At 48.2% G+C, this 60,661-nt stretch overlaps 1 protein-coding gene across 1 annotated transcript; it reads left to right on the forward strand.

Moving 5' to 3' along the window:
• Window positions 1–13,398: 13,398 nt before the first annotated feature.
• Window positions 13,399–46,872, forward strand: LOC311125548 (N(6)-adenosine-methyltransferase non-catalytic subunit METTL14-like; the record flags this gene model as incomplete). The annotated part of the gene is made up of 7 exons (XM_084199583.1): window positions 13,399–13,575; window positions 18,554–18,642; window positions 21,005–21,092; window positions 39,654–39,731; window positions 40,767–40,854; window positions 42,104–42,194; window positions 46,731–46,872. Coding segments are annotated over exons 1-7 (642 nt in total), but the record flags the coding sequence as incomplete, so codon positions are not given.
• Window positions 46,873–60,661: the final 13,789 nt, after the last annotated feature.

Here is a 60,661-nt window from a genome sequence, read left to right on the forward strand (position 1 = left end):
CACTACTTTAGACCAGAGCCCTATGACACCCTATTCCCTATATAGTACACTACTTTAGACCAGAGCCCTATGACACCCTATTCCCTATATAGTGCACTACTTTAGACCAGAGCCCTATGGCACCCTATTCCCTATATAGTGCACTACTTTAGACAGAGAATGACACCCTATTCCCTATATAGTGCACTACTTTAGACCAGAGAATGACACCCTATTCCCTATATAGTGCACTACTTTAGACCAGAGCCCTATGACACCCTATTCCCTATATAGTGCACTACTTTAGACCAGAGCCCTATGACACCCTATTCCCTATATAGTGCACTACTTTAGACCAGAGAATGACACCCTATTCCCTATATAGTGCACTACTTTAGACCAGAGCCCTATGACACCCTATTCCCTATATAGTGCACTACTTTAGACCAGAGCCCTATGACACCCTATTCCCTATATAGTACACTACTTTAGACCAGAGCCCTATGACACCCTATTCCCTATATAGTACACTACTTTAGACCAGAGCCCTATGACACCCTATTCCCTATATAGTGCACTACTTTAGACCAGAGCCCTTTGACACCCTATTCCCTATATAGTACACTACTTTAGACCAGAGCCCTATGACACCCTATTCCCTATATAGTACACTACTTTAGACCAGAGCCCTATGACACCCTATTCCCTATATAGTGCACTACTTTAGACCAGAGAATGACACCCTATTCCCTATATAGTGCACTACTTTAGACCAGAGAATGACACCCTATTCCCTATATAGTGCACTACTTTAGACCAGAGCCCTATGACACCCTATTCCCTATATAGAGCACTACTTTAGACCAGAGAATGGCACCCTATTCCCTATATAGTGCACTACTTTAGACCAGAGAATGACACCCTATTCCCTATATAGTACACTACTTTAGACCAGAGAATGACACCCTATTCCCTATATAGTGCACTACTTTAGACCAGAGCCCTATGACACCCTATTCCCTATATAGAGCACTACTTTAGACCAGAGAATGGCACCCTATTCCCTATATAGTGCACTACTTTAGACCAGAGAATGGCACCCTATTCCCTATATAGTGCACTACTTTAGACCAGAGAATGGCACCCTATTCCCTATATAGTGCACTACTTTAGACCAGAGCCCTATGACACCCTATTCCCTATATAGTGCACTACTTTAGACCAGAGCCCTATGACACCCTATTCCCTATATAGTGCACTACTTTAGACCAGAGCCCTATGGCACCCTATTCCCTATATAGTACACTACTTTAGACCAGAGCCCTATGGCACCCCTATTCCCTATATAGTGCACTACTTTAGACCAGAGAATGACACCCTATTCCCTATATAGTGCACTACTTTAGACCAGTAGTGTGATGCATAGGGAATATAGTGCCATTGTCTCCATGTACTTTATCCTTGTTGTGTACTTGTATACTTTCATACTTGTAATATCGTGTTTCTTAGTAGTAATATTTCTCTGTCAGATGATTGGTTAATAGGAACAGCACACCAGTATGTAATGTTAGGTCTTGCGTTGTTTCTTGTTGTGTTATTTAAACTCATCCAGTAGTTTTGTGACTGTTAGTGTTGCTATGGTGATGGACCGATCAGGTTTTCAAACCCCGGGTCGTCCACGTTTTGCCCCCCACAGAGAGAGAACATCCCAAGGCTTTAGTTCAGAGGCGCTAGCACTAGTCTTCAGGTGTTCTCAGGCAAGGCTATTCATCGAGGTCTCTAGTGGGAGACCAGGGTTCAGATCCTATCCTGCTCAGTGCACTACATAAGGAATAGGGTGCTATTTGGGACGCAAACCCCCGTCTGTGTTGACTCAATGTACTGTTGCCTCATAAAACTAGGATTTTGTAAGAACTTTGTGTGTGTTTTTGACTGTCTAACGGTTATCTGATCTCTCATCTCGTATCATTTAGGATCCTAACACATCCAAACACTTCCTGTTATATATATAATTTAGGATCCTAACACATCCAAACACTTCCTGTTATATCATTAAGGATCCTAACACATCCAAACACTTCCTGTTATATCATTTAGGATCCTAACACATCCAAATACTTCCTGTTATATCATTTAGGATCCTAACACATCCAAACACTTCCTGTTATATCATTTAGGATCCTAACACATCCAAACACTTCCTGTTATATCATTTAGGATCCTAACACATCCAAACACTTCCTGTTATATCATTTAGGATCCTAACACATCCAAATACTTCCTGTTATATCATTAAGGATCCTAACACATCCAAACACTTCCTGTTATATATATAATTTAGGATCCTAACACATCCAAACACTTCCTGTTATATCATTAAGGATCCTAACACATCCAAACACTTCCTGTTATATCATTTAGGATCCTAACACATCCAAACACTTCCTGTTATATCATTTAGGATCCTAACACATCCAAACACTTCCTGTTATATCATTTAGGATCCTAACACATCCAAACACTTCCTGTTATATCATTAAGGATCCTAACACATCCAAACACTTCCTGTTATATCATTTAGGATCCTAACACATCCAAACACTCCTGTCAGAATACAAGCTACTCCTCTCTTCCTGTTGTTAAATGTCTCTCTCTCTCTCTCTTGCCCCCCCTCCATCTCTCTCTCTCTCTTGCCCCCCCTCTGTCTCTATAACTTGCGCCCCCCCTCCATCTCTCTCTCTTGCTCCCCTCCATCTCTCTCTCTCTTGCCCCCCTCCATCTCTCTCTCTCTCTTGCCCCCCCTGTCTCTATAACTTGCCCCCCCTCCATCTCTCTCTCGCCCCCCCTCTCTCTCTCTCTCTTGCCCCTTTGTCTCTATAACTTGCCCCCCTCCATCTCTCTCTCTCTCTTGCCCCCCCTCTGTCTCTATAACTTGCGCCCCCCCGTCTCTATAACTTGCCCCCCTCCATCTCGCTCTCTCTCTTGCCCCCCATCTGTCTTTATAACTTGCGCCCCCCCTCCATCTCTCTCTCTTGCCCCCCCTCCATCTCTGTCTCTCTCTCCTGCCCCCCCCCCCCCCCCCCCCCCCTCTGTCTCTATAACTTTTAGTATCTACTGTTAGTCTGAACAACAAACCTATCTTAGTTCTCTCTCTAACAGGTAGCACAGCCCTGTCAAATAATACCTTGTGGAATGACAGTCATTATGTGTGTGTGTGTTTCCTGAATAAGCAGACATGTTGACATGACACACAGTTCAGAGCTTTGGCTGGGTCAAACAGGCCTTTATGTTACACACACACCTCACTAGGGTGTGATAGACAGGCCAATGTTCACAGCAGTGTTACGGACAGAACACCTTCAAAACATCCTTCCATCTCTCCCTCCATCTCTCCATCTAACCCTCTCTCCCTCCATCTCTCCCTCCATCTCTCCATCTAACCCTCTCTCCCTCCATCTCTCCCTCCATCTCTCCATCTAACCCTCTCTCCCTCCATCTCTCCATCTAACTCTCTCTCCCTCCATCTCTCCCTCCATCTCTCCATCTAACCCTCTCTCCCTCCATCTCTCCATCTAACCCTCTCTCCCTCCATCTCTCCATCTAACCCTCTCTCCCTCCATCTCTCCATCTAACCCTCTATCCCTCCATCTCTCCATCTAACCCTCTCTCCCTCCATCTCTCCATCTAACCCTCTCTCCCTCCATCTCTCCCTCCATCTCTCCATCTAACCCTCTCTCCTCCATCTCTCCCTCCATCTCTCCATCTAACCCTCTCTCCCTCCATCTCTCCATCTAACCCTCTCTCCCTCCATCTCTCCCTCCATCTCTCCATCTAACCCTCTCTCCCTCCATCTCTCCATCTAACCCTCTCTCCCTCCATCTCTCCATCTAACCCTCTCTCCCTCCATCTCTCCATCTAACTCTCTATCCCTCCATCTCTCCATCTAACCCTCTCTCCCTCCATCTCTCCATCTAACCCTCTCTCCCTCCATCTCTCTATCTAACCATCTCTCCCTCCATCTCTCCCTCCATCTCTCCATCTAACCATCTCTCCCTCCATCTCTCCATCTAACCCTCTCTCCCTCCATCTCTCCATCTAACCCTCTCTCCCTCCATCTCTCCCTCCATCTCTCCATCTAACCCTCTCTCCCTCCATCTCTCCATCTAACCCTCTCTCCCTCCATCTCTCCATCTAACCCTCTCTCCCTCCATCTCTCCCTCCATCTCTCCATCTAACCCTCTCTCCCTCCATCTCTCCATCTAACCCTCTCTCCCTCCATCTCTCCCTTCATCTCTCCATCTAACTCTCTATCCCTCCATCTCTCCATCTAACCCTCTCTCCCTCCATCTCTCCATCTAACCCTCTATCCCTCCATCTCTCCATCTAACCCTCTCTCCCTCCATCTCTCCATCTAACCCTCTCTCCCTCCATCTCTCCCTCCATCTCTCCATCTAACCCTCTCTCCCTCCATCTCTCCATCTAACCCTCTCTCCCTCCATCTAACCCTCTCTCCCTCCATCTCTCCCTCCATCTCTCCATCTAACCCTCTCTCCCTCCATCTCTCCATCTAACCCTCTCTCCCTCCATCTCTCCCTTCATCTCTCCATCTAACTCTCTATCCCTCCATCTCTCCATCTAACCCTCTCTCCCTCCATCTCTCCCTCCATCTCTCCATCTAACCCTCTCTCCTCCATCTAACCCTCTCTCCCTCCATCTAACCCTCTCTCCCTCCATCTCTCCCTCCATCTCTCCATCTAACCCTCTCTCCCTCCATCTCTCCATCTAACCCTCTCTCCCTCCATCTCTCCATCTAACCCTCTCTCCCTCCATCTCTCCCTCCATCTCTCCATCTAACCCTCTCTCCCTCCATCTCTCCATCTAACCCTCTCTCCCTCCATCTCTCCATCTAACCTCTCTCCCTCCATCTCTCCATCTAACCCTCTCTCCCTCCATCTCTCCCTCCATCTCTCCATCTAACGCTCTATCCCTCCATCTCTCCATCTAACCCTCTCTCCCTCATCTCTCCATCTAACCCTCTCTCCCTCCATCTCTCCCTCCATCTCTCCATCTAACCTCTCTCCCTCCATCTCTCCATCTAACCCTCTCTCCCTCCATCTCTCCCTCCATCTCTCCATCTAACCCTCTCTCCCTCCATCTCTCCCTCCATCTCTCCATCTAACTCTCTCTCCCTCCATCTCTCCATCTAACTCTCTCTCCCTCCATCTCTCCATCTAACTCTCTATCCCTCCATCTCTCCATCTAACTCTCTCTCCCTCCATCTCTCCATCTAACCCTCTCTCCCTCCATCTCTCCATCTAACTCTCTCTCCCTCCATCTCTCCATCTAACCCTCTCTCCCTCCATCTCTCCCTCCATCTCTCCATCTAACCCTCTCTCCCTCCATCTCTCCCTCCATCTCTCCATCTAACTCTCTCTCCCTCCATCTCTCCATCTAACTCTCTCTCCCTCCATCTCTCCCTCCACCTCTCCCTCCATCTCTCCATCTAACCCTCTCTCCCTTCATCTCTCCATCTAACCCTCTCTCCCTCCATCTCTCCCTCCATCTCTCCATCTAACCCTCTATCCCTCCATCTCTCCATCTAACTCTCTCTCCCTCCATCTCTCCATCTAACCCTCTCTCCCTCCATCTATCCCTCCATCTCTCCCTCCATCTCTCCATCTAACTCTCTCTCCCTCCATCTCTCCATCTAACTCTCTATCCCTCCATCTCTCCATCTAACTCTCTCTCCCTCCATCTCTCCATCTAACCCTCTCTCCCTCCATCTCTCCCTCCATCTCTCCATCTAACCCTCTCTCCCTTCATCTCTCCATCTCTCCCTCCATCTCTCCATCTAACCTCTCTCCCTCCATCTCTCCCTCCATCTCTCCATCTAACCCTCTCTCCCTCCATCTCTCCATCTAACCTCTCTCCCTCCATCTCTCCATCTAACCCTCTCTCCCTCCATCTCTCCCTCCATCTCTCCATCTAACCCTCTCTCCCTCCATCTCTCCCTCCATCTCTCCATCTAACCCTCTCTCCCTCATCTCTCCATCTAACCCTCTCTCCCTCCATCTCTCCCTCCATCTCTCCATCTAACCCTCTCTCCCTTCATCTCTCCATCTAACCCTCTATCCCTCCATCTCTCCATCTAACCCTCTCTCCCTCCATCTCTCCATCTAACCCTCTCTCCCTCCATCTCTCCCTCCATCTCTCCATCTAACCCTCTCTCCTCCATCTCTCCATCTAACCCTCTCTCCCTCCATCTCTCCATCTAACCCTCTCTCCCTCCATCTCTCCCTCCATCTCTCCATCTAACCCTCTCTCCCTCCATCTCTCCATCTAACCCTCTATCCCTCCATCTCTCCATCTAACCCTCTATCCCTCCATCTCTCCATCTAACTCTCTCTCCCTCCATCTCTCCATCTAACTCTCTCTCCCTCCATCTCTCCATCTAACCATCTCTCCCTCCATCTCTCCATCTAACCTCTCTCTCCCTCCATCTCTCCATCTAACTCTCTATCCCTCCATCTCTCCATCTAACTATCTCTCCCTCCATCTCTCCATCTAACCCTCTCTCCCTCCATCTCTCCTCCATCTCTCCATCTAACCCTCTCTCCCTCCATCTCTCCATCTAACCCTCTCTCCCTCCATCTCTCCATCTAACCCTCTCTCCCTCCATCTCTCCTCCATCTCTCCCTCCATCTCTCCATCTAACCCTCTCTCCCTCCATCTCTCCATCTAACCCTCTCTCCCTCCATCTCTCCCTCATCTCTCCATCTAACTCTCTATCCCTCCATCTCTCCATCTAACCTCTCTCCCTCCATCTCTCCCTCCATCTCTCCATCTAACCTCTCTCCCTCCATCTAACCCTCTCTCCCTCCATCTAACCCTCTCTCCCTCCATCTCTCCCTCCATCTCTCCATCTAACCCTCTCTCCCTCCATCTCTCCATCTAACCCTCTCTCCCTCCATCTCTCCATCTAACCCTCTCTCCCTCCATCTCTCCCTCCATCTCTCCATCTAACCCTCTCTCCCTCCATCTCTCCATCTAACCCTCTCTCCCTCCATCTCTCCATCTAACCCTCTCTCCCTCCATCTCTCCATCTAACCCTCTCTCCCTCCATCTCTCCCTCCATCTCTCCATCTAACGCTCTATCCCTCCATCTCTCCATCTAACAACCCTCTCTCCCTTCATCTCTCCATCTAACCCTCTCTCCCTCCATCTCTCCCTCCATCTCTCCATCTAACTCTCTCTCCCTCCATCTCTCCATCTAACCCTCTCTCCCTCCATCTCTCCCTCCATCTCTCCATCTAACCCTCTCTCCCTCCATCTCTCCCTCCATCTCTCCATCTAACTCTCTCTCCCTCCATCTCTCCATCTAACTCTCTCTCCCTCCATCTCTCCATCTAACTCTCTATCCCTCCATCTCTCCATCTAACTCTCTCTCCCTCCATCTCTCCATCTAACCCTCTCTCCCTCCATCTCTCCATCTAACTCTCTCTCCCTCCATCTCTCCATCTAACCCTCTCTCCCTCCATCTCTCCCTCCATCTCTCCATCTAACCCTCTCTCCCTCCATCTCTCCCTCCATCTCTCCATCTAACTCTCTCTCCCTCCATCTCTCCATCTAACTCTCTCTCCCTCCATCTCTCCCTCCACCTCTCCCTCCATCTCTCCATCTAACCCTCTCTCCCTTCATCTCTCCATCTAACCCTCTCTCCCTCCATCTCTCCCTCCATCTCTCCATCTAACCCTCTATCCCTCCATCTCTCCATCTAACTCTCTCTCCCTCCATCTCTCCATCTAACCCTCTCTCCCTCCATCTATCCCTCCATCTCTCCCTCCATCTCTCCATCTAACTCTGTCTCCCTCCATCTCTCCATCTAACTCTCTATCCCTCCATCTCTCCATCTAACTCTCTCTCCCTCCATCTCTCCATCTAACCCTCTCTCCCTCCATCTCTCCCTCCATCTCTCCATCTAACCCTCTCTCCCTTCATCTCCATCTCTCCCTCCATCTCTCCATCTAACCCACTCTCCCTCCATCTCTCCATCTAACCCTCTATCCCTCCATCTCTCCATCTAACCCTCTCTCCCTCCATCTCTCCATCTAACCCTCTCTCCCTCCATCTCTCCATCTAACCCTCTCTCCCTCCATCTCTCCCTTCATCTCTCCATCTAACCCTCTCTCCCTCCATCTCTCCATCTAACCCTCTCTCCCTCCATCTAACCCTCTCTCCCTCCATCTCTCCATCTAACCCTCTCTCCCTCCATCTCTCCATCTAACCCTCTCTCCCTCCATCTCTCCATCTAACCATCTCTCCCTCCATCTCTCCCTTCATCTCTCCATCTAACTCTCTATCCCTCCATCTCTCCATCTAACCCTCTCTCCCTCCATCTCTCCATCTAACCCTCTATCCCTCCATCTCTCCATCTAACCCTCTCTCCCTCCATCTCTCCATCTAACCCTCTCTCCCTCCATCTCTCCCTCCATCTCTCCATCTAACCCTCTCTCCCTCCATCTCTCCATCTAACCCTCTCTCCCTCCATCTAACCCTCTCTCCCTCCATCTCTCCCTCCATCTCTCCATCTAACCCTCTCTCCCTCCATCTCTCCATCTAACCCTCTCTCCCTCCATCTCTCCCTTCATCTCTCCATCTAACTCTCTATCCCTCCATCTCTCCATCTAACCCTCTCCCCTCCATCTCTCCCTCCATCTCTCCATCTAACCCTCTCTCCCTCCATCTAACCCTCTCTCCCTCCATCTAACCCTCTCTCCCTCCATCTCTCCCTCCATCTCTCCATCTAACCCTCTCTCCCTCCATCTCTCATCTAACCCTCTCTCCTCCATCTCTCCATCTAACCCTCTCTCCCTCCATCTCTCCCTCCATCTCTCCATCTAACCCTCTCTTCCTCCATCTCTCCATCTAACCCTCTCTCCCTCCATCTCTCCCTCCATCTCTCCATCTAACCCTCTCTCCCTCCATCTCTCCATCTAACCCTCTCTCCCTCCATCTCCCTCCATCTCTCCATCTAACTCTCTATCCCTCCATCTCTCCATCTAACCCTCTCTCCCTTCATCTCACCATCTACACCCTCTCTCCCTCCATCTCTCCCTCCATCTCTCCATCTAACTCTCTCTCCCTCCATCTCTCCATCTAACTCTCTATCCCTCCATCTCTCCATCTAACCTCTCTCCCTCCATCTCTCCATCTAACCCTCTCTCCCTCCATCTCTCCCTCCATCTCTCCATCTAACTCTCTCTCCCTCCAACTCTCCATCTAACCCTCTCTCCCTCCATCTCTCCCTCCATCTCTCCATCTAACCCTCTCTCCCTCCATCTCTCCCTCCATCTCTCCATCTAACTCTCTCTCCCACCATCTCTCCATCTAACTCTCTCTCCCTCCATCTCTCCATCTAACTCTCTATCCCTCCATCTCTCCATCTAACTCTCTCTCCCTCCATCTCTCCCTCCATCTCTCCCTCCATCTCTCCATCTAAACCTCTCTCCCTTCATCTCTCCATCTAACCCTCTCTCCCTCCATCTCTCCCTCCATCTCTCCATCTAACCCTCTATCCCTCCATCTCTCCATCTAACTCTCTCTCCCTCCATCTCTCCATCTAACCCTCTCTCCCTCCATCTATCCCTCCATCTCTCCCTCCATCTCTCCATCTAACTCTCTCTCCCTCCATCTCTCCATCTAACTCTCTATCCCACCATCTCTCCATCTAACTCTCTCTCCCTCCATCTCTCCATCTAACCCTCTCTCCCTCCATCTCTCCCTCCATCTCTCCATCTAACCCTCTCTCCCTTCATCTCTCCATCTCTCCCTCCATCTCTCCATCTAACCCTCTCTCCCTCCATCTCTCCCTCCATCTCTCCATCTAACCCTCTCTCCCTCCATCTCTCCATCTAACCCTCTCTCCCTCCATCTCTCCATCTAACCCTCTCTCCCTCCATCTCTCCCTCCATCTCTCCATCTAACCCTCTCTCCCTCCCATCTCTCCCTCCATCTCTCCATCTAACCCTCTCTCCCTTCATCTCTCCATCTAACCCTCTCTCCCTCCATCTCTCCCTCCATCTCTCCATCTAACCCTCTCTCCCTTCATCTCTCCATCTAACCCTCTATCCCTCCATCTCTCCATCTAACCCTCTCTCCCTCCATCTCTCCATCTAACCCTCTCTCCTCCATCTCTCCCTCCATCTCTCCATCTAACCCTCTATCCCTCCATCTCTCCATCTAACCCTCTCTCCCTCCATCTCTCCATCTAACCCTCTCTCCCTCCATCTCTCCCTCCATCTCTCCATCTAACCCTCTCTCCCTCCATCTCTCCATCTAACCCTCTATCCCTCCATCTCTCCATCTAACCCTCTATCCCTCCATCTCTCCATCTAACTCTCTCTCCCTCCATCTCTCCATCTAACTCTCTCTCCCTCCATCTCTCCATCTAACCATCTCTCCCTCCATCTCTCATCTAACTCTCTCTCCCTCCATCTCTCCATCTAACTCTCTATCCCTCCATCTCTCCATCTAACTCTCTCTCCCTCCATCTCTCCATCTAACCCTCTCTCCCTCCATCTCTCCCTCCATCTCTCCATCTAACCCTCTCTCCCTCCATCTCTCCATCTAACCCTCTCTCCCTCCATCTCTCCATCTAACCCTCTCTCCCTCCATCTCTCCATCTAACCCTCTCTCCCTCCATCTCTCCCTCCATCTCTCCCTCCATCTCTCCATCTAACCCTCTCTATCCCTCCATCTCTCCATCTAACCCTCTCTCTCTCCATCTAACCCTCTCTCCCTCCATCTCTCCATCTAACCCTCTCTCCCTCCATCTCTCCATCTAACCATCTCTCCCTCCATCTCTCCATCTAACTCTCTCTCCCTCCATCTCTCCATCTAACCCTCTCTCCCTCCATCTCTCCATCTAACCCTCTCTCCCTCCATCTCTCCCTCCATCTCTCCATCTAACCCTCTCTCCCTCCATCTCTCCATCTAACCCTCTCTCCCTCCATCTCTCCATCTAACCCTCTCTCCCTCCATCTCTCCATCTAACCCTCTCTCCCTCCATCTCTCCATCTAACTCTCTCTCCCTCCATCTCTCCATCTAACCCTCTCTCCCTCCATCTCTCCATCTAACTCTCTATCCCTCCATCTCTCCATCTAACCCTCTCTCCCTCCATCTCTCCATCTAACTCTCTATCCCTCCATCTCTCCATCTAACCCTCTCTCCCTCCATCTCTCCATCTAACCCTCTCTCCCTCCATCTCTCCATCTAACCCTCTCTCCCTCCATCTCTCCATCTAACCCTCTCTCCCTCCATCTCTCCCTCCATCTCTCCCTCCATCTCTCCCTCCATCTCTCCATCTAACCCTCTCTCCCTCCATCTCTCCATCTAACCCTCTCTCCCTCCATCTCTCCCTCCATCTCTCCCTCCATCTCTCCATCTAACCCTCTCTCCCTCCATCTCTCCATCTAACCCTCTCTCCCTCCATCTCTCCATCTAACCCTCTCTCCCTCCATCTCTCCATCTAACCCTCTCTCCCTCCATCTCTCCCTCCATCTCTCCATCTAACCCTCTCTCCCTCCATCTCTCCATCTAACCCTCTCTCCCTCCATCTCTCCCTCCATCTCTCCATCTAACCCTCTCTCCCTCCATCTCTCCCTCCATCTCTCCATCTAACCCTCTCTCCCTTCATCTAACCCTCTCTCCCTCCATCTCTCCCTCCATCTCTCTCTCCCTCCATCTCTCCATCTAACCCTCTATCCCTCCATCTCTCTCTTTCAAATCGCTACAATAATATTTTTTGTATTTTACATTTTCGTCATTTAGCAGACGCTCTTATCCAGAGCGACTTACAAATTGGTAACCTTTTAATGACCTTAGATCAGTGTAATGGATGCACGCACGACTGTAAGTCGCTTTGGATAAAAGCTTCGGCTAAATGCCATATCATATTATTATTATATAGTATATTATCAGTGTATAGGGCCAAACTTCATCCTTCTATGTAAAGCAATAGCTGGGTCGTTCCATGAAATTACTGCCTTTTGTGTCCCTTTGATTTTTTAAGTAGAAATTGTGCACTAAAATTGAATTTAAAAGCCTGTTATATTTAACACAATGCCCTTTTAATATAGACCACGTGGAGAATTCAATATATCAGATTTTTTATATCAACAAAGACTTGCTAAAGTGCCAAAATTCCGCATTTTGACATGTCCATCTGTGCACTGTGTGACTTCCAGGAAGATTTTAACCCACTTAACCCCAAAGTGTCTCAAAGTTTGTATTTATTTCATGTGAGTAGTGATTCATTTTAAGACACTTATGGGAATGGGCTCGTAAGTAAGCATTTCACTGTAAAGTCTACACCTGTTGTATTATCAGCGCATGTGACCAATACAAATTTATTTGAATTGTTTTATTAAAATTCATTCAAATGTCCTTTATTTTAAGGTCAACCCTGTTATGTGAACTGAACTCTCATTTTAATATTAATAATTTTAATATTGAACACTTAATCATAGAGTAAACGCAGGTGAGCTGGTCTTTTTGGCCATTTTCTGGTGTTTTGTGGTGGAAAACTGAGTGCGGTCGAGCATAACACGCCAACCCTGTTACCCATCGATTGACAGGCTAGAAATGTTTTAAACATCTAACGTTAGCTATGTGTTTGCCTCAACTTAAGGTAGCTATTAGCATAACGAACATATTACCTAGCAAACTATCACACCTTGTATTTTCTTGTTTACAAAACGACTGGATTCTTCTAAAGTGAGCTAATGTAACTTGCTGCTAGCTAGCTGACTAGCTACCAGTCGTAGTTTACTGTAAATGTTGTTGTATTTGCTATGTGACAGTGGAGCTAGGACAATTGATCTTGATTGAGTTGAGTGGAAAAAGCTAACATTAACTAGTTACCCATAGATAGACAGGCTAGAAATGTTTTAACAATTTATTTTTTTGTGAAGCTTGCATTCAATTGCCCTTCCCTGTTGAACAACCCTGCTACTAGATCACAAGCAGATTACAACAGAGGTTTCTGTGATCTTGGCTGCATCCCAATAATCTCTCTCTACACCTTCACTACTGCCCACAACATCTGAAAAGCATTTGGATCGGTAGAGGCATGGGGCTAGAGGAAGTTTACGCCACTTTGGGCGGAAGGAGAGAGAATTGAGACAAAGCCCCTTTTTTTGACGATCATTATTCAAGTGCGTTCACACAGTGGAATAACGTGATACGACACCACCATCTTGTGGTCGCCCGTCTACTCATTGAAACCAGCAGGAAGACGGACGCGACGCGACGTCTGTCGTTGGAGGAGGACACAACAGTGACGCAATGACGCAAATCACAAGCGCAGCAGTCGCGCCGGTCGACGTCATCAGAAGGCGATTAAACGTTCATGTTTTCGAGGGAAGTTAGCTTTTTCCCCCGACCCCTCCCGCCAGAAAACAGTTTTTCAAGCATTTTGTAAACTAACGAAATACTTTATAAAACTATCACCGAACCACCGATAAAAAGAAATGAATAGTCGCCTACAGGAAATACGGGAAAAGCAGAAGCTGCGACGCCAGCTTCTAGCTCAACAGGTAGCTATAGCTAGTATACAAGCTAGCAAGCTAACATGCGTTGTCTTGTTTACAAGCGAGCTTTTAGCCTGGGGAAGATGTTATGTATCTAGATACTTAACTACTGTAACGTAACTTGTTAGATGTTTACATTTGCTACGAATGTTGGTTAACTAACGTTAGTTATGTGTTTGGCTTAATTTAAGGTAGCTATTAGCATAACGAACATATTACCTAGCAAGCTAACATGCGTTGTCTTGTTTACAAGCGAACCCTCTAAAATTGAGCTTTTAGCCTGGGGAAGAGTTATGTATAATAATAATAATATGCCAATTAGCAGACGCTTTTTATCCAAAGCGACTTAGTTATGTGCGTATACATTTTTACGTATGGGTGGGTCCCGGGGATCGAACCCACTACCCTGGCGTTACAAGCGCCATGCTCTACCAGCTGAGCTACAGAGGACCACAGTAGTTATTTATCTAGATACTTAACTACTGTAAACGTAACTTGTTAGTTGACTAACATTCGTAACTAATGTAGACCTCTAACATTAGCTATGTGTTCGGCTTAACTTAAGGTAGCTATTGGCGTAACGAACATATTACCTAGCAAACTAACACGCCTTGTGTTCTTGTTTTCAAACGACTGGATTCTTCTAAAGTGAGCCAATGTAACGTGCTGCTAGCTAGCTGACTAGCTAACAATCGTAGTTTACTGTAAATGTTGTTGTATTTGCTATGTGACAGTGGAGCTAGGACAATTGACCTTGATTGAGTTGAGTGGAAAAAGCTACGTTAGCTAGTTATTGTTCGCCCTAGACATTAGTTATACTGTTATGATGTAATAGAGCATTTGTGCATACTTTGTAGCTAGCAAGCTAACAGAGTGATCCCTTCAAGCTGAACCAGTATCTCGGTGCATTAGAGGCCTCTAACGCCCAAAAAGCTCAGATTCAAACTCCCATTAACCAGCTCTGCAAGCGTTAATGTCAAAATGTGTTGATCACCAAATATGGAGTTTCGCTGAGCAACTTTCTTCATTTTCTCCCGTTACGTCGGTATATATACTGAACAAAAATATAAATGCAACATGTAAAGTTTCATGAGCTGAAATGAAACATCCTAGAAATGTTCCATAAGCACCAAAAGCTTATTCATCTGAAATTGTGCACAAATTTGCTTACATCCCTGTTAGTGAGCATTTCTCCTTTGCCAAGATAATCCATCCACCTGACATGTGTGGCATATCAAGAAGCCGATTAAACAGCATGGTCATTACACAGGTGCACCTTGTGCTGGGGACAATAAAAGGCCACTCTAAAATGTGCAGTTTTCTAACACAACACAATGCCACAGATGTCTCAAGTTGAGGGAGCATGCGATTGGCATACACTGCACGAATGTCCACCAGAGCTGTTGCCAGAGAATTTTATGTTCACTTCTCTACCATAAGCCGCCTCCAACGTTGTTTTAGAGAATTTGGCAGTACGTTCAACTGGCCTCACAACCGCAGACCACGTGTAACCACACCAGCCCTCCAGGACCTCCACATCCGGCTTCTTCACCTGCGGGATCATCTGAGACCAGCCACCCGGACAGCTGATGAATCTGAGGAGTATTTCTGTCTGATAAAGCCCTTTTGTGGGGAAAAACGTATTCTGATTGGCTGGGCCTGGCTCCCCAGTGGGTGGGCCTATGCCCTCCCAGGCCAACCCATGGCTGCATCTCTGCCCAGTCATGTGAAATCCATAGATTAGGGCCTAATTTATTTATTTCAATTGACTGATTTCCTTATATGAACTGTAACTCCGTAAAATCGTTGAAATTGTTGCATGTTGCATTTATATTTTTGTTAAGTATACTTCCAAAAAAGGTCTAAATAAAGATTAACAAGCAGGTTTACACCTCATGTAAACCTCATTACTGCCAGGCAAGCTGGAAGTCAACTACAGCTCAATACATTCTAGGTGCCGAATAGGCATATTTTCGGTTGCTTGTACATTTTTATTTAGACCTGTTTTGGAAGTACATACCGGCCATAATGGGAGTCAATTAAGGTAGTTGCTCAGTGAATCTCCATATTTGGTGATCAACTAATGTATTTTGACATCACGCTTGCAGAGCTGGTGAACGGGAGTTTTAGTTTACCTTAACGCTTGCAGAGCTGGTGAACGGGAGTTTTAGTTTACCTTAACGCTTGCAGAGCTGGTGAACGGGAGTTTTAGTTTACCTTAACGCTTGCAGAGCTGGTGAACGGGAGTTTTAGTTTACCTTAACGCTTGCAGAGCTGGTGAACGGGAGTTTTAGTTTACCTTAACGCTTGCAGAGCTGGTGAACGGGAGTTTTAGTTTACCTTAACGCTTGCAGAGCTGGTGAACGGGAGTTTTAGTTTACCTTAACGCTTGCAGAGCTGGTGAACGGGAGTTTTAGTTTACCTTAACGCTTGCAGAGCTGGTGAACGGGAGTTTTAGTTTACCTTAACGCTTGCAGAGCTGGTGAACGGGAGTTTTAGTTTACCTTAACGCTTGCAGAGCTGGTGAACGGGAGTTTTAGTTTACCTTAACGCTTGCAGAGCTGGTGAACGGGAGTTTTAGTTTACCTTAACGCTTGCAGAGCTGGTGAACGGGAGTTTTAGTTTACCTTAACGCTTGCAGAGCTGGTGAACGGGAGTTTTAGTTTACCTTAATGCTTGCAGAGCTGGTGAACGGGAGTTTTAGTTTACCTTAACGCTTGCATACCGCACAGATACTGGTTCAGCTTCTAGCTAACATTGGCATCTAACTAACTAGTCCGTTCCTCTCCTAGTTGGGAGCAGAGAGTGATAGCTTCTAGCTAACATTCCCATCTAACTAACTAGTCCGTTCCTCTCCTAGTTGGGAGCAGAGAGTGATAGCTTCTAGCTAACATTCCCATCTAACTAACTTGTCCGTTCCTCTCCTAGTTGGGAGCAGAGAGTGATAGCTTCTAGCTAACATTCCCATCTAACTAACTTGTCCGTTCCTCTCCTAGTTGGGAGCAGAGAGCGATAGCTTCTAGCCAACATTCCCATCTAACTAACTAGTCCGTTCCTCTCCTAGTTGGGAGCAGAGAGTGATAGCTTCTAGCTAACATTCCCATCTAACTAACTTGTCTGTTCCTCTCCTAGTTGGGAGCAGAGAGTGATAGCTTCTAGCTAACATTCCCATCTAACTAACTAGTCCGTTCCTCTCCTAGTTGGGAGCAGAGAGCGATAGCTTCTAGCTAACATTCCCATCTAACTAACTTGTCTGTTCCTCTCCTAGTTGGGAGCAGAGAGTGATAGCTTCTAGCTAACATTCCCATCTAACTAACTAGTCCGTTCCTCTCCTAGTTGGGAGCAGAGAGTGATAGCTTCTAGCTAGATTCAAACTCCCATTAACCAGCTCTGCAAGCGTTAATGTCAAAATGTGTTGATCACCAAATATGGAGTTTCGCTGAGCAACTTTCTTCATTTTCTCCCGTTACGTCGGTATACATACTGAACAAAAATATAAATGCAACATGTAAAGTTTCATGAGCTGAAATGAAACATCCTAGAAATGTTCCATAAGCACCAAAAGCTTATTCATCTGAAATTGTGCACAAATTTGCTTACATCCCTGTTAGTGAGCATTTCTCCTTTGCCAAGATAATCCATCCACCTGACAGGTGTGGCATATCAAGAAGCTGATTATACAGCATGGTCATTACACAGGTGCACCTTGTGCTGGGGCACTCTAAAATGTGCTGTTTTCTAACACAACACAATGCCACAGATGTCTCAAGTTGAGGGAGCATGCGATTGGCATACACTGCACGAATGTCCACCAGAGCTGTTGCCAGAGAATTTTATGTTGACTTCTCTACCATAAGCCGCCTCCAACGTTGTTTTAGAGAATTTGGCAGTACGTTCAACTGGCCTCACAACCACAGACCACGTGTAACCACACCAGCCCTCCAGGTCCTCCACATCCGGCTTCTTCACCTGCGGGATCAGCTGAGACCAGCCACCCGGACAGCTGATGAAACTGAGTAGTATTTCTGTCTGATAAAGCCCTTTGTGGGGAAAAACGTATTCTGATTGGCTGGGCCTGGCTCCCCAGTGGGTGGGGCATACCGGCCATAATGGGAGTAAATTAAGGTAGTTGCTCAGCGAATCTCCATATTTGGTGATCAACTAATGTCTTTTGACATAACGCTTGCATACCGCACAGATACTGGTTCAGCTTCTAGCTAACATTCGCATCCAACTAACTTGTCCGTTCCTCTCCTAGTTGGGAGCAGAGAGTGATAGCTTTTAGCTAACATTAGTAGTTAACTTACTTGTCCGCTCCTGTCCTAGCTAACATCTTTAGCTAGGACAGAAATTGACACATTTAAAAGAGATCTTAAAACACACCCTTTGCTTTTCCTCAGGAAGCTTTTTAGTCATTCAGTTTTTATTGTTATTCTTTTTTTTTTTTTTATCCTCTTATGTTTGTTGTCGTAAATGTCTGTTGCATTGCATTCCATGTCTGAAATGTGCTGTATAAATAAAGCTTGATTTTATTTGAACAGAGTGATAGCTTTTAGCTAACGTTAGTAGCTAGCTAACATTAGTAGCTAGCTAAGTTGTCCATTCCTGTCCTAGCTAACAGACAGCGATAGCTATTAATGTTAGCTAAAAGCTAACTTGTCCGTTCCTGTCCTAGCTAACATTATTAGCTTCATAACTTGTCTGTTCCTGTCCTAACTAACATTAGTAGCTAACTAACGTGTCCGTTCCTGTCCTAGCTAACATTAGTAGCTAACTAACTTGTCCGTTCCTGTCCTAGCTAACATTAGTAGCTAATTAACTTGTCCATTCCTGTCCTAGCTAACAGAGTGATAGCTTTTAGCTAACATCCATAGCTAACTAACTTGTCCATTCCTGTCCTAGCTAACATCCATAGCTAACTAACTTGTCCGTTCCTGTCCTAGCTAACGTTAATAGCTCGCTAACTTGTCCGTTTCTCCCGTAGTTGGGAGCAGAGAGTGCGGACAGTATCGGCGCCGTTCTGAACAGCAAAGACGAACTGAAGGCGATCGAGGAGACCAGAGAGACATGCAGGTATGACGCATACACACACCAATCCACCAGACGTAAGACAGGTGTACCACACACCAATCCACCAGACGTAAGACAGGTGTACCACACACCAATCCACCAGACGTAAGACAGGTGTACCACACACCAATCCACCAGACGTAAGACAGGTCTACCACACACACCAATCCACCAGACGTAAGACAGGTGTACCACACACCAATCCACCAGACGTAAGACAGGTGTACCACACACCAATCCACCAGACGTAAGACAGGTCCACCACACACCAATCCACCAGACGTAAGACAGGTGTACCACACACACCAATCCACCAGACGTAAGACAGGTGTACCACACACCAATCCACCAGACGTAAGACAGGTGTACCACACACCAATCCACCAGACGTAAGACAGGTCTACCACACACACCACCAGACGTAAGACAGGTGTACCACACACCAATCCACCAGACGTAAGACAGGTGTACCACACACCAATCCACCAGACGTAAGACAGGTCTACCACACACACCAATCCACCAGACGTAAGACAGGTCTACCACACACCAATCCACCAGACGTAAGACAGGTCTACCACACACACCAATCCACCAGACGTAAGACAGGTGTACCACACACCAATCCACCAAGACGTAAGACAGGTCCACCACACACCAATCCACCAGACGTAAGACAGGTGTACCACACACCAATCCACCAGACGTAAGACAGGTGTACCACACACACCAATCCACCAGACGTAAGACAGGTGTACCACACACACACCAATCCACCAGACGTAAGACAGGTGTACCACACACCAATCCACCAGACGTAAGACAGGTGTACCACACACACACCAATCCACCAGACGTAAGACAGGTGTACCACACACCAATCCACCACACGTAAGACAGGTGTACCACACACCAATCCACCAGACGTAAGACAGGTGTACCACACACACACCAATCCACCAGACGTAAGACAGGTGTACCACACACACACCAATCCACCAGACGTAAGACAGGTGTACCACACACCAATCCACCAGACGTAAGACAGGTGTACCACACACCAATCCACCAGACGTAAGACAGGTCTACCACACACCAATCCACCAGACGTAAGACAGGTGTACCACACACCAATCCACCAGACGTAAGACAGGTGTACCACACACCAATCCACCAGACGTAAGACAGGTGTACCACACACCAATCCACCAGACGTAAGACAGGTGTACCACACACCAATCCACCAGACGTAAGACAGGTGTACCACACACCAATCCACCAGACGTAAGACAGGTGTACCCCACACACCAATCCACCAGACGTAAGACAGGTGTACCACACACCAATCCACCAGACGTAAGACAGGTGTACCACACACCAATCCACCAGACGTAAGACAGGTGTACCACACACACCAATCCACCAGACGTAAGACAGGACTACCACACACCAATCCACCAGACGTAAGACAGGTGTACCACACACCAATCCACCAGACGTAAGACAGGTGTACCACACACACCAATCCACCAGACGTAAGACAGGTGTACCACACACCAATCCACCAGACGTAAGACAGGTCCACCACACACCAATCCACCAGACGTAAGACAGGTGTACCACACACCAATCCACCAGACGTAAGACAGGTGTACCACACACCAATCCACCAGACGTAAGACAGGTGTACCAGACACACACCAATCCACCAGACGTAAGACAGGTCCACCACACACCAATCCACCAGACGTAAGACAGGTGTACCACACACCAATCCACCAGACGTAAGACAGGTGTACCACACACACCAATCCACCAGACGTAAGACAGGTCTACCACACACACCAATCCACCAGACGTAAGACAGGTGTACCACACACCAATCCACCAGACGTAAGACAGGTGTACCACACACCAATCCACCAGACGTAAGACAGGTCTACCACACACACCAATCCACCAGACGTAAGACAGGTGTACCACACACCAATCCACCAGACGTAAGACAGGTGTACCACACACCAATCCACCAGACGTAAGACAGGTGTACCACACACACCAATCCACCAGACGTAAGACAGGTGTACCACACACACCAATCCACCAGACGTAAGACAGGTGTACCACACCCCAATCCACCAGACGTAAGACAGGTGTACCACACACACCAATCCACCAGACGTAAGACAGGTGTACCACACACACCAATCCACCAGACGTAAGACAGGTGTACCACACACACACACTTCCAGCAACCATTGAGTATTTCTCGATTCCTTGGGGACCCCCCAGAGTGTGTGCACATTTTTGTTCCAGCCCAGCCCTATCACTTGGTTTAACTATTCAACAAATTGTGTATGTGTAGGGCATCGTTCGATACTGCCGGGCCGAGCTCCAAGCGGAAGTCTCAGGTGGAGGGAGAGGACATAGAGGAGGACGTGGAGGAGCAGAAGGTAGGAAAAACGCACACCGATCCCTGAGAGGAACGTCTCTGGATTAGACTTTAGATCCCTGAGAGGAACGTCTCTGTATTAGACTTTAGATCCCTGAGAGGAACGTCTCTGTGTTAGACACACTGATCCCTGAGAGGAACGTCTCTGGATTAGACTTTAGATCCCTGAGAGGAACGTCTCTGGATTAGACTTTAGATCCCTGAGAGGAACGTCTCTGTGTTAGACACACTGATCCCTGAGAGGAACGTCTCTGGATTAGACTTTAGATCCCTGAGAGGAACGTCTCTGTGTTAGACACACTGATCCCTGAGAGGAACGTCTCTGGATTAGACTTTAGATCCCTGAGAGGAACGTCTCTGGATTAGACTTTAGATCCCTGAGAGGAACGTCTCTGGATTAGACTTTAGATAAACGTGACTCATCTTCCAGTGTGGCATTATTGAAAATGAAATGCCTCCAGGAATGGGAGGCCACACCCCCCTACTGGGGAAAGACAGTCCAGATAGTCCACATAGAGAAACCCTGTCACCCCCTACTGGGGAAAGACAGTCCAGATAGTCCCCATAGAGAAACCCTGTCACCCCCTACTGGGGAAAGACAGTCCAGATAGTCCCCATAGAGAAACCCTGTCACCCCCTACTGGGGAAAGACAGTCCAGATAGTCCACATAGAGAAACACAACATGGTTGTATCACCACTGATACATCTCATCCCTGTAGGAACCAGTTGGTCCAGATTGTATCACTCCAGCCTGGTGCCAGTCTGTCTCTGCATTGTCAAGCAAAACAGCCTGGCATTTCAGTTCCATAAGGAGTTGGAGAGAGAGAGTAGAAACATCCTGGCATTTCAGTTCCATAAGGAGTTGGAGAGAGAGCAGAAACAGCCTGGCATTTCAGTTCCATAAGGAGTTGGAGAGAGAGAGAGCAGAAACAGCCTGGCATTTCAGTTCCATAAGGAGTTGGAGAGAGAGCAGAAACAGACTGGCATTTCAGTTCCATAAGGAGTTGGAGAGAGAGAGAGCAGAAACAGCCTGGCATTTCAGTTCCATAAGGAGTTGGAGAGAGAGAGAGAGCAGAAACAGCCTGGCATTTCAGTTCCATAAGGAGTTGGAGAGAGAGAGCAGAAACAGCCTGGCATTTCAGTTCCATAAGGAGTTGGAGAGAGAGCAGAAACAGCCTGGCATTTCAGTTCCATAAGGAGTTGGAGAGAGAGCAGAAACAGCCTGGCATTTCAGTTCCATAAGGAGTTGGAGAGAGAGAGCAGAAACAGCCTGGAATTTCAGTTCCATAAGGAGTTGGAGAGAGAGCAGAAACAGCCTGGCATTTCAGTTCCATAAGGAGTTGGAGAGAGAGCAGAAACAGACTGGCATTTCAGTTCCATAAGGAGTTGGAGAGAGAGTAGAAACAGCCTGGCATTTCAGTTCCATAAGGAGTTGGAGAGAGAGAGCAGAAACAGACTGGCATTTCAGTTCCATAAGGAGTTGGAGAGAGAGAGTAGAAACAGACTGGCATTTCAGTTCCATAAGGAGTTGGAGAGAGAGAGCAGAAACAGCCTGGCATTTCAGTTCCATAAGGAGTTGGAGAGAGAGAGGAAACAGCCTGGCATTTCAGTTCGATAAGGAGTTGGAGAGAGAGAGTAGAAACAGACTGGCATTTCAGTTCCATAAGGAGTTGGAGAGAGAGCAGAAACAGACTGGTGTTTCAGTTCCATAAGGAGTTGGAGAGAGAGGAAACAGCCTGGCATTTCAGTTCCATAAGGAGTTGGAGAGAGAGAGTAGAAACAGACTGGCATTTCAGTTCCATAAGGAGTTGGAGAGAGAGAGCAGAAACAGCCTGGCATTTCAGTTCCATAAGGAGTTGGAGAGAGAGAGAGCAGAAACAGCCTGGCATTTCGGTTCCATAAGGAGTTGGAGAGAGAGCAGAAACAGCCTGGCATTTCAGTTCCATAAGGAGTTGGAGAGAGAGAGTAGAAACAGCCTGGCATTTCAGTTCCATAAGGAGTTGGAGAGAGAGCAGAAACAGCCTGGCATTTCAGTTCCATAAGGAGTTGGAGAGAGAGCAGAAACAGACTGGCATTTCAGTTCCATAAGGAGTTGGAGAGAGAGAGCAGAAACAGCCTGGCATTTCAGTTCCATAAGGAGTTGGAGAGAGAGCAGAAACAGCCTGGCATTTCAGTTCCATAAGGAGTTGGAGAGAGAGAGCAGAAACAGACTGGCATTTCAGTTCCATAAGGAGTTGGAGAGAGTAGAAACAGCCTGGCATTTCAGTTCCATAAGGAGTTGGAGAGAGAGAGTAGAAACAGACTGGCATTTCAGTTCCATAAGGAGTTGGAGAGAGAGCAGAAACAGCCTGGCATTTCAGTTCCATAAGGAGTTGGAGAGAGAGCAGAAACAGACTGGCATTTCAGTTCCATAAGGAGTTGGAGAGAGAGAGCAGAAACAGACTGGCATTTCAGTTCCATAAGGAGTTGGAGAGAGAGAGAGTAGAAACAGCCTGGCATTTCAGTTCCATAAGGAGTTGGAGAGAGAGTAGAAACAGACTGGCATTTCAGTTCCATAAGGAGTTGGAGAGAGAGAGAGCAGAAACAGCCTGGCATTTCGGTTCCATAAGGAGTTGGAGAGAGAGCAGAAACATCCTGGCATTTCAGTTCCATAAGGAGTTGGAGAGAGAGCAGAAACAGACTGGCATTTCAGTTCCATAAGGAGTTGGGGAGAGAGAGAGCAGAAACAGCCTGGCATTTCAGTTCCATAAGGAGTTGGAGAGAGCAGAAACAGACTGGCATTTCAGTTCCATAAGGAGTTGGAGAGAGAGCAGAAACAGCCTCGCATTTCAGTTCCATAAGGAGTTGGAGAGAGAGTAGAAACAGCCTGGCATTTCAGTTCCATAAGGAGTTGGAGAGAGAGCAGAAACAGACTGGCATTTCAGTTCCATAAGGAGTTGGAGATAGAGAGCAGAAACAGCCTGGCATTTCAGTTCCATAAGGAGTTGGAGAGAGAGAGAGTAGAAACAGACTGGCATTTCAGTTCCATAAGGAGTTGGAGAGAGCAGAAACAGCCTGGCATTTCAGTTCCATAAGGAGTTGGAGAGAGCAGAAACAGCCTGGCATTTCAGTTCCATAAGGAGTTGGAGAGAGAGAGCAGAAACAGCCTGGCATTTCAGTTCCATAAGGAGTTGGAGAGAGCAGAAACAGACTGGCATTTCAGTTCCATAAGGAGTTGGAGAGAGAGAGAGTAGAAACAGACTGGCATTTCAGTTCCATAAGGAGTTGGAGAGAGAGAGCAGAAACAGCCTGGCATTTCAGTTCCATAAGGAGTTGGAGAGAGAGAGCAGAAACAGCCTGGCATTTCAGTTCCATAAGGAGTTGGAGAGAGAGTAGAAACAGACTGGCATTTCAGTTCCATAAGGAGTTGGAGAGAGAGAGTAGAAACAGACTGCCATTTCAGTTCCATAAGGAGTTGGAGAGAGAGAGTAGAAACAGACTGCCATTTCAGTTCCATAAGGAGTTGGAGAGAGAGCAGAAACAGACTGGCATTTCAGTTCCATAAGGAGTTGGAGAGAGAGAGAGCAGAAACAAACTGGCATTTCAGTTCCATAAGGAGTTGGAGAGAGAGAGCAGAAACAGACTGGCATTTCAGTTCCATAAGGAGTTGGAGAGAGTAGAAACAGACTGGCATTTCAGTTCCATAAGGAGTTGGAGAGAGAGAGCAGAAACAGCCTGGCATTTCAGTTCCATAAGGAGTTGGAGAGAGAGAGCAGAAACAGACTGGCATTTCAGTTCCATAAGGAGTTGGAGAGAGAGAGTAGAAACAGACTGGCATTTCAGTTCCATAAGGAGTTGGAGAGAGTAGAAACAGACTGGCATTTCAGTTCCATAAGGAGTTGGAGAGAGAGAGCAGAAACAGCCTGGCATTTCAGTTCCATAAGGAGTTGGAGAGAGAGAGCAGAAACAGACTGGCATTTCAGTTCCATAAGGAGTTTGAGAGAGAGCAGAAACAGCCTGGCATTTCAGTTCCATAAGGAGTTGGAGAGAGAGAGCAGAAACAGACTGGCATTTCAGTTCCATAAGGAGTTGGAGAGAGAGAGAGTAGAAACAGACTGGCATTTCAGTTCCATAAGGAGTTGGAGAGAGAGTAGAAACAGACTGGCATTTCAGTTCCATAAGGAGTTGGAGAGAGAGCAGAAACAGACTGGCATTTCAGTTCCATAAGGAGTTGGAGAGAGAGTAGAAACAGACTGGCATTTCAGTTCCATAAGGAGTTGGAGAGAGAGTAGAAACATCCTGGCATTTCAGTTCCATAAGGAGTTGGAGAGAGAGAGCAGAAACAGACTGGCATTTCAGTTCCATAAGGAGTTTGAGAGAGAGCAGAAACAGACTGGCATTTCAGTTCCATAAGGAGTTGGAGAGAGAGAGCAGAAACAGACTGGCATTTCAGTTCCATAAGGAGTTGGAGAGAGAGAGAGTAGAAACAGACTGGCATTTCAGTTCCATAAGGAGTTGGAGAGAGAGAGCAGAAACAGACTGGCATTTCAGTTCCATAAGGAGTTTGAGAGAGAGCAGAAACAGCCTGGCATTTCAGTTCCATAAGGAGTTGGAGAGAGAGAGCAGAAACAGACTGGCATTTCAGTTCCATAAGGAGTTGGAGAGAGAGAGCAGAAACAGACTGGCATTTCAGTTCCATAAGGAGTTGGAGATAGAGAGCAGAAACAGCCTGGCATTTCAGTTCCATAAGGAGTTGGAGAGAGAGAGAGTAGAAACAGACTGGCATTTCAGTTCCATAAGGAGTTGGAGAGAGCAGAAACAGCCTGGCATTTCAGTTCCATAAGGAGTTGGAGAGAGAGAGTAGAAACAGACTGCCATTTCAGTTCCATAAGGAGTTGGAGAGAGAGCAGAAACAGCCTGGCATTTCAGTTCCATAAGGAGTTGGAGAGAGAGCAGAAACAGACTGGCATTTCAGTTCCATAAGGAGTTGGAGATAGAGAGCAGAAACAGCCTGGCATTTCAGTTCCATAAGGAGTTGGAGAGAGAGAGAGTAGAAACAGACTGGCATTTCAGTTCCATAAGGAGTTGGAGAGAGCAGAAACAGCCTGGCATTTCAGTTCCATAAGGAGTTGGAGAGAGCAGAAACAGCCTGGCATTTCAGTTCCATAAGGAGTTGGAGAGAGAGAGCAGAAACAGCCTGGCATTTCAGTTCCATAAGGAGTTGGAGAGAGCAGAAACAGACTGGCATTTCAGTTCCATAAGGAGTTGGAGAGAGAGAGAGTAGAAACAGACTGGCATTTCAGTTCCATAAGGAGTTGGAGAGAGAGAGCAGAAACAGCCTGGCATTTCAGTTCCATAAGGAGTTGGAGAGAGAGAGCAGAAACAGCCTGGCATTTCAGTTCCATAAGGAGTTGGAGAGAGAGTAGAAACAGACTGGCATTTCAGTTCCATAAGGAGTTGGAGAGAGAGAGTAGAAACAGACTGCCATTTCAGTTCCATAAGGAGTTGGAGAGAGAGAGTAGAAACAGACTGCCATTTCAGTTCCATAAGGAGTTGGAGAGAGAGCAGAAACAGACTGGCATTTCAGTTCCATAAGGAGTTGGAGAGAGAGAGAGCAGAAACAAACTGGCATTTCAGTTCCATAAGGAGTTGGAGAGAGAGAGCAGAAACAGACTGGCATTTCAGTTCCATAAGGAGTTGGAGAGAGTAGAAACAGACTGGCATTTCAGTTCCATAAGGAGTTGGAGAGAGAGAGCAGAAACAGCCTGGCATTTCAGTTCCATAAGGAGTTGGAGAGAGAGAGCAGAAACAGACTGGCATTTCAGTTCCATAAGGAGTTGGAGAGAGAGAGTAGAAACAGACTGGCATTTCAGTTCCATAAGGAGTTGGAGAGAGTAGAAACAGACTGGCATTTCAGTTCCATAAGGAGTTGGAGAGAGAGAGCAGAAACAGCCTGGCATTTCAGTTCCATAAGGAGTTGGAGAGAGAGAGCAGAAACAGACTGGCATTTCAGTTCCATAAGGAGTTTGAGAGAGAGCAGAAACAGCCTGGCATTTCAGTTCCATAAGGAGTTGGAGAGAGAGAGCAGAAACAGACTGGCATTTCAGTTCCATAAGGAGTTGGAGAGAGAGAGAGTAGAAACAGACTGGCATTTCAGTTCCATAAGGAGTTGGAGAGAGAGTAGAAACAGACTGGCATTTCAGTTCCATAAGGAGTTGGAGAGAGAGCAGAAACAGACTGGCATTTCAGTTCCATAAGGAGTTGGAGAGAGAGTAGAAACAGACTGGCATTTCAGTTCCATAAGGAGTTGGAGAGAGAGTAGAAACATCCTGGCATTTCAGTTCCATAAGGAGTTGGAGAGAGAGAGCAGAAACAGACTGGCATTTCAGTTCCATAAGGAGTTTGAGAGAGAGCAGAAACAGACTGGCATTTCAGTTCCATAAGGAGTTGGAGAGAGAGAGCAGAAACAGACTGGCATTTCAGTTCCATAAGGAGTTGGAGAGAGAGAGAGTAGAAACAGACTGGCATTTCAGTTCCATAAGGAGTTGGAGAGAGAGAGCAGAAACAGACTGGCATTTCAGTTCCATAAGGAGTTTGAGAGAGAGCAGAAACAGCCTGGCATTTCAGTTCCATAAGGAGTTGGAGAGAGAGAGCAGAAACAGACTGGCATTTCAGTTCCATAAGGAGTTGGAGAGAGAGAGCAGAAACAGACTGGCATTTCAGTTCCATAAGGAGTTGGAGATAGAGAGCAGAAACAGCCTGGCATTTCAGTTCCATAAGGAGTTGGAGAGAGCAGAAACAGCCTGGCATTTCAGTTCCATAAGGAGTTGGAGAGAGAGAGTAGAAACAGACTGCCATTTCAGTTCCATAAGGAGTTGGAGAGAGAGCAGAAACAGACTGGCATTTCAGTTCCATAAGGAGTTGGAGAGAGAGAGAGCAGAAACAAACTGGCATTTCAGTTCCATAAGGAGTTGGAGTGAGAGAGCAGAAACAGACTGCCATTTCAGTTCCATAAGGAGTTGGAGAGAGTAGAAACAGACTGGCATTTCAGTTCCATAAGGAGTTGGAGAGAGAGAGCAGAAACAGCCTGGCATTTCAGTTCCATAAGGAGTTGGAGAGAGAGAGCAGAAACAGACTGGCATTTCAGTTCCATAAGGAGTTGGAGAGAGAGAGTAGAAACAGACTGGCATTTCAGTTCCATAAGGAGTTGGAGAGAGTAGAAACAGACTGGCATTTCAGTTCCATAAGGAGTTGGAGAGAGAGAGCAGAAACAGCCTGGCATTTCAGTTCCATAAGGAGTTGGAGAGAGAGAGCAGAAACAGACTGGCATTTCAGTTCCATAAGGAGTTGGAGAGAGAGAGTAGAAACAGACTGGCATTTCAGTTCCATAAGGAGTTGGAGAGAGTAGAAACAGACTGGCATTTCAGTTCCATAAGGAGTTGGAGAGAGAGAGCAGAAACAGCCTGGCATTTCAGTTCCATAAGGAGTTGGAGAGAGAGAGCAGAAACAGACTGGCATTTCAGTTCCATAAGGAGTTTGAGAGAGAGCAGAAACAGCCTGGCATTTCAGTTCCATAAGGAGTTGGAGAGAGAGAGCAGAAACAGACTGGCATTTCAGTTCCATAAGGAGTTGGAGAGAGAGAGAGTAGAAACAGACTGGCATTTCAGTTCCATAAGGAGTTGGAGAGAGAGTAGAAACAGACTGGCATTTCAGTTCCATAAGGAGTTGGAGAGAGAGCAGAAACAGACTGGCATTTCAGTTCCATAAGGAGTTGGAGAGAGAGTAGAAACAGACTGGCATTTCAGTTCCATAAGGAGTTGGAGAGAGAGTAGAAACATCCTGGCATTTCAGTTCCATAAGGAGTTGGAGAGAGAGAGCAGAAACAGACTGGCATTTCAGTTCCATAAGGAGTTTGAGAGAGAGCAGAAACAGACTGGCATTTCAGTTCCATAAGGAGTTGGAGAGAGAGAGCAGAAACAGACTGGCATTTCAGTTCCATAAGGAGTTGGAGAGAGAGAGCAGAAACAGACTGGCATTTCAGTTCCATAAGGAGTTTGAGAGAGAGCAGAAACAGCCTGGCATTTCAGTTCCATAAGGAGTTGGAGAGAGAGAGCAGAAACAGACTGGCATTTCAGTTCCATAAGGAGTTGGAGAGAGAGAGCAGAAACAGACTGGCATTTCAGTTCCATAAGGAGTTGGAGAGAGAGAGAGTAGAAACAGACTGGCATTTCAGTTCCATAAGGAGTTGGAGAGAGCAGAAACAGCCTGGCATTTCAGTTCCATAAGGAGTTGGAGAGAGCAGAAACAGCCTGGCATTTCAGTTCCATAAGGAGTTGGAGAGAGAGAGCAGAAACAGCCTGGCATTTCAGTTCCATAAGGAGTTGGAGAGAGCAGAAACAGACTGGCATTTCAGTTCCATAAGGAGTTGGAGAGAGAGAGAGTAGAAACAGACTGGCATTTCAGTTCCATAAGGAGTTGGAGAGAGAGAGCAGAAACAGCCTGGCATTTCAGTTCCATAAGGAGTTGGAGAGAGAGAGCAGAAACAGACTGGCATTTCAGTTCCATAAGGAGTTGGAGAGAGAGTAGAAACAGACTGGCATTTCAGTTCCATAAGGAGTTGGAGAGAGAGAGTAGAAACAGACTGCCATTTCAGTTCCATAAGGAGTTGGAGAGAGAGAGTAGAAACAGACTGCCATTTCAGTTCCATAAGGAGTTGGAGAGAGAGCAGAAACAGACTGGCATTTCAGTTCCATAAGGAGTTGGAGAGAGAGAGAGCAGAAACAAACTGGCATTTCAGTTCCATAAGGAGTTGGAGAGAGAGAGCAGAAACAGACTGGCATTTCAGTTCCATAAGGAGTTGGAGAGAGTAGAAACAGACTGGCATTTCAGTTCCATAAGGAGTTGGAGAGAGAGAGCAGAAACAGCCTGGCATTTCAGTTCCATAAGGAGTTGGAGAGAGAGAGCAGAAACAGACTGGCATTTCAGTTCCATAAGGAGTTGGAGAGAGAGAGTAGAAACAGACTGGCATTTCAGTTCCATAAGGAGTTGGAGAGAGTAGAAACAGACTGGCATTTCAGTTCCATAAGGAGTTGGAGAGAGAGAGCAGAAACAGCCTGGCATTTCAGTTCCATAAGGAGTTGGAGAGAGAGAGCAGAAACAGACTGGCATTTCAGTTCCATAAGGAGTTTGAGAGAGAGCAGAAACAGCCTGGCATTTCAGTTCCATAAGGAGTTGGAGAGAGAGAGCAGAAACAGACTGGCATATCAGTTCCATAAGGAGTTGGAGAGAGAGAGAGTAGAAACAGACTGGCATTTCAGTTCCATAAGGAGTTGGAGAGAGAGTAGAAACAGACTGGCATTTCAGTTCCATAAGGAGTTGGAGAGAGAGCAGAAACAGACTGGCATTTCAGTTCCATAAGGAGTTGGAGAGAGAGTAGAAACAGACTGGCATTTCAGTTCCATAAGGAGTTGGAGAGAGAGTAGAAACATCCTGGCATTTCAGTTCCATAAGGAGTTGGAGAGAGAGAGCAGAAACAGACTGGCATTTCAGTTCCATAAGGAGTTTGAGAGAGAGCAGAAACAGACTGGCATTTCAGTTCCATAAGGAGTTGGAGAGAGAGAGCAGAAACAGACTGGCATTTCAGTTCCATAAGGAGTTGGAGGGAGAGAGAGTAGAAACAGACTGGCATTTCAGTTCCATAAGGAGTTGGAGAGAGAGAGCAGAAACAGACTGGCATTTCAGTTCCATAAGGAGTTTGAGAGAGAGCAGAAACAGCCTGGCATTTCAGTTCCATAAGGAGTTGGAGAGAGAGAGCAGAAACAGACTGGCATTTCAGTTCCATAAGGAGTTGGAGAGAGAGAGTAGAAACAGACTGGCATTTCAGTTCCATAAGGAGTTGGAGAGAGAGAGCAGAAACAGCCTGGCATTTCAGTTCCATAAGGAGTTGGAGAGAGAGAGGAAACAGCCTGGCATTTCAGTTCGATAAGGAGTTGGAGAGAGAGAGTAGAAACAGACTGGCATTTCAGTTCCATAAGGAGTTGGAGAGAGAGCAGAAACAGACTGGTGTTTCAGTTCCATAAGGAGTTGGAGAGAGAGGAAACAGCCTGGCATTTCAGTTCCATAAGGAGTTGGAGAGAGAGAGTAGAAACAGACTGGCATTTCAGTTCCATAAGGAGTTGGAGAGAGAGAGCAGAAACAGCCTGGCATTTCAGTTCCATAAGGAGTTGGAGAGAGAGAGAGCAGAAACAGCCTGGCATTTCGGTTCCATAAGGAGTTGGAGAGAGAGCAGAAACAGCCTGGCATTTCAGTTCCATAAGGAGTTGGAGAGAGAGAGTAGAAACAGACTGGCATTTCAGTTCCATAAGGAGTTGGAGAGAGAGAGTAGAAACAGCCTGGCATTTCAGTTCCATAAGGAGTTGGAGAGAGAGCAGAAACAGCCTGGCATTTCAGTTCCATAAGGAGTTGGAGAGAGAGCAGAAACAGACTGGCATTTCAGTTCCATAAGGAGTTGGAGAGAGAGAGCAGAAACAGCCTGGCATTTCAGTTCCATAAGGAGTTGGAGAGAGAGCAGAAACAGCCTGGCATTTCAGTTCCATAAGGAGTTGGAGAGAGAGAGCAGAAACAGACTGGCATTTCAGTTCCATAAGGAGTTGGAGAGAGTAGAAACAGCCTGGCATTTCAGTTCCATAAGGAGTTGGAGAGAGAGAGTAGAAACAGACTGGCATTTCAGTTCCATAAGGAGTTGGAGAGAGAGCAGAAACAGCCTGGCATTTCAGTTCCATAAGGAGTTGGAGAGAGAGCAGAAACAGACTGGCATTTCAGTTCCATAAGGAGTTGGAGAGAGAGAGCAGAAACAGACTGGCATTTCAGTTCCATAAGGAGTTGGAGAGAGAGAGAGTAGAAACAGCCTGGCATTTCAGTTCCATAAGGAGTTGGAGAGAGAGTAGAAACAGACTGGCATTTCAGTTCCATAAGGAGTTGGAGAGAGAGAGAGCAGAAACAGCCTGGCATTTCGGTTCCATAAGGAGTTGGAGAGAGAGCAGAAACATCCTGGCATTTCAGTTCCATAAGGAGTTGGAGAGAGAGCAGAAACAGACTGGCATTTCAGTTCCATAAGGAGTTGGGGAGAGAGAGAGCAGAAACAGCCTGGCATTTCAGTTCCATAAGGAGTTGGAGAGAGCAGAAACAGACTGGCATTTCAGTTCCATAAGGAGTTGGAGAGAGAGCAGAAACAGCCTCGCATTTCAGTTCCATAAGGAGTTGGAGAGAGAGTAGAAACAGCCTGGCATTTCAGTTCCATAAGGAGTTGGAGAGAGAGCAGAAACAGACTGGCATTTCAGTTCCATAAGGAGTTGGAGATAGAGAGCAGAAACAGCCTGGCATTTCAGTTCCATAAGGAGTTGGAGAGAGAGAGAGTAGAAACAGACTGGCATTTCAGTTCCATAAGGAGTTGGAGAGAGCAGAAACAGCCTGGCATTTCAGTTCCATAAGGAGTTGGAGAGAGCAGAAACAGCCTGGCATTTCAGTTCCATAAGGAGTTGGAGAGAGAGAGCAGAAACAGCCTGGCATTTCAGTTCCATAAGGAGTTGGAGAGAGCAGAAACAGACTGGCATTTCAGTTCCATAAGGAGTTGGAGAGAGAGAGAGTAGAAACAGACTGGCATTTCAGTTCCATAAGGAGTTGGAGAGAGAGAGCAGAAACAGCCTGGCATTTCAGTTCCATAAGGAGTTGGAGAGAGAGAGCAGAAACAGACTGGCATTTCAGTTCCATAAGGAGTTGGAGAGAGAGTAGAAACAGACTGGCATTTCAGTTCCATAAGGAGTTGGAGAGAGAGAGTAGAAACAGACTGCCATTTCAGTTCCATAAGGAGTTGGAGAGAGAGAGTAGAAACAGACTGCCATTTCAGTTCCATAAGGAGTTGGAGAGAGAGCAGAAACAGACTGGCATTTCAGTTCCATAAGGAGTTGGAGAGAGAGAGAGCAGAAACAAACTGGCATTTCAGTTCCATAAGGAGTTGGAGAGAGAGAGCAGAAACAGACTGGCATTTCAGTTCCATAAGGAGTTGGAGAGAGTATAAACAGACTGGCATTTCAGTTCCATAAGGAGTTGGAGAGAGAGAGCAGAAACAGCCTGGCATTTCAGTTCCATAAGGAGTTGGAGAGAGAGAGCAGAAACAGACTGGCATTTCAGTTCCATAAGGAGTTGGAGAGAGAGAGTAGAAACGGACTGGCATTTCAGTTCCATAAGGAGTTGGAGAGAGTAGAAACAGACTGGCATTTCAGTTCCATAAGGAGTTGGAGAGAGAGAGCAGAAACAGCCTGGCATTTCAGTTCCATAAGGAGTTGGAGAGAGAGAGCAGAAACAGACTGGCATTTCAGTTCCATAAGGAGTTTGAGAGAGAGCAGAAACAGCCTGGCATTTCAGTTCCATAAGGAGTTGGAGAGAGAGAGCAGAAACAGACTGGCATTTCAGTTCCATAAGGAGTTGGAGAGAGAGAGAGTAGAAACAGACTGGCATTTCAGTTCCATAAGGAGTTGGAGAGAGAGTAGAAACAGACTGGCATTTCAGTTCCATAAGGAGTTGGAGAGAGAGCAGAAACAGACTGGCATTTCAGTTCCATAAGGAGTTGGAGAGAGAGTAGAAACAGACTGGCATTTCAGTTCCATAAGGAGTTGGAGAGAGAGTAGAAACATCCTGGCATTTCAGTTCCATAAGGAGTTGGAGAGAGAGAGCAGAAACAGACTGGCATTTCAGTTCCATAAGGAGTTGGAGAGAGAGTAGAAACAGACTGGCATTTCAGTTCCATAAGGAGTTGGAGAGAGAGAGTAGAAACAGACTGCCATTTCAGTTCCATAAGGAGTTGGAGAGAGAGAGTAGAAACAGACTGCCATTTCAGTTCCATAAGGAGTTGGAGAGAGAGCAGAAACAGACTGGCATTTCAGTTCCATAAGGAGTTGGAGAGAGAGAGAGCAGAAACAAACTGGCATTTCAGTTCCATAAGGAGTTGGAGAGAGAGAGCAGAAACAGACTGGCATTTCAGTTCCATAAGGAGTTGGAGAGAGTAGAAACAGACTGGCATTTCAGTTCCATAAGGAGTTGGAGAGAGAGAGCAGAAACAGCCTGGCATTTCAGTTCCATAAGGAGTTGGAGAGAGAGAGCAGAAACAGACTGGCATTTCAGTTCCATAAGGAGTTGGAGAGAGAGAGTAGAAACAGACTGGCATTTCAGTTCCATAAGGAGTTGGAGAGAGTAGAAACAGACTGGCATTTCAGTTCCATAAGGAGTTGGAGAGAGAGAGCAGAAACAGCCTGGCATTTCAGTTCCATAAGGAGTTGGAGAGAGAGAGCAGAAACAGACTGGCATTTCAGTTCCATAAGGAGTTTGAGAGAGAGCAGAAACAGCCTGGCATTTCAGTTCCATAAGGAGTTGGAGAGAGAGAGCAGAAACAGACTGGCATATCAGTTCCATAAGGAGTTGGAGAGAGAGAGAGTAGAAACAGACTGGCATTTCAGTTCCATAAGGAGTTGGAGAGAGAGTAGAAACAGACTGGCATTTCAGTTCCATAAGGAGTTGGAGAGAGAGCAGAAACAGACTGGCATTTCAGTTCCATAAGGAGTTGGAGAGAGAGTAGAAACAGACTGGCATTTCAGTTCCATAAGGAGTTGGAGAGAGAGTAGAAACATCCTGGCATTTCAGTTCCATAAGGAGTTGGAGAGAGAGAGCAGAAACAGACTGGCATTTCAGTTCCATAAGGAGTTTGAGAGAGAGCAGAAACAGACTGGCATTTCAGTTCCATAAGGAGTTGGAGAGAGAGAGCAGAAACAGACTGGCATTTCAGTTCCATAAGGAGTTGGAGGGAGAGAGAGTAGAAACAGACTGGCATTTCAGTTCCATAAGGAGTTGGAGAGAGAGAGCAGAAACAGACTGGCATTTCAGTTCCATAAGGAGTTTGAGAGAGAGCAGAAACAGCCTGGCATTTCAGTTCCATAAGGAGTTGGAGAGAGAGAGCAGAAACAGACTGGCATTTCAGTTCCATAAGGAGTTGGAGAGAGAGAGTAGAAACAGACTGGCATTTCAGTTCCATAAGGAGTTGGAGAGAGAGAGCAGAAACAGCCTGGCATTTCAGTTCCATAAGGAGTTGGAGAGAGAGAGGAAACAGCCTGGCATTTCAGTTCGATAAGGAGTTGGAGAGAGAGAGTAGAAACAGACTGGCATTTCAGTTCCATAAGGAGTTGGAGAGAGAGCAGAAACAGACTGGTGTTTCAGTTCCATAAGGAGTTGGAGAGAGAGGAAACAGCCTGGCATTTCAGTTCCATAAGGAGTTGGAGAGAGAGAGTAGAAACAGACTGGCATTTCAGTTCCATAAGGAGTTGGAGAGAGAGAGCAGAAACAGCCTGGCATTTCAGTTCCATAAGGAGTTGGAGAGAGAGAGAGCAGAAACAGCCTGGCATTTCGGTTCCATAAGGAGTTGGAGAGAGAGCAGAAACAGCCTGGCATTTCAGTTCCATAAGGAGTTGGAGAGAGAGAGTAGAAACAGACTGGCATTTCAGTTCCATAAGGAGTTGGAGAGAGAGAGTAGAAACAGCCTGGCATTTCAGTTCCATAAGGAGTTGGAGAGAGAGCAGAAACAGCCTGGCATTTCAGTTCCATAAGGAGTTGGAGAGAGAGCAGAAACAGACTGGCATTTCAGTTCCATAAGGAGTTGGAGAGAGAGAGCAGAAACAGCCTGGCATTTCAGTTCCATAAGGAGTTGGAGAGAGAGCAGAAACAGCCTGGCATTTCAGTTCCATAAGGAGTTGGAGAGAGAGAGCAGAAACAGACTGGCATTTCAGTTCCATAAGGAGTTGGAGAGAGTAGAAACAGCCTGGCATTTCAGTTCCATAAGGAGTTGGAGAGAGAGAGTAGAAACAGACTGGCATTTCAGTTCCATAAGGAGTTGGAGAGAGAGCAGAAACAGCCTGGCATTTCAGTTCCATAAGGAGTTGGAGAGAGAGCAGAAACAGACTGGCATTTCAGTTCCATAAGGAGTTGGAGAGAGAGAGCAGAAACAGACTGGCATTTCAGTTCCATAAGGAGTTGGAGAGAGAGAGAGTAGAAACAGCCTGGCATTTCAGTTCCATAAGGAGTTGGAGAGAGAGTAGAAACAGACTGGCATTTCAGTTCCATAAGGAGTTGGAGAGAGAGAGAGCAGAAACAGCCTGGCATTTCGGTTCCATAAGGAGTTGGAGAGAGAGCAGAAACATCCTGGCATTTCAGTTCCATAAGGAGTTGGAGAGAGAGCAGAAACAGACTGGCATTTCAGTTCCATAAGGAGTTGGGGAGAGAGAGAGCAGAAACAGCCTGGCATTTCAGTTCCATAAGGAGTTGGAGAGAGCAGAAACAGACTGGCATTTCAGTTCCATAAGGAGTTGGAGAGAGAGCAGAAACAGCCTCGCATTTCAGTTCCATAAGGAGTTGGAGAGAGAGTAGAAACAGCCTGGCATTTCAGTTCCATAAGGAGTTGGAGAGAGAGCAGAAACAGACTGGCATTTCAGTTCCATAAGGAGTTGGAGATAGAGAGCAGAAACAGCCTGGCATTTCAGTTCCATAAGGAGTTGGAGAGAGAGAGAGTAGAAACAGACTGGCATTTCAGTTCCATAAGGAGTTGGAGAGAGCAGAAACAGCCTGGCATTTCAGTTCCATAAGGAGTTGGAGAGAGCAGAAACAGCCTGGCATTTCAGTTCCATAAGGAGTTGGAGAGAGAGAGCAGAAACAGCCTGGCATTTCAGTTCCATAAGGAGTTGGAGAGAGCAGAAACAGACTGGCATTTCAGTTCCATAAGGAGTTGGAGAGAGAGAGAGTAGAAACAGACTGGCATTTCAGTTCCATAAGGAGTTGGAGAGAGAGAGCAGAAACAGCCTGGCATTTCAGTTCCATAAGGAGTTGGAGAGAGAGAGCAGAAACAGACTGGCATTTCAGTTCCATAAGGAGTTGGAGAGAGAGTAGAAACAGACTGGCATTTCAGTTCCATAAGGAGTTGGAGAGAGAGAGTAGAAACAGACTGCCATTTCAGTTCCATAAGGAGTTGGAGAGAGAGAGTAGAAACAGACTGCCATTTCAGTTCCATAAGGAGTTGGAGAGAGAGCAGAAACAGACTGGCATTTCAGTTCCATAAGGAGTTGGAGAGAGAGAGAGCAGAAACAAACTGGCATTTCAGTTCCATAAGGAGTTGGAGAGAGAGAGCAGAAACAGACTGGCATTTCAGTTCCATAAGGAGTTGGAGAGAGTATAAACAGACTGGCATTTCAGTTCCATAAGGAGTTGGAGAGAGAGAGCAGAAACAGCCTGGCATTTCAGTTCCATAAGGAGTTGGAGAGAGAGAGCAGAAACAGACTGGCATTTCAGTTCCATAAGGAGTTGGAGAGAGAGAGTAGAAACGGACTGGCATTTCAGTTCCATAAGGAGTTGGAGAGAGTAGAAACAGACTGGCATTTCAGTTCCATAAGGAGTTGGAGAGAGAGAGCAGAAACAGCCTGGCATTTCAGTTCCATAAGGAGTTGGAGAGAGAGAGCAGAAACAGACTGGCATTTCAGTTCCATAAGGAGTTTGAGAGAGAGCAGAAACAGCCTGGCATTTCAGTTCCATAAGGAGTTGGAGAGAGAGAGCAGAAACAGACTGGCATTTCAGTTCCATAAGGAGTTGGAGAGAGAGAGAGTAGAAACAGACTGGCATTTCAGTTCCATAAGGAGTTGGAGAGAGAGTAGAAACAGACTGGCATTTCAGTTCCATAAGGAGTTGGAGAGAGAGCAGAAACAGACTGGCATTTCAGTTCCATAAGGAGTTGGAGAGAGAGTAGAAACAGACTGGCATTTCAGTTCCATAAGGAGTTGGAGAGAGAGTAGAAACATCCTGGCATTTCAGTTCCATAAGGAGTTGGAGAGAGAGAGCAGAAACAGACTGGCATTTCAGTTCCATAAGGAGTTTGAGAGAGAGCAGAAACAGACTGGCATTTCAGTTCCATAAGGAGTTGGAGAGAGAGAGCAGAAACAGACTGGCATTTCAGTTCCATAAGGAGTTGGAGAGAGAGAGAGTAGAAACAGACTGGCATTTCAGTTCCATAAGGAGTTGGAGAGAGAGAGCAGAAACAGACTGGCATTTCAGTTCCATAAGGAGTTTGAGAGAGAGCAGAAACAGCCTGGCATTTCAGTTCCATAAGGAGTTGGAGAGAGAGAGCAGAAACAGACTGGCATTTCAGTTCCATAAGGAGTTGGAGAGAGAGAGAGTAGAAACAGACTGGCATTTCAGTTCCATAAGGAGTTGGAGAGAGAGAGCAGAAACAGACTGGCATTTCAGTTCCATAAGGAGTTGGAGAGAGAGTAGAAACAGCCTGGCATTTCAGTTCCATAAGGAGTTGGAGAGAGAGCAGAAACAGACTGGCATTTCAGTTCCATAAGGAGTTGGAGAGAGAGTAGAAACAGACTGGCATTTCAGTTCCATAAGGAGTTGGAGAGAGAGTAGAAACAGACTGGCATTTCAGTTCCATAAGGAGTTGGAGAGAGAGAGCAGAAACAGCCTGGCATTTCAGTTCCATAAGAAGTTGGAGAGAGAGCAGAAACAGACTGGCATTTCAGTTCCATAAGGAGTTGGAGAGAGCAGAAACAGACTGGCATTTCAGTTCCATAAGGAGTTGGAGAGAGAGCAGAAACAGCCTGGCATTTCAGTTCCATAAGGAGTTGGAGAGAGAGAGCAGAAACAGCCTGGCATTTCAGTTCCATAAGGAGTTGGAGAGAGAGAGAGCAGAAACAGCCTGGCATTTCAGTTCCATAAGGAGTTGGAGAGAGAGAGCAGAAACAGCCTGGCATTTCAGTTCCATAAGGAGTTGGAGAGAGAGCAGAAACAGCCTGGCATTTCAGTTCCATAAGGAGTTGGAGAGAGAGTAGTCATGTGTGCATACATTTTTACGTATGGGTGGTCCCGGGGATCGAACCCACTACCCTGGCGTTAAAAGCGCCATGCTCTACCAATTGAGCTGCAGAGGACTCCAATTGAGCTAAATACTCCAATGATTGAGCTTGTCTTGCCGATGGAACCAATGGTGTAGTCCCAAATCCGCAAACCCTTCTGGCGCTGTAAGCTCAAGCAATATTCTTGTTGAATATATGTTTCATAAGCGTAGGAGGAGGTTCGGCCGATGGACCTGCGTGTGTTTCATAGCGTGTGTGTGGTCTGTGTGGAGGTGCGGCCGATGGCATGGGTGAGGACCTGCGTGTGTGGTCTGTGTGGAGGTGCGGCCGATGGAATGGGTGAGGACCTGCGTGTGTTTCATAGCGTGTGTGTGGTCTGTGTGGAGGTGCGGCCGATGGCATGGGTGAGGACCTGCGTGTGTTTCATAGCGTGTGTGTGGTCTGTGTAGGAGGAGGTTCGGCCGATGGACCTGCGTGTGTTTCATAGCGTGTGTGTGGTCTGTGTGGAGGTGCGGCCGATGGGATGGATGAGGACCTGCGTGTGTTTCATAGCGTGTGTGTGGTCTGTGTGGAGGTGCGGCCGATGGCATGGGTGAGGACCTGCGTGTGTTTCATAAGCGTGTGTGTGGTCTGTGTGTAGGAGGAGGTGGAGGTTCAGCCGCCAGATGAGAGCAACCCTTATGAAGAGGTCTACAAGGACTCCAGCACCTTCCTCAAGGTACCACACACACACACACACCACATACACACACACCACATACACACTACACACACACCACATACACACTACACACACCACATACACACTACACACACACACCACATACACACTTCACACACCACACACACACCACATACATACACACACACACACACTACACACACCCTGTTCTCTCTCTCTCTCTCTCTCCTACATATTCAGTTTCATTTTAAGGGCTTTATTGGCATGGGAAACGTATGTTAACATTGCCAAAGCAAGTGAAATAGATAATAAACAAAAGTGAAATCAACAATAAATATTAACAGTAAACATTACACTCAGAAGTTTCAAAAGAATAAAGACATTTCAAATGTCATATTATGTATATATACAGTGTTGTAACGATGTGCAAATAGTTAAAGTACAAATGGGAAAATAAATCAACATAAATATGGGTTGTATTTACAATGGTGTTTGTTCTTCACTAGTTGCCCTTTTCTTGTGGCAACAGGTCACACATCTTGCAGCTGTGATGGCACACTGTGGTATTTCACCCAGTAGATACAGTGGGGGAAAAAGTATTTAGTCAGCCACCAATTGTGCAAGTTCTCCCACTTAAAAAGATGAGAGAGGCCTGTAATTTTCATCATAGGTACACGTCAACTATGACAGACAAATTGAGAAGAAGAAAAATCCAGAAAATCACATTGTAGGATTTTTAATGAATTTATTTGCAAATTATGGTGGAAAATAAGTATTTGGTCACCTACAAACAAGCAATTTTCTGGCTCTCACAGACCTGTAACTTCTTCTTTAAGAGGCTCCTCTGTCCTCCACTCGTTACCTGTATTAATGGCACCTGTTTGAACTTGTTATCAGTATAAAAGACACCTGTCCACACACACCCTGCTGTCTCTCTCTTTCTCACTCACACACACACACACACACACACACACACACACACACACACACACACACACACACATATACCTGCTCTGTGTGAGAGAGAGTGTGTGTTGTTGTAGATTAACTGTATGTCTCTGTCTGTATCAGGGTACCCAGAGTCTGAACCCCCATAATGACTACTGTCAACACTTTGTCGACACCGGACATCGACCACAGAACTTCATCAGAGACGTCGGTAAGACACTGTGTGTGTGTAACCTGTGTGTGTGTGTGTGTGTAACCTGTGTATGTGTGTGTGTAGCCTGTGTATGTGTGTGTAACCTGTGTGTTTATGTGTAACCTGTGTGTGTAATCTGTGTGTTTGTGTAACCTGTGTGTGTAATCTGTGTGTTTGTGTGTAACCTGTGTGTGTAATCTGTGTGTTTGTGTGTAACCTGTGTGTGTAATCTGTGTGTTTATGTGTAACCTGTGTGTGTAATCTGTGTGTTTATGTGTAACCTGTGTGTGTAATCTGTGTGTTTGTGTAACCTGTGTGTGTAATCTGTGTGTTCATGTGTAACCTGTGTGTTTATGTGTAACCTGTGTGTATAACCTGTGTGTTTATGTGTAACCTGTGTGTGTAACCTGTGTGTAATCTGTGTGTTTGTGTAACCTGTGTGTGTAATCTGTGTGTTTGTGTAACCTGTGTGTGTATGTGTAATCTGTGTGTTTGTGTAACCTGTGTGTGTAATCTGTGTGTTTGTGTAACCTGTGTGTGTAACCTGTGTGTGTAATCTGTGTGTTTATGTGTAACCTGTGTGTGTAATCTGTGTGTTTGTGTAACCTGTGTGTGTAACCTGTGTGTTTATGTGTAACCTGTGTGTTTATGTGTAACCTGTGTGTGTAATCTGTGTGTTTATGTGTAACCTGTGTGTGTAATCTGTGTGTTTATGTGTAACCTGTGTGTGTAATCTGTGTTTATGTGTAACCTGTGTGTTTATGTGTAATCTGTGTTTATGTGTAACCTGTGTGTTTATGTGTAACCTGTGTGCGTAATATGTGTGTTTATGTGTAACCTGTGTGTGTAATCTGTGTGTTTATGTGTAACCTGTTTGTGTAATCTGTGTGTTTATGTGTAACCTGTGTGTGTAATCTGTGTGTTTATGTGTAACCTGTGTGTAATCTGTGTGTTTATGTGTAACCTGTGTGTGTAATCTGTGTTTATGTGTAACCTGTGTGTGTAATCTGTGTGTTTATGTGTAACCTGTGTGTGTAATCTGTGTTTATGTGTAACCTGTGTGTGTTTATGTGTATCCTGTGTGTGTAATCTGTGTGTTTATGTGTAACCTGTGTGTGTAATCTGTGTGTTTGTGTAACCTGTGTGTGTAATCTGTGTGTTTATGTGTAACCTGTGTGTGTAATCTGTGTGTTTATGTGTAACCTGTGTGTGTAATCTGTGTGTTTATGTGTATCCTGTGTGTGTAATCTGTGTGTGAGTGTTTCAGGTCTGGCTGACCGGTTTGAAGAGTATCCTAAACTCAGAGAGCTGATCAGACTGAAGGATGAGCTGATCTCCACCACCAACACCCCTCCCATGTACGTCACAGTGTTTCCATGTCAGTTATCTAGCAGAAGGCCTGGTCCAGAGCAGAAGGCCTGGTCCAGAGCAGAAGGCCTGGTCCAGAGCAGAAGGCCTGGTTCAGAGCAGAAGGCCTGGTCCAGAGCAGAAGGCCTGGTCCAGAGCAGAAGGCCTGGTCCAGAGCAGAAGGCCTGGTCCAGAGCAGAAGGCCTGGTCCAGAGCCATCAGGAGCTGTTAGGGTTATGGGCTCATCAACAGATTATTCACCTAGTCTGCTTGGGGATTCGAACCAGCGAACCTTCGGTTACTGGCCCAACACTCTTAACCGCCTGCAACCCCCCCCCCCCCCCCCCCCCCATGTACGTCACACCCCCCTTGTACGTCTCCTCCCAATATACGTCAGCTCAAACCATTTATATTACAAAGAGACTGGACACTGTGCCTCAAACCATTTATATTACAAAGAGACTGGACACTGTGCCTCAAACCATTTATATTACAAAGAGACTGGACACTGTCAAACCATTTATATTACAAAGAGACTGGACACTGGACACTCAAACCATTTATATTACAAAGAGACTGGACACTGTGCCTCAAACCATTTATATTACAAAGAGACTGGACACTGTGCCTCAAACCATGTATATTACAAAGAGACTGGACACTGTACCTCAAACCATTTATATTACAAAGAGACTGGACACTGGACCTCAAACCATTTATATTGCAAAGAGACTGGACACTGGACCTCAAACCATTTATATTACAAAGAGACTGGACACTGTACCTCAAACCATTTATATTACAAAGAGACTGGACACTGTGCCTCAAACCATTTATATTACAAAGAGACTGGACACTGTCAAACCATTTATATTACAAAGAGACTGGACATTGTACCTCAAACCATTTATATTACAAAGAGACTGGACACTGTGCCTCAAACCATTTATATTACAAAGAGACTGGACACTGTGCCTCAAACCATTTATATTACAAAGAGACTGGACACTGTGCCTCAAACCATTTATATTACAAAGAGACTGGACACTGTCAAACCATTTATATTACAAAGAGACTGGACACTGCCTCAAACCATTTATATTACAAAGAGACTGGACACTGTACCTCAAACCATTTATATTACAAAGAGACTGGACACTGGACCTCAAACCATTTATATTACAAAGAGACTGGACACTGGACCTCAAACCATTTATATTACAAAGAGACTGGACACTGGACCTCAAACCATTTATATTACAAAGAGACTGGACACTGGACCTCAAACCATTTATATTACAAAGAGACTGGACACTGGACCTCAAACCATTTATATTACAAAGAGACTGGACACTGCCTCAAACCCTTTATATTACAAAGAGACTGGACACTGTGCCTCAAACCATTTATATTACAAAGAGACTGGACACTGTGCCTCAAACCATTTATATTACAAAGAGACTGGACACTGTGCCTCAAACCATTTATATTACAAAGAGACTGGACACTGTGCCTCAAACCATTTATATTACAAAGAGACTGGACACTGTCAAACCATTTATATTACAAAGAGACTGGACACTGCCTCAAACCATTTATATTACAAAGAGACTGGACACTGTACCTCAAACCATTTATATTACAAAGAGACTGGACACTGGACCTCAAACCATTTATATTACAAAGAGACTGGACACTGGACCTCAAACCATTTATATTACAAAGAGACTGGACACTGGACCTCAAACCATTTATATTACAAAGAGACTGGACACTGGACCTCAAACCATTTATATTACAAAGAGACTGGACACTGGACCTCAAACCATTTATATTACAAAGAGACTGGACACTGGACCTCAAACCATTTATATTACAAAGAGACTGGACACTGCCTCAAACCCTTTATATTACAAAGAGACTGGACACTGGACCTCAAACCATTTATATTACAAAGAGACTGGACACTGTACCTCAAAGGTAGCTTAGTGGGTAAGAGCCGACTAGGTGAAAAATCTGTCGATGTGCCCTTGAGCAAGGCACTTAACCCTAATTGCTCTTTTAAGTCGCTCTGGATAAGAGCGTCTGCTAAATGACTAAAATGTAAATGTACTTTATTGAGGAAACGTGTACTGACTATGAATGTACTAACTACTGAGATATGTGGTGGTCCCACCTAGCTATCTGAAGATGAATGTACTAACTACTGAGATATGTGGTGGTCCCACCTAGCTATCTGAAGATGAATGTACTAACTACTGAGATATGTGGTGGTCCCACCTAGCTATCTGAAGATGAATGTACTAACTACTGAGATATGTGGTGGTCCCACCTAGCTATCTGAAGATGAATGTACTAACTACTGAGATATGTGGTGGTCCCACCTAGCTATCTGAAGATGAATGCACTAACTACTGAGATATGTGGTGGTCCCACCTAGCTATCTGAAGATGAATGTACTAACTACTGAGATATGTGGTGGTCCCACCTAGCTATCTGAAGATGAATGTACTAACTACTGGAGATATGTGGTGGTCCCACCTAGCTATCTGAAGATGAATGTACTAACTACTGAGATATGTGGTGGTCCCACCTAGCTATCTGAAGATGAATGTACTAACTACTGAGATATGTGGTGGTCCCACCTAGCTATCTGAAGATGAATGTACTAACTACTGAGATATGTGGTGGTCCCACCTAGCTATCTGAAGATGAATGTACTAACTACTGAGATATGTGGTGGTCCCACCTAGCTATCTGAAGATGAATGAACTAACTACTGAGATATGGGGTGGTCCCACCTAGCTATCTGAAGATGAATGTACTAACTACTGAGATATGTGGTGGTCCCACCTAGCTATCTGAAGATGAATGTACTAACTACTGAGATATGAGGTGGTCCCACCTAGCTATCTGAAGATGAATGTACTAACTACTGAGATATGTGGTGGTCCCACCTAGCTATCTGAAGATGAATGTACTAACTACTGAGATATGAGGTGGTCCCACCTAGCTATCTGAAGATGAATGTACTAACTACTGGAGATATGTGGTGGTCCCACCTAGCTATCTGAAGATGAATGTACTAACTACTGAGATATGTGGTGGTCCCACCTAGCTATCTGAAGATGAATGTACTAACTACTGAGATATGTGGTGGTCCCACCTAGCTATCTGAAGATGAATGCACTAACTACTGAGATATGTGGTGGTCCCACCTAGCTATCTGAAGATGAATGTACTAACTACTGAGATATGTGGTGGTCCCACCTAGCTATCTGAAGATGAATGTACTAACTACTGAGATATGTGGTGGTCCCACCTAGCTATCTGAAGATGAATGTACTAACTACTGAGATATGTGGTGGTCCCACCTAGCTATCTGAAGATGAATGTACTAACTACTGAGATATGTGGTGGTCCCACCTAGCTATCTGAAGATGAATGTACTAACTACTGCGATATGTGGTGGTCCCACCTAGCTATCTGAAGATGAATGTACTAACTACTGAGATATGTGGTGGTCCCACCTAGCTATCTGAAGATGAATGTACTAACTACTGAGATATGTGGTGGTCCCACCTAGCTATCTGAAGATGAATGTACTAACTACTGGGATATGTGGTGGTCCCACCTAGCTATCTGAAGATGAATGTACTAACTACTGAGATATGTGGTGGTCCCACCTAGCTATCTGAAGATGAATGTACTAACTACTGGGATATGTGGTGGTCCCACCTAGCTATCTGAAGATGAATGTACTAACTACTGAGATATGTGGTGGTCCCACCTAGCTATCTGAAGATGAATGTACTAACTACTGGGATATGTGGTGGTCCCACCTAGCTATCTGAAGATGAATGTACTAACTACTGAGATATGTGGTGGTCCCACCTAGCTATCTGAAGATGAATGTACTAACTACTGAGATATGTGGTGGTCCCACCTAGCTATCTGAAGATGAATGTACTAACTACTGGGATACGTGGTGGTCCCACCTAGCTATCTGAAGATGAATGTACTAACTACTGAGATATGTGGTGGTCCCACCTAGCTATCTGAAGATGAATGTACTAACTACTGAGATATGTGGTGGTCCCACCTAGCTATCTGAAGATGAATGTACTAACTACTGGGATATGTGGTGGTCCCACCTAGCTATCTGAAGATGAATGTACTAACTACTGAGATATGTGGTGGTCCCACCTAGCTATCTGAAGATGAATGTACTAACTACTGGGATATGTGGTGGTCCCACCTAGCTATCTGAAGATGAATGCACTAACTACTGAGATATGTGGTGGTCCCACCTAGCTATCTGAAGATGAATGCACTAACTACTGAGATATGTGGTGGTCCCACCTAGCTATCTGAAGATGAATGTACTAACTACTGGGATATGTGGTGGTCCCACCTAGCTATCTGAAGATGAATGTACTAACTACTGGGATATGTGGTGGTCCCACCTAGCTATCTGAAGATGAATGCACTAACTGTAAGTCTCTCTGGATAAGTCTCTCTGCTAAATGACCAACGTGTGTGTGTAGGTATCTGCAGGCGGACCCAGAGCACTTTGACCTACGTGATCTGAAGTGTAAGTTTGACGTGATCCTGCTGGAGCCTCCACTAGAGGAATACTACAGGGAGTCAGGAATACCCCACACCGAACGCTACTGGAATTGGGATGACGTGAGTTACTGGGGGGGGGGGGGGGGGGGGATACTACAGGGAGTCAGGAATACCACACACCCAACGATACTGGGACTGGGATGACGTGAGTTACTGGGGGAGGGGGGGGGGGGGGGATACTACAGGGAGTCAGGAATACCACACACCCAACGATACTGGGACTGGGATGACGTGAGTTACTGTTGGGGGGGGGGGGGGGGGGGGGGGGGATACTACAGGGAGTCAGGAATACCACACACCCAACGATACTGGGACTGGGATGACGTGAGTTACTGTTGGGGGGGGGGGGGATACTACAGGGAGTCAGGAATACCACACACCCAACGATACTGGGACTGGGATGACGTGAGTTACTGTTGGGGGGGGGATACTACAGGGAGTCAGGAATACCACACACCCAACGATACTGGGACTGGGATGACGTGAGTTACTGTTGGGGGGGGGGGGGGATACTACAGGGAGTCAGGAATACCACACACCCAACGATACTGGGACTGGGATGACGTGAGTTACTGTTGGGGGGGGGGGGGGGGATACTACAGGGAGTCAGGAATACCACACACCCAACGATACTGGGACTGGGATGACGTGAGTTACTGGGGGGGGGGGGATACTACAGGGAGTCAGGAATACCACACACCCAACGATACTGGGACTGGGATGACGTGAGTTACTGGGGGAGGGGGGGGGGGGATACTACAGGGAGTCAGGAATACCACACACCCAACGATACTGGGACTGGGATGACGTGAGTTACTGGGGGAGGGGGGGGGGATACTACAGGGAGTCAGGAATACCACACACCCAACGATACTGGGACTGGGATGACGTGAGTTACTGGGGGAGGGGGGGGGGGGGATACTACAGGGAGTCAGGAATACCACACACCCAACGATACTGGGACTGGGATGACGTGAGTTACTGGGGGAGGGGGGGGGGATACTACAGGGAGTCAGGAATACCACACACCCAACGATACTGGGACTGGGATGACGTGAGTTACTGGGGGAGGGGGGGGGGATACTACAGGGAGTCAGGAATACCACACACCCAACGATACTGGGACTGGGATGACGTGAGTTACTGTTGGGGGGGGGGGGGGGATACTACAGGGAGTCAGGAATACCACACACCCAACGATACTGGGACTGGGATGACGTGAGTTACTGGGGGAGGAGGGGGGGGGGGGGATACTACAGGGAGTCAGGAATACCACACACCCAACGATACTGGGACTGGGATGACGTGAGTTACTGGGGGAGGGGGGGGGGGGGGGATACTACAGGGAGTCAGGAATACCACACACCCAACGATACTGGGACTGGGATGACGTGAGTTACTGGGGGGGGGGGGATACTACAGGGAGTCAGGAATACCACACACCCAACGATACTGGGACTGGGATGACGTGAGTTACTGTTGGGGGGGGGGGGGGGGGGATACTACAGGGAGTCAGGAATACCACACACCCAACGATACTGGGACTGGGATGACGTGAGTTACTGTTGGGGGGGGGGGGGGGATACTACAGGGAGTCAGGAATACCACACACCCAACGATACTGGGACTGGGATGACGTGAGTTACTGGGGGAGGGGGGATACTACAGGGAGTCAGGAATACCACACACCCAACGATACTGGGACTGGGATGACGTGAGTTACTGTTGGGGGGGGGGGGGGGGGGATACTACAGGGAGTCAGGAATACCACACACCCAACGATACTGGGACTGGGATGACGTGAGTTACTGTTGGGGGGGGGGGGGGATACTACAGGGAGTCAGGAATACCACACACCCAACGATACTGGGACTGGGATGACGTGAGTTACTGGGGGAGGGGGGGGGGGGATACTACAGGGAGTCAGGAATACCACACACCCAACGATACTGGGACTGGGATGACGTGAGTTACTGTTGGGGGGGGGGGGGGGGATACTACAGGGAGTCAGGAATACCACACACCCAACGATACTGGGACTGGGATGACGTGAGTTACTGGGGGGGGGGGGGGGGGGGGGGGGGGATACTACAGGGAGTCAGGAATACCACACACCCAACGATACTGGGACTGGGATGACGTGAGTTACTGGGGGAGGGGGGGGGGGATACTACAGGGAGTCAGGAATACCACACACCCAACGATACTGGGACTGGGATGACGTGAGTTACTGTTGGGGGGGGGGGGGGATACTACAGGGAGTCAGGAATACCACACACCCAACGATACTGGGACTGGGATGACGTGAGTTACTGGGGGAGGGGGGGGGGGGGGGGATACTACAGGGAGTCAGGAATACCACACACCCAACGATACTGGGACTGGGATGACGTGAGTTACTGGGGGGGGGGGGGATACTACAGGGAGTCAGGAATACCACACACCCAACGATACTGGGACTGGGATGACGTGAGTTACTGTTGGGGGGGGGGGGGGGGATACTACAGGGAGTCAGGAATACCACACACCCAACGATACTGGGACTGGGATGACGTGAGTTACTGTTGGGGGGGGGGGGGGGGGATACTACAGGGAGTCAGGAATACCACACACCCAACGATACTGGGACTGGGATGACGTGAGTTACTGGGGGAGGGGGGGGGATACTACAGGGAGTCAGGAATACCACACACCCAACGATACTGGGACTGGGATGACGTGAGTTACTGGGGGGAGGGGGGGGGGGATACTACAGGGAGTCAGGAATACCACACACCCAACGATACTGGGACTGGGATGACGTGAGTTACTGGGGGGGGGGGGGGGGGGGGGGGGGATACTACAGGGAGTCAGGAATACCACACACCCAACGATACTGGGACTGGGATGACGTGAGTTACTGGGGGGGGGGGGGGGGGGGGATACTACAGGGAGTCAGGAATACCACACACCCAACGATACTGGGACTGGGATGACGTGAGTTACTGTTGGGGGGGGGGGGGGGGATACTACAGGGAGTCAGGAATACCACACACCCAACGATACTGGGACTGGGATGACGTGAGTTACTGGGGGGGGGGGGGGGGGGGATACTACAGGGAGTCAGGAATACCACACACCCAACGATACTGGGACTGGGATGACGTGAGTTACTGGGGGGGGGGGGGGGATACTACAGGGAGTCAGGAATACCACACACCCAACGATACTGAGACTGGGATGACGTGAGTTACTGGGGGGGGGGGGGGGATACTACAGGGAGTCAGGAATACCACACACCCAACGATACTGGGACTGGGATGACGTGAGTTACTGTTGGGGGGGGGGGGGGGGGGGATACTACAGGGAGTCAGGAATACCACACACCCAACGATACTGGGACTGGGATGACGTGAGTTACTGTTGGGGGGGGGGGGGGGATACTACAGGGAGTCAGGAATACCACACACCCAACGATACTGGGACTGGGATGACGTGAGTTACTGTTGGGGGGGGGGGGGGGGGGGATACTACAGGGAGTCAGGAATACCACACACCCAACGATACTGGGACTGGGATGACGTGAGTTACTGTTGGGGGGGGGGGGGGGGGATACTACAGGGAGTCAGGAATACCACACACCCAACGATACTGGGACTGGGATGACGTGAGTTACTGGGGGGGGGGGGGGGGGGATACTACAGGGAGTCAGGAATACCACACACCCAACGATACTGGGACTGGGATGACGTGAGTTACTGGGGGGGGGGGGGGGGGATACTACAGGGAGTCAGGAATACCACACACCCAACGATACTGGGACTGGGATGACGTGAGTTACTGTTGGGGGGGGGGGGATACTACAGGGAGTCAGGAATACCACACACCCAACGATACTGGGACTGGGATGACGTGAGTTACTGGGGGGGGGGGGGGGGATACTACAGGGAGTCAGGAATACACACACCCAACGATACTGGGACTGGGATGACGTGAGTTACTGTTGGGGGGGGGGGGGGGATACTACAGGGAGTCAGGAATACCACACACCCAACGATACTGGGACTGGGATGACGTGAGTTACTGGGGGGGGGGGGGGGGGGGGGGATACTACAGGGAGTCAGGAATACCACACACCCAACGATACTGGGACTGGGATGACGTGAGTTACTGGGGGGGGGGGGGGGGGGGGGATACTACAGGGAGTCAGGAATACCACACACCCAACGATACTGGGACTGGGATGACGTGAGTTACTGGGGGAGGGGGGGGGGGGGATACTACAGGGAGTCAGGAATACCACACACCCAACGATACTGGGACTGGGATGACGTGAGTTACTGTTGGGGGGGGGGGGATACTACAGGGAGTCAGGAATACCACACACCCAACGATACTGGGACTGGGATGACGTGAGTTACTGTTGGGGGGGGGGGGGGGGGGATACTACAGGGAGTCAGGAATACCACACACCCAACGATACTGGGACTGGATGACGTGAGTTACTGGGGGGGGGGGGGGGGGGATACTACAGGGAGTCAGGAATACCACACACCCAACGATACTGGGACTGGGATGACGTGAGTTACTGGGGGGGGGGGGGATACTACAGGGAGTCAGGAATACCACACACCCAACGATACTGGGACTGGGATGACGTGAGTTACTGTTGGGGGGGGGGGGGGGGGATACTACAGGGAGTCAGGAATACCACACACCCAACGATACTGGGACTGGGATGACGTGAGTTACTGGGGGGGGGGGGGGGGGATACTACAGGGAGTCAGGAATACCACACACCCAACGATACTGGGACTGGGATGACGTGAGTTACTGTTGGGGGGGGGGGGGGGGGATACTACAGGGAGTCAGGAATACCACACACCCAACGATACTGGGACTGGGATGATGTGAGTTACTGTTGGGGGGGGGGGGGGATACTACAGGGAGTCAGGAATACCACACACCCAACGATACTGGGACTGGGATGACGTGAGTTACTGTTGGGGGGGGGGGGGGGGATACTACAGGGAGTCAGGAATACCACACACCCAACGATACTGGGACTGGGATGACGTGAGTTACTGTTGGGGGGGGGGGGGGGGGGGATACTACAGGGAGTCAGGAATACCACACACCCAACGATACTGGGACTGGGATGACGTGAGTTACTGTTGGGGGGGGGGGGGGGGGATACTACAGGGAGTCAGGAATACCACACACCCAACGATACTGGGACTGGGATGACGTGAGTTACTGTTGGGGGGGGGGGGGGGGGGGGGATACTACAGGGAGTCAGGAATACCACACACCCAACGATACTGGGACTGGGATGACGTGAGTTACTGGGGGAGGGGGGGGGGGGATACTACAGGGAGTCAGGAATACCACACACCCAACGATACTGGGACTGGGATGACGTGAGTTACTGTTGGGGGGGGGGGGGGGGGATACTACAGGGAGTCAGGAATACCACACACCCAACGATACTGGACTGGGATGATGTGAGTTACTGTTGGGGGGGGGGGGGATACTACAGGGAGTCAGGAATACCACACACCCAACGATACTGGGACTGGGATGACGTGAGTTACTGGGGGGGGGGGGGATACTACAGGGAGTCAGGAATACCACACACCCAACGATACTGGGACTGGGATGACGTGAGTTACTGTTGGGGGGGGGGGGGGGGATACTACAGGGAGTCAGGAATACCACACACCCAACGATACTGGGACTGGGATGACGTGAGTTACTGTTGGGGGGGGGGGGGGGGGATACTACAGGGAGTCAGGAATACCACACACCCAACGATACTGGGACTGGGATGACGTGAGTTACTGGGGGGGGGGGGGGGGATACTACAGGGAGTCAGGAATACCACACACCCAACGATACTGGGACTGGGATGACGTGAGTTACTGTTGGGGGGGGGGGGGGGGATACTACAGGGAGTCAGGAATACCACACACCCAACGATACTGGGACTGGGATGACGTGAGTTACTGGGGGAGGGGGGGGGGATACTACAGGGAGTCAGGAATACCACACACCCAACGATACTGGGACTGGGATGACGTGAGTTACTGTTGGGGGGGGGATACTACAGGGAGTCAGGAATACCACACACCCAACGATACTGGGACTGGGATGACGTGAGTTACTGGGGGAGGGGGGGGGATACTACAGGGAGTCAGGAATACCACACACCCAACGATACTGGGACTGGGATGACGTGAGTTACTGTTGGGGGGGGGGGGGGGATACTACAGGGAGTCAGGAATACCACACACCCAACGATACTGGGACTGGGATGACGTGAGTTACTGTTGGGGGGGGGGGGATACTACAGGGAGTCAGGAATACCACACACCCAACGATACTGGGACTGGGATGACGTGAGTTACTGGGGGAGGGGGGGGGGGATACTACAGGGAGTCAGGAATACCACACACCCAACGATACTGGGACTGGGATGACGTGAGTTACTGTTGGGGGGAGGGGGGGGGGGGGGGGGGATACTACAGGGAGTCAGGAATACCACACACCCAACGATACTGGGACTGGGATGACGTGAGTTACTGGGGGGGGGGGGGATACTACAGGGAGTCAGGAATACCACACACCCAACGATACTGGGACTGGGATGACGTGAGTTACTGGGGGAGGGGGGGGGGGGGGATACTACAGGGAGTCAGGAATACCACACACCCAACGATACTGGGACTGGGATGACGTGAGTTACTGGGGGGGGGGGGGATACTACAGGGAGTCAGGAATACCACACACCCAACGATACTGGGACTGGGATGACGTGAGTTACTGGGGGAGGGGGGGGGGATACTACAGGGAGTCAGGAATACCACACACCCAACGATACTGGGACTGGGATGACGTGAGTTACTGTTGGGGGGGGGGGGGGGGGGGGATACTACAGGGAGTCAGGAATACCTCACACCCAACGATACTGGGACTGGGATGACGTGAGTTACTGTTGGGGGGGGGGGGGGGATACTACAGGGAGTCAGGAATACCACACACCCAACGATACTGGGACTGGGATGACGTGAGTTACTGTTGGGGAGGGGGGGGGGGGGGGATACTACAGGGAGTCAGGAATACCACACACCCAACGATACTGGGACTGGGATGACGTGAGTTACTGGGGGGGGGGGGGATACTACAGGGAGTCAGGAATACCACACACCCAACGATACTGGGACTGGGATGACGTGAGTTACTGGGGGAGGGGGGGGGGGGGGATACTACAGGGAGTCAGGAATACCACACACCCAACGATACTGGGACTGGGATGACGTGAGTTACTGGGGGGGGGGGGATACTACAGGGAGTCAGGAATACCACACACCCAACGATACTGGGACTGGGATGACGTGAGTTACTGGGGGAGGGGGGGGGGATACTACAGGGAGTCAGGAATACCACACACCCAACGATACTGGGACTGGATGACGTGAGTTACTGTTGGGGGGGGGGGGGGGGGGATACTACAGGGAGTCAGGAATACCACACACCCAACGATACTGGGACTGGGATGACGTGAGTTACTGGGGGAGGGGGGGGGGGGGGGGGGATACTACAGGGAGTCAGGAATACCACACACCCAACGATACTGGGACTGGGATGACGTGAGTTACTGTTGGGGGGGGGGGGGGGATACTACAGGGAGTCAGGAATACCACACACCCAACGATACTGGGACTGGGATGACGTGAGTTACTGTTGGGGGGGGGGGGGGGGGGATACTACAGGGAGTCAGGAATACCACACACCCAACGATACTGGGACTGGGATGACGTGAGTTACTGTTGGGGGGGGGGGGGGGGGGGGGGATACTACAGGGAGTCAGGAATACCTCACACCCAACGATACTGGGACTGGGATGACGTGAGTTACTGTTGGGGGGGGGGGGGGGGGATACTACAGGGAGTCAGGAATACCACACACCCAACGATACTGGGACTGGGATGACGTGAGTTACTGTTGGGGGGGGGGGGGGATACTACAGGGAGTCAGGAATACCACACACCCAACGATACTGGGACTGGGATGACGTGAGTTACTGTTGGGGGGGGGGGGGGGGATACTACAGGGAGTCAGGAATACCACACACCCAACGATACTGGGACTGGGATGACGTGAGTTACTGGGGGGGGGGGGGGATACTACAGGGAGTCAGGAATACCACACACCCAACGATACTGGGACTGGGATGACGTGAGTTACTGTTGGGGGGGGGGGGGGGGGATACTACAGGGAGTCAGGAATACCACACACCCAACGATACTGGGACTGGATGACGTGAGTTACTGTTGGGGGGGGGGGGATACTACAGGGAGTCAGGAATACCACACACCCAACGATACTGGGACTGGGATGACGTGAGTTACTGTTGGGGGGGGGGGGGGATACTACAGGGAGTCAGGAATACCACACACCCAACGATACTGGGACTGGGATGACGTGAGTTACTGGGGGGGGGGGGGGGGGGGGATACTACAGGGAGTCAGGAATACCACACACCCAACGATACTGGGACTGGGATGACGTGAGTTACTGTTGGGGGGGGGGGGGGGGGGGGATACTACAGGGAGTCAGGAATACCACACACCCAACGATACTGGGACTGGGATGACGTGAGTTACTGTTGGGGGGGGGATACTACAGGGAGTCAGGAATACCACACACCCAACGATACTGGGACTGGGATGACGTGAGTTACTGGGGGAGGGGGGGGGGGGATACTACAGGGAGTCAGGAATACCACACACCCAACGATACTGGGACTGGGATGACGTGAGTTACTGTTGGGGGGGGGGGGGGGATACTACAGGGAGTCAGGAATACCACACACCCAACGATACTGGGACTGGGATGACGTGAGTTACTGTTGGGGGGGGGGGGGGGGGGATACTACAGGGAGTCAGGAATACCACACACCCAACGATACTGGGACTGGGATGACGTGAGTTACTGTTGGGGGGGGGGGGGGGGATACTACAGGGAGTCAGGAATACCACACACCCAACGATACTGGGACTGGGATGACGTGAGTTACTGGGGGGGGGGGGGGGATACTACAGGGAGTCAGGAATACCACACACCCAACGATACTGGGACTGGGATGACGTGAGTTACTGGGGGGGGGGGGGGGGATACTACAGGGAGTCAGGAATACCACACACCCAACGATACTGGGACTGGGATGACGTGAGTTACTGTTGGGGGGGGGGGGGGGATACTACAGGGAGTCAGGAATACCACACACCCAACGATACTGGGACTGGGATGATGTGAGTTACTGTTGGGGGGGGGGGATACTACAGGGAGTCAGGAATACCACACACCCAACGATACTGGGACTGGGATGACGTGAGTTACTGGGGAGGGGGGGGGGGGGATACTACAGGGAGTCAGGAATACCACACACCCAACGATACTGGGACTGGGATGACGTGAGTTACTGTTGGGGGGGGGGGGGGGATACTACAGGGAGTCAGGAATACCACACACCCAACGATACTGGGACTGGGATGACGTGAGTTACTGTTGGGGGGGGGGGGGGGGGATACTACAGGGAGTCAGGAATACCACACACCCAACGATACTGGGACTGGGATGACGTGAGTTACTGTTGGGGGGGGGGGGGGATACTACAGGGAGTCAGGAATACCACACACCCAACGATACTGGGACTGGGATGACGTGAGTTACTGGGGGAGGGGGGGGGGGATACTACAGGGAGTCAGGAATACCACACACCCAACGATACTGGGACTGGGATGACGTGAGTTACTGTTGGGGGGGGGGGGGGGATACTACAGGGAGTCAGGAATACCACACACCCAACGATACTGGGACTGGGATGACGTGAGTTACTGGGGGGGGGGGGGGGGGGGGGGATACTACAGGGAGTCAGGAATACCACACACCCAACGATACTGGGACTGGGATGACGTGAGTTACTGGGGGAGGGGGGGGGGGGGATACTACAGGGAGTCAGGAATACCACACACCCAACGATACTGGGACTGGGATGACGTGAGTTACTGTTGGGGGGGGGGGGGATACTACAGGGAGTCAGGAATACCACACACCCAACGATACTGGGACTGGGATGACGTGAGTTACTGTTGGGGGGGGGGGGATACTACAGGGAGTCAGGAATACCACACACCCAACGATACTGGGACTGGGATGACGTGAGTTACTGGGGGGGGGGGGGGGGGGATACTACAGGGAGTCAGGAATACCACACACCCAACGATACTGGGACTGGGATGACGTGAGTTACTGTTGGGGGGGGGGGGGATACTACAGGGAGTCAGGAATACCACACACCCAACGATACTGGGACTGGGATGACGTGAGTTACTGTTGGGGGGGGGGGGGGGGATACTACAGGGAGTCAGGAATACCACACACCCAACGATACTGGGACTGGGATGACGTGAGTTACTGTTGGGGGGGGGGGGGGATACTACAGGGAGTCAGGAATACCACACACCCAACGATACTGGGACTGGGATGACGTGAGTTACTGGGGGAGGGGGGGGGGGGGGATACTACAGGGAGTCAGGAATACCACACACCCAACGATACTGGGACTGGGATGACGTGAGTTACTGGGGAGGGGGGGGGGGGGATACTACAGGGAGTCAGGAATACCACACACCCAACGATACTGGGACTGGGATGACGTGAGTTACTGGGGGAGGGGGGGGGGATACTACAGGGAGTCAGGAATACCACACACCCAACGATACTGGGACTGGGATGACGTGAGTTACTGGGGGAGGGGGGGGGATACTACAGGGAGTCAGGAATACCACACACCCAACGATACTGGGACTGGGATGACGTGAGTTACTGTTGGGGGGGGGGGGGGATACTACAGGGAGTCAGGAATACCACACACCCAACGATACTGGGACTGGGATGACGTGAGTTACTGTTGGGGGGGGGGGATACTACAGGGAGTCAGGAATACCACACACCCAACGATACTGGGACTGGGATGACGTGAGTTACTGTTGGGGGGGGGGGATACTACAGGGAGTCAGGAATACCACACACCCAACGATACTGGGACTGGGATGATGTGAGTTACTGTTGGGGGGGGGGGGGGATACTACAGGGAGTCAGGAATACCACACACCCAACGATACTGGGACTGGGATGACGTGAGTTACTGTTGGGGGGGGGGGGGGGGGGGGGATACTACAGGGAGTCAGGAATACCACACACCCAACGATACTGGGACTGGGATGACGTGAGTTACTGTTGGGGAGGGGGGGGGGGGGGATACTACAGGGAGTCAGGAATACCACACACCCAACGATACTGGGACTGGGATGACGTGAGTTACTGTTGGGGGGGGGGGGGATACTACAGGGAGTCAGGAATACCACACACCCAACGATACTGGGACTGGGATGACGTGAGTTACTGGGGGAGGGGGGGGGGGGGGGGATACTACAGGGAGTCAGGAATACCACACACCCAACGATACTGGGACTGGGATGACGTGAGTTACTGTTGGGGGGGGGGGGGGGGATACTACAGGGAGTCAGGAATACCACACACCCAACGATACTGGGACTGGGATGACGTGAGTTACTGTTGGGGGGGGGGGGGGATACTACAGGGAGTCAGGAATACCACACACCCAACGATACTGGGACTGGGATGATGTGAGTTACTGTGTAAATTGTATGGGAACAGAAAATGATGAGTACAGATTACATACAGGTTATAAAAGGTTGTCGTTTGATTTGGGGTGGGGCAGGGTCACAAGAAATGGGGCTTATTTTGGGGGGGGAATATATGTTGGCGGAGCTGTGTTTATTAAATATGAAGATATTAAATATAATCTGTTTATTAAATATGAAGATATTAAATAGAAGCTATGTTTATTAAATATGAAGATATTAAATAGAAGCTATGTTTATTCAATAGAAGCTATGTTTATTAAATATGAAGATATTAAATAGAAGCTGTGTTTATTAAACATGAAGATATTAAATATAATCTGTTTATTAAATATGAAGATATTAAATAGAAGCTATGTTTATTAAATATGAAGATATTAAATAGAAGCTATGTTTATTCAATAGAAGCTATGTTTATTAAATATGAAGATATTAAATAGAAGCTGTGTTTATTAAACATGAAGATATTAAATATAATCTGTTTATTAAATATGAAGATATTAAATAGAAGCTATGTTTATTAAATATGAAGATATTAAATAGAAGCTATGTTTATTAAATATGAAGATATTAAATAGAAGCTATGTTTATTAAATAGAAGCTATGTTTATTAAATATGAAGATATTAAATAGAAGCTGTGTTTATTAAATATGAAGATATTAAATAGAAGCTATGTTTATTAAATAGAAGCTATGTTTATTAAATATGAAGATATTAAATAGAAGCTATGTTTATTAAATATGAAGATATTCAATAGAAGCTATGTTTATTAAATATGAAGATATTAAATAGAAGCTATGTTTATTAAATATGAAGATATTCAATAGAAGCTGTTTATTAAATATGAAGATATTCAATAGAAGCTGTTTATTAAATATGAAGATATTCAATAGAACCTGTTTATTAAATATGAAGATATTCAATAGAAGCTGTTTATTAAATATGAAGATATTAAATAGAACCTGTTTATTAAATATGAAGATATTCAATAGAAGCTGTTTATTAAATATGAAGATATTCAATAGAAGCTGTTTATTAAATATGAAGATATTAAATAGAAGCTGTGTTTATTAAATAGAAGCTATGTTTATTAAATATGAAGATATTAAATAGAAGCTATGTTTATTAAATATGAAGATATTAAATAGAAGCTGTGTTTATTAAATATTAAGATATTAAATAGAAGCTATGTTTATTAAATATGAAGATATTAAATATAAGCTATGTTTATTAAATATGAAGATATTCAATATAATATATTTATTAAATCAGCTTTCTGTTTATGCTTATGTCATTTTCTCTCTCCCCTCCTTTCTCTCTCCCTTCTCTCTCCCCTCTTCTCTCTCTCCCCTCCTCTCTTCCCTCTCCTCTCTCTCCCCTCCTCTCTTCCCTCTCCTCTCTCTCCCCCTCTTCTCTCTCTCCTCTCTCTCTCCCCCTCTTCTCTCTCTCCTCTCCTCTCTTGCTCCTCTCCTCTCTCCCCCTCTTCTCTCTCCCCTCTCCCCCTCTTCTCTCTCCCCTCTCCCCCTCTTCTCTCTCCCCTCTCCCCTCTCTCCTCTCCTCTCTTGCTCCTCTCCTCTCTCCCCTCTTCTCTCTCCCTCTCCCCTCTTCTCTCTCCCCTCTCCCCCTCTTCTCTCTCCCCTCCTCTCGCTCCTCTCTCTCCCCTCTATCTCCCCTCTTCTCTTCCCTCTCCTCTCTCTCCTCTCCTCTCTTGCTCCTCTCCTCTCTCCCCCTCTTCTCTCTCCTTCTCCCCTCTTCTCTCTCCCCTCCTCTCTCTCCTCTATCTCTCCCCTCTTCTCTCTCTCCCCTCCTCTCCTCTCTCTCCCCTCTCCTCTCTCTCCCTCTCCCTCTCTCTCCCCCCTCCTCTCTTCCCCCCTCTCCCCTCTCTCCCCCCTCCTCTCTTCCCTCTCTCCCCTCCTCTCTTCCCTCTCCTCTCTCTCCCCTCTCCCCTCTCTCCCCCCTCCTCTCTTCCTCCCTCCTCTCTTCTCTCTCTCCCTCTTCTCTCTCTCCCCTCCTCTCTCATCCTCTCTCCCCTCCTCTCATCCCTCTCCTCTCTCTCCCCTCTCCCCTCTCTCCCCCCTCCTCTTCCTCCCTCCTCTCTTCCCTCTCTCCCCTCCTCTCTTCTCTCTCCCTCCTCTCG

Source organism: Coregonus lavaretus, assembly GCF_964263955.1.
Source record: "Coregonus lavaretus genome assembly, contig: HAP1_SCAFFOLD_3617, whole genome shotgun sequence".
NCBI classification, from domain to species: Eukaryota; Metazoa; Chordata; class Actinopteri; order Salmoniformes; family Salmonidae; genus Coregonus; species Coregonus lavaretus.